The 72,089-nt window shown below is 39.4% G+C and overlaps 1 protein-coding gene across 1 annotated transcript; it reads right to left on the bottom strand.

Annotated features, from left to right (window-relative positions):
* Window positions 1-30,921: 30,921 nt before the first annotated feature.
* LOC308700338 (uncharacterized protein) lies at window positions 30,922-51,717 on the bottom strand. The gene is made up of 5 exons (XM_081381933.1): window positions 51,570-51,717; window positions 34,720-34,794; window positions 33,440-34,191; window positions 33,135-33,301; window positions 30,922-32,317 (listed from the first exon to the last, which is right to left on the bottom strand). The coding sequence occupies exons 3-5, from the start codon at window positions 34,175-34,177 to the stop codon at window positions 31,411-31,413; spliced, it is 1,812 nt and encodes a 603-aa protein (XP_081238059.1). The 5' UTR covers window positions 34,178-34,191; window positions 34,720-34,794; window positions 51,570-51,717; the 3' UTR covers window positions 30,922-31,410.
* Window positions 51,718-72,089: the final 20,372 nt, after the last annotated feature.

Here is a 72,089-nt window from a genome sequence, read left to right as displayed (position 1 = left end):
TATATATATATATATATATATATATATATATATATATATATATATATTGTTGTATAATATCAAGAAAATGCAATTACCTGCCTCCTTATTTATTATAGATGCCTTTATTGTTGCACATATTTAGCCAATGTATTGGATATAATGCATTGCATTCAATGTTGTTATTTATTCTGTTTGTAAAAGATGGCTTATATTGTTTTGGCATAGATGTACAGTAATTGGTTATGTATGTATATGTGACTGTGCCAACCCATGTTGAGAGGAGCAGAAAAGTGCGATTATGTGTGTGCACTAGACTCCTAGAACTGTAAATGAACTCAGCCATCTTAGTTGAGTTTACTGGAGTTCAAGGACATGAAGAAGTGGACTGCTTGCACCTGCCTGGAGAAGGATCTGGGAAACTTTGGAGGAGTGTCAACCAAATGTCTATTGAAAACAACAGGAGTATAAAAGACTGATGAACTGACTGCCTCTTGGGATACTGATACGCCAGAGCCCCCGACGCCTAGAAGCCCAGAGCTGAGGACAAGAAACCCCAAGCAGAAGAGAAGAAGCCCAGAGCTTACTACACCTTTGATTCAAGTCGTGATTATTGTATTTTATACTTAAACAATGAAGTTTTATTCGCCTTTATATTTTGGTTTATTATAAAAAGAAAAGTAACCAATTAAAAGAAATTTAATTGATTACAAAATCTGCCTACTGAGACTTAGATTTATGATGCTGGAAGACTTTTAATGAGAACATACCACAGAGGAGTCTTCTGACCAAATTGTAAGTACCTTTTGAATGCTTACGGTTTAGGTCAGATTTGACTTTCTTTACCTTACCTGAGAATAATAAATAAATAGGTAAAAGGTGTTAAGAGTAAAGTTCACACCGAAAAACATGGCGCCCAACGTTTTAGGGGCATTGATCCATCGACCCCTGGCCACGGTCGATCGAGCAATGCTTGCCCATTCGCTTCCGCAGTCGTACGCTTGAGTATCGGAGTACGAACTTTGAAAGCTAGTAAATTACCAACTAAAAGGCAACCTGTAAGACCCCAAAAATGTTAATAATCTAGAAAAGATTATTTAAAGGAACAACCCAGAAAGGGTTCAAATAAAAGACGTTTAAGAGAAATTTCTGGAAAAGATTAATATAAAAATAAAATTCCGTGAGAGTGGAAAATATAAAAATAAAATTCCGTGAGAGTGGAAAAATGAATGCTATAATGCATACCCAGAAAGAGCAAAGATTAATGTAATAATAATAAAACCCAGAAGGGTTAAAATAAAAGTCGACTAAGAGAAATTTAGCCAGAAAGTAATAATCTAGAAAAGATTATTAAAAGGAAAATCCCAGAAAGGATTGAACAGAGATTACTTATAGATAGCCCAGAAAGGGTTGAACGCACGTAGAACAAATAACTTTATGAGCGAGAGAGCCGTAAAGATTGAGAAAGCCGTGAAAAAGGAGAGACAGAAAGTCTCAAACGGCTAGCCTCAGAGAGTAAGAGGCAGAGACTGGCTAAAAGATAAGACCTGTTAGTGGAGGACGCTTCGCTTATGACAGGGAAAGCAGTAAAATCCAGCAATGTAGATATTTAACATGAGGAGATTCTCATGTATTAAAATGAAAAATAGCCTTCCAGGCAGACACAACGGTTCTAGAAATGGAACGAGGTTCCTCTATAGAGATAGACCAAAATGGTTAAAACTTAAAGACTGAGGTAGGTCTAATATGAAGTGGAAAAATGTGTACAGAACATTACAGAATAAGACTTCTAGACAAGGAATAATGGTTAATAATGATTAATGACTGTTAACAAACAGCTAAGAAATGTTTTTCTAAATATTAGGAATGATAGAGTGCTAAAAAGAATTTAAACCACCGGACCTGGATATACAGGCTATATATCACATTGATATTAATATCTTTAAACAAACAGAAGAAATGCACCTAACATTGTCAGAAGACAGTTTTATGAAGTGGAAATATGCAGGCTAAAAGTAGGACTCATAATCTGTAACAATATGTGTTGGGAAAATGGGATGTTATCTGGCATATTAAAATAAAAATAAAAAGTGTAATGAAAGAATAATTATTGGTCCTGGAACAGCCAGGATGATTTTATTGTAAAATAGGTGTACCGGTTAAAGAGACAGTCTGTGAGCATAGACTCGAAAAGCCAACAGTGGTGCGTGCCAGATCGTCTCCCACACTATTACAGAGAAGAGCTCGTACTTCAGAACGCTAAAGGCTAAAAGACCTGTAAAACGATAGTTATGAAAACTTAAGGGAGGCAAAATAAAAGATAAAAGACAAAATAAAAGTCAGGTAAACTTTATTTTAATATAAAGTTAAATAATAGTTTATGATGGAGTAAAAATGGTAATTGAAGGGATATAATTACAAATAACAGACAATGAAGAAAATGGGAGATAAACTATTAACAATAATAATAATAATAATAATTTGTTACATTTATATAGCGCTTTTTCTGAGACCTCAAAGCGCTTTACATAGATGGGGGAATCTCCTCAACCACCACCAATGTGCAGCATCCACCTGGATGATGCGACGGCAGCCATATTGCGCCAGAACGCCCACCACACACCAGCTTACTGGTGGAGAGGAGACAGTGATGAAGCCAATCAGTATATGGGGATGATTAGGAGGCCATGATGGAGAGAAGCCAAGGGGCAAATTTGGCCAGGATGCCGGGGTTACAGCCCTACTCTTTTTCGAAAGACATCCTGGGATTTTTAATGACCACAGAGAGTCAGGACCTCGGTTTAACGTCTCATCCGAAGGACGGATATAACAATAAACTTGTTAAGTAACAATGCAAAGAGAAACAACTTTAGAAACGGGAAAAGATGTCCCGCAAGGACTCTCTCGGCTGTCCATGCCTACATATGAGAGTTTTACAACAGAGTCAGGGTGAGTTAAAGTCCAATACCTCTGATACACAACACAGAAAGTAAAAGCAGATAATCAAATAATATTATGTTAAAAGTAACAAATATATACTTTTAATATTGAATGATTAGTCAGAGGTTAATGTTAGTAAAAACAGAGGACTAAATACAAATATTCTGATAGAAAGAAATAAAGTAGGATGCTATTAAGAGGAAAACGATAAAAATGGGAAAAAATAAAACTTGTGCCTACAGAAATTTTACTTACAGAGATATAAAGTTAGCCAGTCTAAAATGGGAACCCATTTACTGAGGGTTTAAGTAGAAAAGTGACTAAAACTTTAGAAGTAATAGTGTCATTAAAAACAAAAATTAGTTTCTGAAGCGAGACTTAGGTACCGTAAGAAGTCGGTAAGAACTGCAAAAGACAAGAGAGCGTTAATGTTGGTAAAGAGAAGTTTCAGAGTCCAGAAGAAGAGATGGAAAAAGACACTGGGACCTTGACTATGCTAGTATGACTTTTAACCCAAAATTCAATGAAGAATAGTTTATAAGCAGGAATATTAGACTTATAAATCATGTCAAGTCATAATGCAAACATAAGTAAACGGGTAGGAGTTAAAAAATTACATAACCATATAGTGCCTATGCTGACAGGAGGTTAAAGCATTAGAAAATGCATATAGGTGAGCTGAGATTTCACTACAAGACAAATGTGTATCTGTCTTAGATATAAAGACAAATATAATGACCGAGTACTGAGAAAGATATTCCTAGGTCAAAAAATTAAAAGATAGTAATAACTAAATAATAATTATGAATCATAAGAAGTGATAAATAAATATGTACTTTACATAAGTGGACAAACAAACAAACATAAATAGAATATTTAAAAGGCTATTTTAGTCTTAAACAAAATTTTAAATAATGACTACAGCAGAGAAAATGCTAAATACTTCAGTAACTTAGAACAGGGCTTGGTACGCTGATAAAGGTTCAAAAATGGAGAAGTGACTGAGACTGAACTATAACAGGTTTTCTACAGGAAAACGTCTCGGGTTATGACTATAACCCTTGTTCCCTGAGAAGGGAACGAGACACTGCGTCGTTGAAAACGACTCTTTGGGGACGCTCCCTTAGCGTGCGCCTCTGAAGTATGAATGAAACTAATCCAATCCTGATTGGTGTTGCGTCATGACGTAACATGTGACGGCATAACCGGATGCATAAAAGTGACGTTGGCACACACACACATTAGCCTCGCGATGAAGCAAGCCGCTCTCAGGCATTGAGGGGCGTGGCAGGACGACGCAGTGTCTCGTTCCCTTCTCAGGGAACAAGGGTTATAGTCATAACCCGAGACGTTCCCTTTCGAGGGAACTCGCACTGCGTCGTTGAAAACGACTCTTTGGGGAACGAATGCCCACTAGGCCACGCACCGAAAAAGGCCTGCCCTAGAGTGAAACTGATCTCAGACACTCAGCTAGGACTAGAGCATACGTGCGCCAGGCGTACTAGGGAGGTGCAGACTATAAAACCTGATAAAATGTGCGGGGTAGCCCAACCGGCTGCCTCACAGATCTCCTGGAGGGGCACTCCCGAGAGGAGGGGTCTAGAGGACACCGTGCCTCTAGTAGAATGAGCCCTTACAGCCAAAGGTGAAGGCAAATTGCGCACCTTGTAGGCCTACTTATGGTTTGTTTAGCCGGGAGCCCCTATTAGGTGATCCAAAACACACTGCAGTAAGTCCGACCTCCTCCAAGAAGAGGACCTCTCAAGGAAATACTTGGAACTCTGACTGGCAGAGCAAGGAACCTCTCCTCTTCTGCCGACACATGTGGTGGAGGATGAAATGTTTGCAGGACCATGGACCTAGCCATGTTAGATTGCACTTAAGGCACATAGCTGGGTCACGGATGCAAGATGGCCTTAACTCCGCCGGGGGCAAACCCCAAGCAAGCTGGTACTAATGCCAGGGCTTGGAGATCTCCCAGTCTCTTTATAAGAAGTAGCTAAGAGAAAGGCTATCTTGAACGTGAGGTCCTAGGCAAAGCCAACTGAAGGGATTCGAAGGGAGCCAGGGATAGGCCTTCGAGAACCACCGCCAGATACCAGGAAGGAACCCTGGACCTGACTGTCAGTCTCATCCTCTATGTACCAAGGAGAAATAGTATGACCAGTTGGTGCCTCCCCAAAAGGCCCAATATTCAGTGGTGCATGGAACGCCGCAATGGCATCCATGTGCACCATACATGTGGACGGGGAGAGATTCGTAGAGAACGATCTTGGAGAAACTCAGAACTGAAGCCACTGGGCAGTTAACTGAGCCTAACTCATGTTCTCTATACCAAGCGGAAAAACATTTCCACTTAAGGTCATATAATCTCCTAGTAGACGGAACCCTAGAGATAAGTATGGTTCCGTGCACCCCAAATGATAGAACAGCATCTAGGTACTGAGCCCCCTCAGAGGCCAGACCCACAATTTCCACAGTTCTGGCGAGGATGGAATATAGTGCCCTCCGCCTGAGATAACAGATCCCTCCTCAGAGGAATCTGCCATGGCGGAGCTTTCAGGAGTGAAATTAAGTCCGAAAACCATACTCGGGCCGGCCAAAACGGGGCTACCAGAAGACGACTGATGCCCTCCTGACGGACCCTCTCCAGGACTCCCAGGAGCAGAGCAATCGGGGGGAAAAACGTACAGGTGAAGCCTCGGCCAGGCCTGTACCATGGCATCTAACCCCAGCGGGGCTGGATGAGTGAGGGAGAACCAAAGTGGACAGTGGGACGTCCCTCGAGACGCAAACAGCTCCACTTCCACTGGTCCAAACCTCTGCCATATAAGCTCCACCACCTCTGGATGGAGTCTCCATTCCCCGGGCCTCAGCCCCTGCCTCGACAGGATGTCTGCTCCCTGATTCTGAACCCCCGGGACATATATTGCTCTTATAGATAATATTTTCCCTTGGGACCATAAAATAATTTGATGCGCCAATCTGGATAGAGGGCGCGATCTGAGTCCCCCTTGTCGGTTCAGATACACTACCACTGATGTATTGTCCGAACGTATCAAGACGTGGTAACCTTTGATGTCTGGGAGGAAGCTCCTCAGAGCCCTGAACACAGCCAACATTTCTAGGCAATTTATATGCCAAGAATGATGATGGTCCTGCCACAGACCCCTGGCAAAGCGGCCGTATAACCGCGCCCCAGTCAGTGATGGAAGCGTCTGTCGAAACGGTTTTCCGGCGACATGACGCCCTTAATACTGGTCCTTGGGACAAGAACCAAGGATTCTTCCATATTAATAGGAAACGAAGGCATCTGCGCGTAACCTTTAATATACGGAACGGATTCCCCTTGGGGGAAAAACCCCTTGGCTTTGAGCCACCACTGAAGGGACCTCATGTGAAGAAGGCCCAAAGGAATTATGTTGGATGCCACTGCCATGAGGCCCAGCAGTCTTTGAAACTGCTTTACAGTGATGGCAGGCCTAGCTTTATCCCTGACACCATGGTCAGGATGGATTCGATACGTGCGGGAAACATACGTGCCTGCATCGTAACCGAATTCCATACCACGCCCAGAAAAGTAGTTTTCTAAGCTGGTTCTAACACACTTTTCTTAGTGTTGAGTAGTGTTGCTTTCGTCAACGAAAATTATGACGAAATATTGTCGTCAACGAACCGTTATCACCTGACGAAAACGAGACGAGACTAGACGTAAATGCATGGTCATGTGACGATGACTAAAATACATGTATAATGCAATATCGTTGACGAATAAAAACGAGACTAAATGTGGTTTAAAAAATAAAAACTATGCTAAAATGTCTCTTCATTTTCGTTGACCAAAACGAGACGAGACGAAATGTAACGTCACGACGAATGAGAGAGTTGTGCGTGAACCCATAGCTTTGTCGGCTTTAAATTCTGGATTGCGATCTGGTCACCCGATTATCAGCGAATTTAACCATATATTACTCCATTAGTTATTCTATTAAAATGTCTCATTGATATATTTGACACATTCATAATCATTACTTTTGCTGGTTCTTTGTGACAGCTGTTATGTGCGTTATTGGCAGTGTCTCTTGTTACATGAACACGTCACCGCATCAGCGCCAGAACATGGAGATTTTATTTTAGAGTAGATATAATCGCACAACCTATTCGATATTTTATAATTAAATAAACTAATCGAATATCCAAAAATCGTGACTCATCCCTGCATGGAATCTCTTGTTTCTTTTCCCAAATCTTCACTCACGTGTCACGTCTCACCCATTTTCTAAAGGTAGCCTATTATAAACGTTTCTTGGTTCACTTTTAATTAAGCCTATTATATTCGTATTCTTTACTGTGGTAAAGTAGAAAAACGCTGTAGGACAGATAGCCTACATTTGTACTTGCATGTCAAATTCTTTTTAACACAGTTTGTGCTTGTTATATTAGACATTGGGCGCGAGTTTAGTTGTAAAGCGCGTTTGACACGTGTGGGTGATTTTTAGTTTCACTTTCTCTGGCAGCGCAATCTCAAACACAGCCTAAATATCTCGCCCTTGTGGAGGATAAAATTCGCTCTTCAAACCAATTTACATCAAGTAGAAAACACGAAGATATCATAAAGAGATCGATATCTTCGTGTTTTCCTGCTCGTGTCCCACATCCCGCTCAAAGCGCAGAGTGCATCGCGTCTTTGTGTGGAAATATAAAACGAGTTTTTTTTTTTTTTTTTTAATAACCCCCCGAATATAAAAATGTAATATTATTTTTTAATAATACCGCGGTGGTAAAAAAAAACCTGCCACCGTCACAGCCCTAAATATAGGCCTACTAAATAGCCTATAATAAGATAGCCTTGTTTGAAATTATATATTGACTGGGTTAAATAGAATCGCATTACTAAAAAGAGACTAAAATACAATTTTCATTGACTAAAACTAGACTAAAATGTCATCAGTTTCCGTCGACTAAAACTAGACTAAAATGTCATCAGTTTTCGTTGACTAAAACTAGACTAAAATGTCATCAGTTTTCGTCGACTAAAACTTGACTAGACTAAAAAGAGTATGAATGTGACTAAAACTAATAAAAACTAAAATGACAGCCTGACACAAAGACTAGACTAAAACTAAAATTAAAACAGGCCGCCAAAAACAACACTAGTGTTGAGTCTCAACCCCAAATTCTGAATGTGGCCAAGAACGACATCTCGATGCCGAACTGCCATTTCTCGATACTGGGCCAATATGAGCAAGTCATCGATATAATTCAGAATACGGATGCCCTGAAGCCTCAGTGGAGCCAGAGCTGCATCCATACACATAGTGAACGTGCGGGGAGAGAGTGCTAGGCCAAACGGAAGAACCCGATATTGGTACGCTTCTCCCCCGAAAGCGAACCTCAGGAACCTCCTGTGACATGGAAGGATGGAGACATGAAAATAGGCGTATTTTAGATCTATCGTGACAAACCAATCCTCGGATCTGATTTGATTCACGATGATGGGAATAGTGAGCATCTTGAACCTGAATCTCCTCAGAGAACGATTCAACTGCCTCAAATCTAAAATCGGCCTCAGCCCGCCATCCTTCTTTGGAACTATAAAGTACCGGCTATAAAAACCCAGACCCCCTGTCTGGTAGGGGAACAATTTCTATGGCCCCTATGACCAGTAGAGTCTGTACCTCTTGTTCCATAACCCGAGCCTGTTCTGGAACCACTGCAGTCGGTACCACCCCAGCAAACTTGGGAGGTCGGTGACCGAACTGCAGTCTGTACCCATATTTTATAATATTCAGGACCCATATAGATATATTCGGAAGGCTTTGCCATTCTTCTACAACATCTACTAAGGGAACCAGCCCCTCGAGACTGACCTCGGGTGATTTCGAGCACTATTCTCGACCTCCTGAAGCGGAGGACCGACAGGAAAAAGTCGAGAAAGATTTTGTGACCACAGTCGGTGCCCTGTTCCAAGCTTTTGGGGCGAACGCCACGGTGTGCGTTCGCTGGAAAGCGATGTGGCCTGAAGCTCACTTTATGGCAGGATACAGACATCGATTTCCTGAGGGCTCCCCCAGAGGGGAGGCTCTTTCAGTTTCGTTCTCGACACCCTGAAGCGGAGGACCAGCAGGGAATAATCGAAAACAGTTTCCGATCTGCGGACAGGAACACTGCCTGGCCGCAAGCCTTTTTGGGCGGGCATTACAGCGTGCATTAGCTGAAAACCGATGCGTCCCGAAGCGCAGTTGACGCTGGATACAAACATCGATTTCCTGAGTGCTCCGCAGAGGAGCGATTCTCGCTCGTCCCTCCACGGGGGGGGGGGGGACAGCCATCTTCGTCTCGTTTTCAATACCCTGATGCGGAGGACCGGCAGGGAAAAAATAGAAAACGATTTTCGACGTTCGCTGCTCATCTTAATTCTTCAGAATTAAATGCAGCCAAAAACACAGTCTAGATTGTAGGCTGAATTAAAATATCTAACTTCTTAAAGTGAGATAATATATTCCATCATTTCAATTCCATCATTTTAACTCATAGAATTAAATGCAGCCATAATCACCAGACAATAATCTAAACGCGAGATTCGAGCCGTTATAATATTTGGCTTTCATCCCTCGAGAAGAAAGTCATCAGGTGCGAGGTTGAAACATCCAAAAGCGCACGGAATTTAGCACGCGCGCCCGAGATATTTCTCAATAAACACTGCCAGCACTCTCAGGAGCTGATTGTGAATGCCTCGCACCCAAACAGTATTATTTCACAGATCGCGTGTATCCCTTTTATTGCAGACTCGTAATCTACGCGCTGCCTCAGCAAACGCGAGATTCGAGTCGTTCACAATATATTTGGCTTTCATCTCTCGAGAAGAAAGTCAACGGGCTCGAGGCTGAAAAACCCCCGAAACGCACGGCTGTGTGCGTCGAGATATTTCTCAATGAACACGCAGCCAGCACCCTCAGGAGCTGACTGTGCATGCCTCGCACCCACACAAAATCTTGATATTTATCTAATATAGATTCTGTATTGCAATGTAGTGGGACAATTCTTTATTTTTGGGTTACAAACAACACCGGCGAGTGTGACTCATGTTCCTCGATCCCAATGCTGAGCACCTCCACTCCCTCAGAAGCAGATAGCTCGAGCATCGGGCACTCGTCACGGGCAGAAGAAACCACATCGCGGGCTTCTGCGTCGTGAGCGAGCGTTATAGAATCTGCGGATGATGAACGAGAAAGTGCCTCGGCAGTCTCGATCTCATCCGCGAGATCCTTCTGCGATCCCCACGATCTAAGCCGCTGCGCCGCCTCAACGGACGCGTGACCCGAACCGCGGGGATCGCGAGCCTGGCCTTTATCAGAAACCAAACGGGAGCGCAGCACTCTAATCGGGAGTACTTTCACAATGTTCACAGGCAGCCCCCTCGAGAGCTGCCTGTGCGTGCTGCGCTCCTAAACAGTATACACACAACTGATGCGTGTCCCCACCCGTGAGAAATATTGGGCAGGGGTGCACACACTTAGTGTATCTTCCACTCGCATAATATAGTGGTTTTCAACAGACAAACAACACCAAATAAGACAGACAGTTTCACAGAGAACGCTTGCTGAAGAGCAAAAGCTAATGTGTGTGTGTGCCAGCGTCACTTTTATGCATCCGGTTATGCCGTCACATGTTACGTCATGACGCAACACCAATCAGGATTGGATTAGTTTCATTCATACTTCAGAGGCGCACGCTAAGGGAGCGTCCCCAAAGAGTCGTTTTCAACGACGCAGTGCGAGTTCCCTCGAAAGGGAACTTTGCTACTCTAAGGTAAGAAAATATAATTTATTTAAAAATATGGAATTAAGGGCTAGCAGCAAGAAATTGTTAATTCATTTATTAAAATAACAAGATAAGGCAGGCAAAGCAGGTTTGCTTTGTGTGGCGTGTTTTGTGCACAATGGTAGTTCAAAGTGCTTTACATAGAAGAAAATAAAATATTCAAAAGAAATGAGAATAACTATTACAGTTTAGACAAAAAATTAAATAAAATAAAACACTGTACAAACAGTCGGACGAACAGATAAGCAAAAAGGATGAGCGATAATTAGTAAAAAGTTAATTATAACTATACATGAAGTATGGAGTTTTATACAGAAATGTATACAAAAACTTAAATTGTAAACTTCTTAGATTAGGAGAGCTGTTAAAAATAGTAAATTCAAAGGTATCATTAAATGGAATGTTTAAGATAGCGACAAGATACAATGTTTTGGACTGGAGGAAAAAGTCTGATAGATGTTTTATTAACATCTGAGAAACTAAGAATAACAGATTGAAAATTGATCTAATAAATGCGGTTAGATAAGAGAGGTCTATACCAATTGAAGAAGTTGTGAAAGAAGGAAAAACGTTTTTTATGTATATATAGGCTATATATTTTTTTTTTATTAGGAAAAAATACTATTATACTAATGGTAGAAGGTTTTAAAGGAGTTGAAATGCCTATCATTCCAGCTGCTCAAGATAGCTAAGGAAACACCCTGGACAGTGAAATCTAAATTGAATAAGTTGATTGAGGACTCAATAAAGTAAAACTCTTTAAAAGCTGTAGAAGTTGTGTTAAAATTGCCTAGGAAGTCAAGTTTGAGGATTTATACAAAGTATACAAAAGATTATTATGTTTAACGAGTTTGAGTTTAAGAGTTTTAGATTTTGGGATTTGAAGTGGTTTATACGCATAAAATACATAGCTTAATGGGTTACATTAAAACATGTTATTGCTAGCAAATGATGAAGCATAATTACATATTAGAAAAAAAAAAAGTGTTGTAGTTTGTGCCGAATGTGTGAATATAAAACCAGCTTTACCCAAGTATTAATAATAATACATTTATTTTACATAGCACCTTTAAAAGTTGCTTTCTCAAAGCGCTTTACAGGCAATCCAAGAGGGAAAACTACACATTTTAAATACAAATACAAACAACTAAAATGGAAAATTAAGCAAATCCTAAAATAAGAAGAGTTTTAAGAAGAGATTTAAGTCACTAAAGTGTTGCTTCAATGCTGTTGTATTGTCAGTAACTTTACCCTAAGTATCTAGTGCAATTATAACTAGACTAATGAGACAAAAACATTAGGACATTTGAATATTGATATTGATACAATATGATATCAATTAATAAAATAAAATAAAAATAAAAACATACCTTGCTTCTGAGAAAAAGTTTAGCAGTGCTGTGCAAAAGATATTCCAAGTTGGAATTTTTGACCGAGGTCAAAAGATATGCTTGATTTGACAAACAACTACAGTTAGAGAGCCTCAAATGTAGAAACATTGCAGTGAGGAAGAAGAAAAATAACAATAAAAGCAAAACATTATAATAAAAGGACGATTGATATCTTATGTTGTAACAACTATTACTAGCCAGATAAAAAGTCATAAAAAAGGAAACAGGTTTCTTAAAAAACGTACAATTGTTTGTAAAACTATGTGCACTGAAGACTGAAGATTTCAGTTTGAAGTCAGACGCAGAAGCATGTTAGGGGGAGTCATTTTTCTCCTGGTACAGCCTAGCAGGCAGAGCTCACGGGAGTAGCTCAAGGTCGCTCGACAGGAGTTTTACCAGACACAGCAATACATGGAGAAACAGGGTTTGATTTAAACTGTTTTGTAAAACGGGAAAATAGACTGCCAGAACTACCTAAACTGATTTAGCTCTAAAGCTTTAAAAAATGTTGGGGGGACTTAACCTCTTGTATAGACTAAACCTTTTTCTGAACCTTTTAGCAGACAATTTTAAAGAAAACACAGTGATATGATATTAATACAGCTGATAAGCTAGCTTGACTTAAAGAAAAGTAATGAAACTGAAACAATGTATAATATATAACAGATATTTGACCAAATTTAACATTAGTGAGAATTAAATTTTTGAAGTTTTGACTGATAACAAGATGTTCCTAAATGGGGACAGACATTATAATATTACTATTGTAAATGTTAAAGATATAATACTATTGTATATGTTAAAGATATGCAACAATTATTGTTGAGTTATTTAAAAGTCAAATATGGAGGTTGACTATAGTGAACAAGAAATAAGATATTAAAATAATTAAGTGGGTTACATATTATAGTAGTTCATGGATTTTTAAGAAGTCCTAGCGACTGGCGTTGCATGAGTGCACTCCCAATGCTGGGTCGCTTAAGGAAAGGAATTTGTTGTTAACCCCAATGCCAAACAGATATGTGGATGATCCACTGTGGTGACCCCTATAACGGGAGAAGCCGGAAGAAACATAGAGAGAAAAAGTGGATGGATCGTCGGAATGAATTTAGGAAAAATTATAATAATAATGTTAAAATAATAATGTACATAACAAAAGTAAATGTCTAATTATTACTACGGTGGAAGAGATAGTGACTGCTTTAGACTGACCACGTACAGTAGTTTGAGGATATATAGAACAAAGACCAGGTTTGAATATTGATTAACTGAAATTAGTTTTAATATAAAGTATTAAGATATACAGCAGAGTGATCGAAATGCAAGAACAGCTGTTAATAGCCTACTAATAAAAGTTGCAGGCAAAATGTGATAAATGAAATTAATATTTTTCATTTTACAGCTATTTACCAAACTGAAAATCAACAAGTACTGCATAGAAAGTGACTGTAAGAAATGTCTGAATAAGCTTACATGGAGATTAGCCATTTACAGATGTAAAAATAATAAAAGTGAGGATAGTTGACTAAGAAACTTGGAGTTATTAGAACATTTCTTCTGATTTAAAAGGAATTTGATCCTTGCTATAAAAAACAAGGTGACAAATTAAATTTAACAATAAAAGTATGATTAAGATAAAGCATAGCTTCTTCAGTTAGAGATAACTAGAGAGGTATTATCAAGACTGAGGCTAATTTAATGATAAATTGACAAAGAAGATTGTCAACAAACAATGAAAGAACCTAGTGTGTTGTTGTCTGCCAGGAATGTAGGATGAGTTTCTCAAAGTAATAATGAATGACCCAGTGGCTATCGGCGAGCACATGGATGCACAGGCCTGTTTATGTCAGGGTTGCAGTGGACTAAATGCGGTGAATGTTTGAAAGACATTAACCAAAGTAATTTGCTAGTAAATATGGTAGGCAATAGGCATAGAATTTGGGGCATGGACCTTTGGTGATTTAACCATTTAGGGCAAAATTACGGAACAAAGGTGTACAGAGAAATCAGACTTGGAAACAGCTGGGTATTTCTAGCGTCGTAAAAATGGTCATAATGTATTGAAATAAATACAAATGACGTACAAAGCAAGTGGCTGCTAGTTTTGTCCCAGGAGACTAGGGAGAACACTAGAGAGCCTAAAATCTTGCTTTGAAGAAGGCAAAATATTCCAACCAAAGTGAGAACTGCTTAATGGAAACAATTGCTAAAAGCTATTTACAATATAGCTTAAGAATGTATCACAATAAAACATCTCCCAAAAAGGGGGAATGTGATTAAATGCATAATATATTTTTTAAAAAATGTAAAAATAAAAAATGACAAAGTCCCAATGACATGATTGAAAGGCAGAGCTGATCCTGTGTGCCAGTGAACTTCTGGAAGGGGGAGAGCCTGCTAGCAGAGGTTCACTCAGCACGACAGGCTGGTCTTCAAGGAAATAGTGAACAGGACCACCAGCAAAGCACCTCGATTGCCTGTGCCAAGAGAAAGAGCTGGCACAAGATTAACAAAACGGTAAAATATTAAAAGTTTTGATGTGGGTAGAGTGATACTTTGGAATTTACTTATCAAAAACAATTAAAGGAAATAGTCCAAAAAGAGGAAGAATAATGCTGAAATATAGAAAAATCCTGCTAATATAAATCAACTGCTGTGGGTAAATGAAAATTATTGATTGTTTAAATTATTATGAATGTAGCAGCAATTTGGCATTTCGTTGATTTTACTGTAGCCTAACTGTACAAGCGATTTAAGTGAACTAAAGCTTTTTGGGAGCAAAAGAAAGCAGGAAGTTGTGCTATAAAGCTAATGTGGAAAATCTACAAGTATAAAAGATAGAAAGTGGAAAAATATATTTAATAATACATAAAGGAAGAACATTTGAATAGTGCACTATGGAACTACTGAAATTATGGGATTCTCATATCTGCATAATCTTGCCTGATGAATCCACTGTATAAAGAACTAGAATATAGGTGAAGTAAATTAGGGTCGAAAATTGGAGAAAATTTAAAAACCAATAATATTAGTATTATAAACGGAAAGAACAAGATGTTTTAAAGTGAATGTCATGATAGAAATATTGAATAGGAAGGATTCTAAGGAATAGAAAAAACAAAGATTATTCACTGTAAGGTGAATCTACCTTAAAGGAACATAACAGGAAATTAAGATTTTGACGACAAGAGAGAAAGGTATACATTTGGGTAGAACTGGAATATTTGGGGAAAATGGAAAGACATCTGTAAACATTGCAACTGTATAGTCAGTCTTAGCAAAGTTTAAGAAGAACATTCACGGACAAATTAAATATGAATTGTGTAAGAATGTAATTTAGAAAATGGCATAGAAGCAAATCCTAAAAGTCTTAATACAGTTATGGAGACTTATTTGGTGATAATGAAACTAATATTTTGAAAACTATTAAATAATATGAAGAATATTCTAGCATTGGCTAGAAGGAAAAATAACCAAGAGATAATGGTAATATAAGATAAAATAATACATGAATAGGAGGCTAATTCCTCCTACTTGTAGTAAGAGTGAGTAATGAAAAATGATATAAAACATGGGTTATTTTAAACATCATCCTAAATTTAATGATAAAATTAAAAATGATAATAGACAGTATTTCTTTTTGGAAAAAAATAAAATAAATGTGTGCACGTACTTGGCAGCAGAAACAAAGAGTGATATTAAATCACAAATACATGATGATAGCATATGGAGTATGTAGGCCAATAATATTTAATGATAGTCACGTAAAATAGATTAGGATTGTGGAAAATATTGCAGTATCTGTTATATTAAAGTATTCTAATATGCAGAAAGAAGACTGGGAAAAATTGGGAGAGAAACTGGACAAGGATGGTCAATCAACTTGTAGAAGAGTGGAGAAATCAACTTAAAGTTAATTTAGTATGTTTCCATAACAAACAAAAAGAAAATTAGCTCATTATGAATAATAGGTGCTAGTAGACATATTGTAATGTTGACCTGATTGACACTTCTGGATGCAGGCTTATCATGCAAGTGTTTGAGAACAGCAAGAGAGCAGATGAGGACAAACAAGCTCTCATTATGATCCATGCAAGAGCACCAAATGGCCTTGACTGAATCTGGAACCCTTCCAAAGAAGGGGGCGGAAATAGTATAAGAAGTCCTACAGTATATAGTTTGTATGCCTCTTTTTCAGTCAAATAGACTGTACAACAAGATAGACTGTAATAGCAAGAAACGGCCGCTCTGCATCCACCAGCACTGAGACCTTAGCTGGGGTCAGTTAAACCTTTTGGGAAATCCTGGTAAATATTATTACTTTATTATTTTAATGATTTATAATAAATAAATAAAATAAGAACCGTAGAACTAAAAGGACTATTATGAAGTGGGTGTTTGATATTGTAAACATGAATGTACTTACTGTATGATAAAATGTAATAATTTTATGTCATCTATAATGCCAAGTGTTTATGGTCTTTACTGACTGATAAAACATGTTGATTTAAGAAAACAAAATATATTATTGTAAATGAATAAAGAATAATTTAATTGTATTATGTGTAAAGGTATTATACAGTAACAAACAAATCTGGGGTTAGAAAAGATTATACATTTTAGATTTAATTAAGGAGACATTTAGGGTGAGAACTCCTGATAAGACGATTTAATTATTGGGTTAATTTTTGAGGATTTAAAATGTGTGTGATCCCACCAACTACTGATGTAACAAAGTGTGAACCTTATAATGGGGATGTAAAGATAATTTATAGTAAGAAATTATGGAAAATAATGTTGTTGTTTTTGCTTTTGAAATATTCTTAAATCTTTATGAATTAAAGAATTCATTGGCTTCAGTGGGCTTTGAATGTATATAATATTTTAAGGATATTAAAATATATACTATGCTAATTAAAGAGGAACAACTCTTATGACTGTAGGGCATGTTAAAAGATGAACTTGTAAATTTAATTTAAAATATAAAAGGTTTAAAGATGGACATTATTAACTTGAGAGATTGTTTGCAAACTTTACAATGGGAACCTTATGTATAACAAGGAATAAATTGATTTATTGACTTATATAATTTATGTTTGAACATATATAGTGTTCTCAGAAATTAAGGGAAACATTAGAAGGATTACTCTGGATACAAAGATTTAATTACTGGGTTATTCTGATTATAGTAAATGTATGAATTGTAACCATAATTAACCAGATAAATAATTGTAGGATGTGATATGTTTATGCAACAATTACTACAAAAGGGGTTTGTTATATTTGATGGTACAGTTATGATATCTGAGAATCTGTTAATGCTTAAGAAATGATTACTGGATTTAGTGTAAGATATTTGAATGAGAAAATGAGTTGCTTGAAAATATTTGACCCAGAGGTTTGGAACTGGACATTTACAAGCAATAATAAAAAAGAAACCTTGTGCACTGTTTGAACATTGAATAAATTTCAAGACTGGTTCAAACCAAGGGGGATATTAAATTTTGTAGTTGGGGCAAGAAAACCCATCATACCCCAGATACTAACTTTGTGCCCTAAAGACCCTAGGAGATGTAAGCGGCTCACGTTTCCACGTTTCACCTGGAAGCGCAACCGCTAGCTGGGCTAGGGGTGGAGCCGCGACTCTTGGGGAAGACCGGGTGCTTTAAGTAATGGATTCTTTTTGAGATCCAAATTGGCCTAATACATGATAAACAAGCAGAGCACAACGTTTTGCCCCTTTATAAATAAATAATTTTAATACAATTACAAAAGAAATATTATTGATTATTTCTGTTATGGGAACCAGAAAACAAAACTGGGTGAAATATTGCATGAACTGTAACAAACCAATCTATTTAAGAATTATGAACAAATGTCCATGTTATTGGTAAAGTTTAATGAAGTGAACAAAGTTTATGCTACAATTATGAAAATGAAGGATAAAGAGTCAGGATAATTGCATGAAGAGGGTGTTGTATAATATCAAGAAAATGCAATTACCTGCCTCCTTATTTATTATAGATGCCTTTATTGTTGCACATATTTAGCCAATGTATTGGATATAATGCATTGCATTCAATGTTGTTATTTATTCTGTTTGTAAAAGATGGCTTATATTGTTTTGGCATAGATGTACAGTAATTGGTTATGTATGTATATGTGACTGTGCCAACCCATGTTGAGAGGAGCAGAAAAGTGCGATTATGTGTGTGCACTAGACTCCTAGAACTGTAAATGAACTCAGCCATCTTAGTTGAGTTTACTGGAGTTCAAGGACATGAAGAAGTGGACTGCTTGCACCTGCCTGGAGAAGGATCTGGGAAACTTTGGAGGAGTGTCAACCAAATGTCTATTGAAAACAACAGGAGTATAAAAGACTGATGAACTGACTGCCTCTTGGGATACTGATACGCCAGAGCCCCCGACGCCTAGAAGCCCAGAGCTGAGGACAAGAAACCCCAAGCAGAAGAGAAGAAGCCCAGAGCTTACTACACCTTTGATTCAAGTCGTGATTATTGTATTTTATACTTAAACGATGAAGTTTTATTCGCCTTTATATTTTGGTTTATTATAAAAAGAAAAGTAACCAATTAAAAGAAATTTAATTGATTACAAAATCTGCCTACTGAGACTTATGCTGCGTTCCAGGCAGGTTTTTGAGCTCGTAAATCACGACTTCAAACCACGACTCACGACCTTGTATCGTTCCAGGCAACCTGTAACCCGTGTTTTTCCAACCTTATACCCGTGAAAGTGCACTGGAACGGCAGTCAAACCCGTGACTTCCCACCCGTGAACTCGTACTAGATCGATGTACTCCCAGTTACGGGGTGGAAAAACACGGGTTACAGGTTGCCTGGAACGCGGCATAAGATTTATGATGCTGGAAGACTTTTAATGAGAACCGAAGCCTAGCGCAAGTTCTGCCAGGAAGACTTAATCGTTCTCGTCACTTATTACCTTCTTATCTATCCAATCATATCTTAATAGCCCATTATAAAAGGGTGGTACTTACTCATGTCTGAGTTCGCAGATGCTGTCGCTTCAACCGACACCGGCGTTCACTCACTCGCGTTTCGATTCCAATCATAACAGTCATATCGTTGATTTGATCTCAGCAACTTTCGCGGTGCGCGAGTGCGACACGCTTTGTGTAGGAAACAAGGATGTGGCGGCTACGGCTTTAAATCTCATGAGAGACGATCTCCTCACAGGGTTTTCCAAGTTCAAGTTCCACTTTCTAGGCTTTTATGTTGGTAGGCGCTTCCAGCGGCCACTGTTTACATGTCCCCATTACTATGATTAAACTTCATTCAGGTAAGTATAAACTTGCTCTTCTGCTCCCTTCATCAGTGGTAAAGATCAAATGTACAGCAGTCTGCAACGCAACATTCTGTAACGTTTTAAAAGTAGGGCTGGATAGCTCGCTGAATGGTTGTAGCAAGTGTAAACAATGTAACTGATTTCCACAGCGCAGTGCTAATCTATTTTCAGCGTTGTCGATCCCACGCTCTTATGGTTAGTTGCAAAATACTAACAGCTGGGTTGCTGAATAGATTTAAAATAAGCTTAAGAGCAACTAAGTTATTAAATCGGCTTTATATGTATATGCCATATTCACAGTTTGCGCTCCCCATCTGCTCAGTCACCATGTGAGAGTGCCTTCCATCTTAAAGGAGCAGAAAGTTACCTATTCAACTTGTTTTACGCCCTTCTTTGATTTGTTATTGCTTCGGCATTTATGGAGATGTTTTTGCCAAATCACTTCCCGACCGCCGGGAAAGTTATAAATTAAAAAAAAAGGGTTGTACAAATTTGAAAATGATACATGTAAATATGTCCATATCATAAAGAAGCTGACGTTGAAGCAGAAGTTGGTAATTGGATGTTATGCGTATGCCATAGCAGACATGGTTATGAAGGGTAGGACTTATATGGGTATATATATGTTGCAGGAGTATTTAATACAAAGGAAGTAAATGATACATTTACAGTGCTGATAATTCTCTACAAACTGTTCTACACTATATATCTATATACATTCATTTTTTTTTTCCTTTCTTTTTTTTTTTTTTTTCTCATATCAAGATCTTTTAATACTTGCATTTAAATTCTTCACTAACATAAATATGGTACAATCGCTGTAATACAAATTTTCTTGCCGTCTACTTAATCCACCGATATGTGTCATAGAAATCTTTACATTATAGGTATTTGATATTAAATGTACAAAGGCAGACTAGAATGCTCAGGTCAAATGTCACAGACTTGCCAAAACGTGCTTAACACAGTAGAACTAACAGTTATATTTTAGACCATATAATTCAAACCAATCACCAGACAAATCACAGTCAAGAAGACTCGAATGACATATTTACTCATCTGTATGATTTAAATGTTCACTTATTTATTTTTTTTTTTTTTATTCAAGGGACTCCCTCGGTTGCCATGGCCAGTGATCTCTCGGCTGTGAATAAAACTTCACTCATACAAGAGCAACTCGAGAGTAATGTCAGGCGTGCGCTGTGCTGCTGAGAAATAGATTCTATGCTCAAAGTCAACAGAATATCAAGTGTGATTGAGGTTGTATCTTATCGGTATGCCGTCACCTTACTTCAGGTAAGTATCGTACTAAGATTAATGAGATTAAGATTTAGTGGTCGTATTTAAAAAAAAAAAAAAAAAAAAACCTATGTATCTCTTCAAGGCAGGGCGTTTATCTCTCTCGTCTGTTATAACTGGCCCACTCAGTGCTAATAAGGCGATCCGATCAGCTAGACGAAGGGTGCATATCCGTTCAGATTTTGGACATTTGGAACAGCAAAGGTCAGATGAATTACCGAGCCTGCTCAGGCTTCGTTCATTCGCGCTCCACAGAAATTATCCTATAGCGGCTGCTAACATCCTTTTGGGTTCAAAGTGGTGGCAAAACTTATGTTGTATGTGTTAACGAAGCTCGGTTGCATCACTAAGGCAGATCTTCTTGTTAGACGATCATGCTATTCCTGAGATGTTTATCTGGCAATCAGTAGTCTCCAAATTCATGATTAAGGTTGCGCAAGCACATTCTGACAACTGCTATGCCATAGCTACACACTTTAGTCTTCAGGTGACTCTGCCCTTCAGCAACCCTTTTCCATCACACTGCGTCCTCTAACAGTGATCATGTAATTAGTCGCTCTGCTCAATCCAGCTAGTCTGTATATCACTGAAGGTGTGGCTCCCTACACCTTAAAAGCTTATATTCTGCAGAATTGTTTATAATGTTTCACTTTTCTTTTCAGATTCCTTTATTTCCCATCCTGATCACGGCCGGTTGTTCCTTCCTCGTTTGCAATTACAAAATCGATGTGTGGTGGGTCTTCAGTAGTGCTGGGCGGTATGACCAAAAATCCACATCACGGTATTTTTCTAAATTACACCGGTTTCACGGTTTAAGACGTTTTTTTCCCCCAAGCATGACTGGGTGTAAGAGGCGCTTTAGGAGCGGCAGAAATAGCGGTTTCCCAGGTAACGGCTGTACACAAAGCAGCCACGCTTATAAACGCTGCTTTATCAGGAAAGATAAAGAAAGATTCAATCGTAATAACAAAGAAGCTTTTCTAAAGACCGTCAGTTCACTTCACATACATTCATCCAGGGGAATTTACTTCAGATCTAACACTCCGATCTCGCCCGTGGTCTTTCTTTTTATGATTCACCTTCTTACCTAATTTCTTTACTCTAAGCACTCCAACTGACTCAAGTTTCTGGTATCACATTAACAATTTCTAAAATTGGCAATACATTTTGTCCCTTCTCATCTATGATTAAATTCCTAAAATCCGCCCTAGATCCTCTGATCACTTCCCCTATTTTCCTACCTAACGTAGCATCTCTCTCTTAAGCCTGGTTCAGGACTCATCTAGTTTCTGTCCTCAAAAGCTGCAGTTATCTCCCTCCCAGTATACTGGTCATTCCTTCAGGATCGGGGCAGCCACTACAGCAGCTGAAAGTGGCATTTCTACTTCAGCTATCAAGATGCTGGGAAGATGGTCTTCCTCAGCTTTCAAGTCCTACATAAGACCAGATTTAAAAACTATCCTTGAAGCTCAGCAAGCTCTCCAGTAACAGTCCAGGTAAATTCCTATTTAAACTCTGGTGGTGGTGTTCGGCCAAGTGGCTTTATATGCATTATATGGCTGTGGTCCATGCAACAGATCCAAAGGTGGCTGAGACCCACGTGACAGAACAAAAAGATGGCCTGTGGCCCACGTGACAGATCCAAAGGTGGCTGTGGCCCACGTGACCGTAACATAAAATGGACAGACGTCCATATGACAGAACTAAAAGATGGCCTGTGGTCCATGTGACAAATCAAAAGATGGCCTGTGGTCCAAGTGACAGAAATCAAAAGATGGCCTGTGGTCCATGTGTCAAATCAAAAGATGGCCTGTGGTCCATGTGACAGAAATCAAAAGATGGCCTGTGGTCCATGTGACATATTAAAAGATGGCCTGTGGTCCATATGACAGAAATCAAAAGATGGCCTGTGGTCCATGTGACATATTAAAAGATGGCCTGTGGTCCATATGACAGAAATCAAAAGATGGCCTGTGGTCCATGTGACAGAAATCAAAAGATGGCCTGTGGTCCATGTGACATATTAAAAGATGGCCTGTGGTCCATATGACAGAAATCAAAAGATGGCCTGTGGTCCATGTGACATATTAAAAGATGGCCTGTGGTCCATATGACAGAAATCAAAAGATGGCCTGTGGCCCATGTGACTTTTTAAAGATGGCCTGTGGTCCATGTGACTTACCAAAAGATGGCCTGTGGCCCATGTGACTTTTTAAAGATGGCCTGTGGCCCATGTGACTTACCAAAAGATGGCCTGTGGCCCATGTGTCAGTATCAAGAGATGGCATGTGGTCCACGCGTTATATCATAAGTTAGCTGTGGCCCTCATAATAATAATAATAATAATAATAATAATAATATAAAATAAAAATAAATAAATAAAAAAATAATAATAAAAAAAAAACTCCACAAGTTCTAATATATTTTTTTTCTCTTTATGTTCAGGAACTTCAGGATTCTCAACCGGTGGGTATACTTCCTCTACCGTTCTTTGGGGGGTGGGCCCCGTCCTGGTGGATTATTCCTCCACCTTATTTTTGGGGGTGGGCTGCGCCCCTGCCTTCGTCTTCAGGCAGGATATGCAGATTCCGTACCCTCGGAATGCGAGATACGGACGGGGCCTACGCCAAAGTTTTTGACTGTTTGCTGAGCTCTAAATAAATGTTCATTGTCACAGTATTAATTCTCCCGAGTCTTTCTGGTAGAACCGAAGCCTAGCGCAAGTTCTGCCAGGAAGACTTAATCGTTCTCGTCACTTATTACCTTCTTATCTATCCAATCATATCTTAATAGCCCATTATAAAAGGGTGGTACTTACTCATGTCTGAGTTCGCAGATGCTGTCGCTTCAACCACCTCCATCCTCCCCAACCACCACTAAGACGGGACCCTTCCTCAACCCACAACACCACCATGTTGGGTCCTCCCCTCCATCCTCTCCTACACCTCCAGACGGGCTCTCCCCTACATCCTGAAGATGCCAGGATGTCCTTTCCTCCTTCCACCCCACCACCACCAGATGGCCCCCTTCCCTACTTCGCAGGGGGTGGGCTGCGCCCCTGCCTTCGTCTTCAGGCAGGATATGCAGATTCCGTACCCTCGGAATGCGAGTTACGGACGGGGCCTACGCCAAAGTTTTTGATTGTTTGCTGAGCTCTAAATAAATGTTCATTGTCACAGTATTAATTCTCCTGAGTCTTTCTGGTAGAACATAACCACGGAGGAGTCTTCTGACCAAATTGTAAGTACCTTTTGAATGCTTACGGTTTAGGTCAGATTTGACTTTCTTTACCTTACCTGAGAATAATAAATAAATAGGTAAAAGGTGTTAAGAGTAAAGTTCACACCGAAAAACAATATATATATATATAATTAATTTTTTTTTTTTTATTTTTTTTTTTTTTTTTTTAACAGTAGCTAGTTGAAGTAACAAGGTAAGACCGAAATGGCAAACCAAATCCAAGTATTCACTTAACTGTTTATCCTGTGCGTTTTCAACTTTTAAAGGGGCATTCCACCCATTTGAACATTGTTTTTTATTTAAAGTGGGTCATATATGTAGTCGAAATGTAAAATTAATTTTGAATTTGGTGCCTTCGTGACCGAGGAAAGACAAAAAATAACTTCAGGACGCATTTGTATGAAAGACAACAACTCCCACAATGCACCACATTGCACAGCTCCGCAAGCCACTCCCACTAATCCAGAACAGCGCAAATCACTCTTCCGTCTACAAGGCTAGCTACCACCAGAGCTTGAAATTCATTTCACACAAGATGTCTAGTTAGTTGGCGAACTCATTAGTGCATTACTCCTCGTTTGCATTTCTTTCGAAAAGGTGAATTATTGCATGGCTGGATGTTCAGTCAGAACATATGCGGTGCGAAACTAGGATAGTTCTCAACACAAATGTCCGTGTCCTCGTCTGATTCAGAGATTTCGTCCAGGAGAAATTGTCATCGTTGAAATTCTTTGCCGCAGACGGACTCTATCTCTGTGTTCGTAGCGGTTCGTAGTTGCATAGTGAGATCACCGGCGCCACCAGTCCGCCCTAACTCGAGCCAGTCCGGGCTCCTCGTCCGCGGCAGGCAGGTCTTCTGCCTCGGCTGCTCTTCGCTATAATGCGGCTTGTAAAGGTAGCCACAAACACCTGATTCAAGCATCAGACTTCCGAAATCCTCTTCCTTTATATCATATTGAGCACTCTCCTCCGCTATTGTCATAACTTTACATCTGTCTCCACAGCGCCTGTTAGCTTAGCTTCAAACAAGATGGAGGATATTGCTTTCAGTTTCAGAGAGTAAAGTCCCACCCACTGATCTGTAATAGGTCTGTAGCGTGAGTGGGTCCCGCCCCCTGGGAAAGATGAGGAACTAGTGCTTGTAGTCTCAAAAGAAATCCCCCCCTCTTACACTTCCTCCAACAATGACGCAAAATGACGATTTTTGCGTCATTGTGGGAGGAAGTGTAAGAGGTAAATAACGGATTTCTCCCGTCTCAGGGGAAAATGAGAGAGTGTTGCACGACCATTCAATAGTATGACTGGGTTTCTAACAATGCAAAGCTTAATGCAAATGGGTGGAGTGTCCCTTTAACGGACACTGCGGATCACAGGATGTGCGCAATAACACAAACTCTAAGGTAGGCTAAGTGTTTTACTTATATTGTTTTGTTTATAACATGAACATTGTCATAAATACACGCACCATAATCTGAATGAAAGTCTTCAGTTTTATGAATTTGATGCTCTAACTAACAGCTCTAATGTGCTGCTTAATATTGTTCTCTTTTTTTTCTGGAAACCAAGATATACAACCATTCAAAGGTTTTGGTTAAGTAGTACAGTGACGCATTGCTGCCACATACATATTTTTTATTTTATATTTTTTATCGTTAAAACGACATCTTTTTCTCGTAATAACGAGATCTTATGTAGTTAAAACGACATCTTTTCCTCGTAATAACGAGATCTTATGTCGTTAAAACGACATATTTTTTTGCCCTTATAAGGACATGTGTAGTCATGTACAAAATATGCCTTTATCCACATAAAATTGATAGCCTATTGCGCCTTTATCACACGTTCAAAAAGCTTAAGCAAATATAGCAGCCCCCAATCATGCAAAATTAATCAATGAGGCCCTTTTTTGAAAATATATTTTATATAGGCCTATAAGTTTTTTTTTAAATATGATATATTATATAATAAGATTTTTTTTTGTTTTTTTTTGTTAATAGGCTATATCTTCATTACCTAGAGATATAATTAAACAAAAAGTAGTCAAAACACATCTAACAGAACATAGCCTAAGTTAGCCACAACAACATTGTGGTCTTATTTTGTTTAATTAACGAAATGTCAATCTTCGCCTTTATAACAGAAGATACAATACAAAAATCTTCAAGATGTATAACGGATTGTCACCTTATAAACAGTCCTTTGGAATGTAATAATAAACCCTTATAATAAAGAAAAAGCTTCAGTGATATAAAGATCAAATGCTGTAGGCCTACACACAGAAAAGCAATGCATTTAATTATACGTTAAGTGTTTTCCTTCCATAGAAACCCTTTATTATAAAGAAAATAAAGCTGGCTCTTAACGTGTCTTTCTATGGGAGGATGGCATTGCGGTGCACAGCAAATCCTTTAAATGGTATTCAATGCAAAACAAAAATGAAAAATACAAGTAGCCAATAAAATAAACAAATTATTGTGGCATTAATTAGCCCATAAACAATATTTATTTTAAAGCCTAAACGAATTTGTTTAAAGAAAAAACACCAGCGTTGGGCGTTTATCTGTATAGGCTAAGTGTTTCAGCCGCCCTTTTCAAACTGGCGCAAGAAAATGCAACAGAATTTGATTAGTTAAACATGAAGAGGACTTATCAGTCTGGCATGGCCGCTCACTCTAACGTTAACCTAGATAAATGTTCGCTATTATTAAGCGCATATCCAAGTGTTTGCGCGAAGTGTAGAGCGCGCACTATGACATGGATGAAGGCGCCGGTGCCATCACTCGCATTTTCCTATCAACAGTGGAAACAACTTAAAATACTCCATCATTTCTGGTCATACAGAAAAGAATAATACATCAGTCGCAACTACTTTATTTGTGTAAACTCACAACAACAAGAAAACGTTGCGCTTTTGTAAAATAAAATAAAACGAACAGGGCTTTCATGATCTCTGTGAATTGGAGCACGTCTCAAAAATGAACTGAAAAACAGTGTATAGACAAGCCTCACAGACATGAGAAATATAACTATAAAGTTTATTAAAAAAAAATGTCCACCAACGAAAAAAAATCCATTCGAAAGCAAATACGGTACCATCTGATTAGGCTATGTATATCCTGTCCGTATGAAAGGCGCATCTAGGCTACATTACAGCGGAGATGTATGGAGATATGTATGCAGGCAGCCTACACTGATTTAGAAAAGTCTAGTTAATTAATAAACAATTAAAATGCTTCGTTATTTTTTTCAGACAAATTTATTATATCATTAGCCTACTTTTGCCGGTGCTTTGCGGCAAGTTTTATGCATAGGCCTACGCTTGAGCGCGGAATATAGGCTATAGACTACATGGCATGACAAGGACCTCTAGTGGACACCCGGGGAAACACAAACCAGACACTGTGACAAGTCTTCACTGTGAAAAATAAATAAAGATTAATCATTACTAAAGTTACAAAAGTTATTCAGTCTAGAGCAGTGAGACATTTTCTCTTTGTATTTTGTTGTTGGATGAACACTGAGGACAGAGACCGTAGTTTATTAGGCTGCTGTCCCTTTAAGAGCTGCACGTCAGAGGTCTCCTCATTTTGCTTTTCTAACTTCTGTTTTATTAGTTAATAGAAATTTAACATCAAAATGATGGAATGAAATGATAATAGAACAATTCAATTACAACAAAACATTGGATTTTTTGGTGACTTTATTTTGATGATCCTCTTTAGACATTCTGTTGACTATCAGAGTATAGTTGAGTATTAGACTGTGAGCATTAGTTGAGCATCAGAATAAACTGTTTAATCCTATTTAATATAAATCTATTTCTATTTTATTTGTGTGTCCTGTGCAGATATTGCTGTTCATATCCTTATATCCTTATCCTTATAAGGATAAGAGTCTGGGAAAACTGTTTAATATTTGTGTTAAAATAATATATTGAGTTTTATGTTTGAGTGATGTCATTTCCACTCACTGATGAGGACTTGATCGACACAGGTATGATGTGAATGAGCTCTGTTAAGTGTTGAAATATAATAGATGAAGTCAAGATTTTGGTCAGTATCGGTGGATGACATGTTGTAATGCTGGATTGAGTCACTTAATGTGTTTGAATGTGGTTATTTTTGTGTATATTAGGAGTTTTGTGTTAATGAACTGTTTATAAGTTGGTTTGAGTTGCCTCCCGCGCTGTGTGTGTGTGTGTGTGTGTGAGAGAGAGAGAGAGAGTAATTGAGTGCGTGCGTAAGCGCGTGTGTGTGTGTGTTTGTTGTATTTAACATAAATTTAAATGGTTGTGTGATGTTTCTTTATGTCAAGCCATGTTAATAAAAAATAAATTATTTATGTTTTCTGCATCACTTATGTTTGTTTGATTAAGGTTAAGTGATGGTCAACTTTTAAAGTAGCCTAATAGATCCTTAATAAATGTTTTATAGGGCTAAATATTTCTCACTAGTCAAGCAAAAGTGGCAAGGCGAGTTTATTAATATAGCACACTTCATACACAATGCTAATTCAACCTGCTTTACATAAAAAAGGGTTTACAACAAATAATGTAATAAGAAAAACAAAGAATAATACATTGATTAAAATTGATTTCAAATGTAATTAAACAAATAAAAAGATTAAACATGTAATTAAAAGAATAAAAAGAGAACACATAATGATGTGCTTTAATCCTACCATTATTATACATAATTCCATGAAAAGTGTTATAGACACTAATCAAGCTTTAAATTTGCATCAATTCCCACATGAACATGTTTTTTACCATGAATTTTAATAACTTCTTAATGTTTTGATGAACATTAACAACTCATTTAATACATGGTTTAAAATACATCAGATACAAGTTGTTAACAAAGGATGAGAATCCAATATCTAAGTCTTTACATATGAGCTAATAAAAAAGGTATACGGTTATCCGGACATGTGATGACCAAGCGGCAACCTCCCCGTCTCTCTCTTGAAACCAACACGGAAGTGAGTTAAACTGCAATTCATCGACTGGCCGCTTGAGGCTGTTGTCAGAAGTGAGTCAAATCTGTATCTCCCCCATGTTAAAATTACCAACTTTACAGCAGAAAAAAACATGTTTACAGCCTGGATCTCTATGTGGCTTTGGTCTATACAGCTAATTTTGCCCTTCATAACAACTGTGAGGGGGGTGAATTTTTTTATAACTCATCCGTTTAGTTGATTAATATTTAAAGTTATGCATAATTAAGGGTGTGGCTGTGGCCACTTGAGTGGCAGGTGGATTGCCGCTGCGCTGATGTCAATGCTAGCCGTTTGTCTGCTGTTACTAGCCGTCACTTCACCTCAGCTAATGTTAGCTGCTGAACTTGCCATCTCTGCAGTGTTTGTGCTTTTTTTCGGGATTATTTCATACAATTTAATACACCCATTACTTCGCCCACGGCTTTGGATTTCCGTCGTTGTCGTCGAGTATCGTTCGAGAGAACAACCAGCGCTGTATTTCAGTTGTTTTCCTCTGTGAACATGCACTAATGGATGTCTGACAATTTCGTTGCTTTTTGGAGTTTTCAGATTTAAAAACGTCAATAAAGGCTCGTTCGTTCTGCTCTCACGGAACAGATAGATTATAATATGCTTATGTACCGTCAGATGAAATCCTGCTGGCGTCGGCGCTTTCTCCGTCCATGCAATAAATGCACATCCTTGAATGAGCGCGGATTTTCTAGCGCATTTACTTGAACTTCATAGGCAATAACGTTATATCTATGGTTTAACCCATTTGAGAGGCGACCGAAATCAGAATTTAAAATGGACTGAATAAGCTCTCTACGAACTTGACGAGCGATGCCGCGCTGACGGACCATAGACTATAAAAAAGAGTGACTGACATGTAACTGTTATGCACATAAATCACTGTCACACACTCTCTCAGAGTAATAGTCACTGCATAATACATTTTCAACTAGCAGAATAGTACAGAATCACGATACACAGTCTCACTTGTAGCCATGTCTTTTAACTATTATAATATTTTGAAAGGCAAAAACAGGAACTTTTAATTGGCTTTACATCATCAACTGTCACTTTAGCGCGATGCCCTGTGCAGTCGCAGACTTGGTACTGTAAGTAAGTTAGCATATAGCATTACCTCCCCAGCCTGAGCTAGCTAACTCGTCTCGATCACGTCGAGCTAGGTGGGCGTGATTTCAGATAGCCAGGCTCCTCAGCTCCACTCACGCCCCGCCTCTTTGCCCATTTTCTGTTATCCGGGAGTGACGCAAGGCCAAGATGGCGACGGCCGGCTCCGCCCACTTTAGGCTTCAAAAATGCTCTTCAGAAACCTACGGTTGACGTCACGGACACTACGTCCATATTTTTTACAGTCTATGGTGATGACCTACCCCAACCCCGCCCCTAAACCTACCCGTCACTGGGGTTACGACCAACCAAGAGCAGTTGTGGTCACGTGTGGTCAGGTGTGGTTCGGATAACCGTATAATACCATTAAAAAAAAAATTTGTTTATTACAGTAACAATGAATGAAGAACTCACTATTTGTATATAGTCTGTTAATGTGTTAGTGATACTATTAATAAACTATGAATTAACTAATAGTTTGCAAATTATTTATAATAAGTTTATAAATGTTTAAGTGTTATCATGGAAGGGTTTAAGGGCCCGTTCAAACCAAGAATGATAATTATAAATATATCTATATTAGCATCTACACCAGCGGATGATATCGTTCTGTTTATTATAAGCTTGTCTGTCTCTTTAAATGCTCGAGCTCGTTACAGCACGATGGATTCTGATTGGCTGCCAATGTTTTTATCGTTCATCAGATGATAAAATCGCTCTGAAAGTGATTCCAAGATATTGTTTCTCTATATCGTTATCGCTATAGTTGTGGTGTGAACTCTCATATTCTTTAATATTGAGGGCGATTTTTATAAAGTTCTACTTTATAGTTATCATCCTTGGTGTGAACGGGCCTAAAGACACAAATTAATGGATTAAAAAATGTATGATGATTAAAGTGATTAATGTAATTATATAATGCAGATTAGTAATTATTGAAAAAATAAATGTGAATTTGATTGAATTGGAAATAGAAAAGTAAAAGTTTTGTTTTAACTGAAATATTTCTTGTTTGTTTAAATGGAAACCATTTTTTCCCCATAATGTTACAGTTGGAATTATCATAGCACAATACATGTTAGCCTATGTAATTTGTTATTTATCTTCATGTTGCTGTTGAAACATGTCAGTGGTATATTATGGGATAGAAAGACCTAAACTGTCACTTCTTTTATATAAGTTCCTTCAACATGAAAACTATGGTCTGGTCTTGGTCATTAAACTGCCCCGCTCCGGGTCGCTCTCCAGCCCTGTGTTTACTACACATCAGGACTGACCCAGAGGCCGTTCAGCTGATTTATCTACGGTTTCTGTCAAACAATGATCTTAATGCTCTGTATAACTCAGAGTCCATGTTCCTGTTACTCAGGTCCACAGACATAACCGTTCCATCACTTGTGTAGGCATACTGTGTTAGCCACTCTTGTCTTACCCACTCTTCTGGCCTTAATGGACTTCCGGTTCGGCCCAAACAAGCCGCCAGGTGCACAGTAGCGGTTTTACCATGGATCATGAGTATAAATGATATCGCAAATATGAACATGTACAGGGGGATCTCTTCGAATGGTATTATCTTATCTTGTGGGAGAAGATATGAGATCATAACACGGTCTTTTCTTTCCATTCTACTCATCCAAAGCTGGTGAAAAAGCTTCCATACATCATCTTCAGGTTTCACAGGGGATAGAAGGATCCCTGGGATGTTGTGGCGAGATGCTCGCATGCTATTCCAGTGATCTGGCAAAGGGTCCGGCTCCCAGTCAGGCCAACTTCCTTTTTTGCAAAGCTCTCTGTCTGTCACTTTAATGAAACCCTGAGCAATTGCATATGCAGCTTTGGAGTTAATGCCGCAGTTCCACGGAGAGTAGAGAATGGTGTCTCTGATGTTATCTGTGGGCACCAGAACACATGATGGCATAAACTGGTCGACTATTCTGCCATGAGCCACCAACACAATGTCTATGTGACCTCCGCCAGGCTTTGTCAAATCCTCAGGAATGGTCAACCTCTCCAGGCAGAATCGTAAAAGATTCACAAAATGATTCTTATTAGTTTTTTTATCAAGCCAGGAGAGAACTGTGTCGTCTGTACATGTTCCTTTGATATAATCAATTATTTTCTGTCCATTTTCATCCATGCTGAGAGAATATCCCCCCAATTTCTTGATGATCTTCTTCATTTGCAACAATTTTTGGATGATTTCTCTGTAATGAGAAAAGTTATACTGTCAGTCAGTTTACTCAGACCTTCATTATTGCAGTACTGTACAATCTCAGACAAATACAAGATGTGGCTTTGGCCAAGACAGATAAATTGTGATGCGATCTGGGAAAACCCACCACATGGTGAAATTTTACCTATTACAGGTTTTGATATCATATGGAAGCTGGTATCAAGCCCTTTCCAAATCTGTTTTTATTTTTATCATAGCTTGTTTGTAGCAAAAGTTATGTTTATCTGAAGTCGGCCGATCGCTATGATTTTCTGGAACGGAATTTTGAGAAAAACAGGTTTAATTAACTGTCACCGTCGAGACGCTTCTTGTCCATCTCGCGATTGTTATAAAACTGCGTGATGTTATAGTTTAAACAGGATTGGCGCGAAATGCGCAATATACACATTCACTGTACATGTATGTGGTTTATTTTAAAGGTAAACTATCTTTGTAGTGTTAAAAGACGGACAGGGATATACGGCGATTGTTTTTTTTTTCACCTCTGCCGGGCGTTAGAGAAAATGGTCGCATAGAATGCATTAGAGAAAGAGAGTATTTTCAGCTTGACACTATAAATCGCTGTTTTTCTGCACTAAACAAGGGAATTTTGCCAAGATATTTTCAGAGATAAGAGAAAAGATGTTATAGAATAATAATTTAATGAAAAAAAAAAATTGACAAAAAAACTGACATTCAAACTATTTGGAATTTACTGAAAACGGCCCAGCGCGACATCCGACGGGTTTTCCCAGATCGCATCACAATTAGTAGAAATTAAAATAAAATTAAAAAATTAAATATCATACTGCATTGCATCCAGGTCTTCCTTTAGCTTTTTTTGGCCGTCCAGTATTTCCCTGGCTGAATCCCGTAAGATCTTGCTGGCCTTCGTGACCCGATTGTCCTTTATTAGGTCTTTAGTCTTCACAATCAGGTCGCGCAGACACATGCCTACACCAATCACAGCCAGTGCCTAGAAGAAAAGTCACAATCACAAAATCAGTCTAACATAAGAGCATATTTCATTTTCTACTCTTGAATAGTCACTGCAAGAGAATTTCAAAATCAAAATTTTCTTAAAATGGGATGCTTGAGAAAAGAAAGCTGATACCGTTGATCCTGCTTCAGCAGCTTTAATGCCAATGAGTTCAATGTTCTTCATCATTTCTTTGCCCGACACCTTCAGGCTACACGTGACTAAAGAGAAAAAACCAACGGCGCCCAGAGCTTTGAAAATAAGGCCGAAGGCCTTGTCTCGATCCAGTCCACCATGTGCATTGTGACGAAAGAACGTGGCCCTGTTGAAACTTCTGAGAAAGTCTAGGGATACGGGAGTATTATTCCTCCTGGCCAGAGCCAACATAAGTTGAGTGGTGACCTCACAGTCCAACTCATCAGCATGAGTCCTAAGCAGCGCTCCTCTACACCTGTCCTTCAGTGTTTCTCTACACCTGACCTTCAGTGTTTCTGCACACCTGTCCTTCAGATCTTGCAGTAGATTCTGAATGTCCGTGCCAGCCTTCTCATCTTTCTCAATTAATTTAGTAGCTTGTTTAAAGGTACTGCTGGAAATAAGTTTCTCTAGCAATGTGGAAGAGACTTTGAGTGTAGTGTACGATGCTCCTGCAACAGCCACAAGAGGGCCGGCCAGACCTCCTGTCAAAACGCTGGCAATCACTGCTCCAGATATTGCGCCCACCGATGCGGCAGCTCCGAACGCCTGAACGATGTTGCTGCCCTCATGAACATCTTCCAGCTCTTGCACCAGTTTCTTCAGCTTTCCTGCACATTCCTTTCGGTTGTCCAGCCAGCGGAAGAGCGCATCACATAACTTATCTGCTGCCTCCATGATTAGAGGAGGAACTGTGAAGAGAGAAAATTACATATATTTCTTTCTATTGTGTCAGAATCATTTAATTCTACAGGTTAGTAATTCTACAGAGTTGTAGATTTTGCTCTGAGCCACATAGACACAAAATCATTCAAGATTCGCAAAAATGCTCTACAACCAGAGTACTGTACTCAAACAACAATTAGCAAAGTCTATTTAGGAAATTAGGAATCTAATTAGGGAAAAATAAACTAGTTTAAGAATTTGAAGCACGATAAAGAGTTAAAGTAGACAGGAGAATAAACAAGTAGTCAAAAAAAAGAGTTCAAATCAGCCAAGGGTGGATATAAAGAATATAATGTGATTTAGGAAAATCCAGATGAAGTCCTAAAGATTCTTGTTCAGAGAAGATTCTAGTTAATCTTAAAAAAAAAAAAAAACCTGACAGTGTCTGCCAGACTTCAGTACACTGAGTTCACTGAGATCATGAAACAAACAATCGCAAACTGAGGTTTTGTTGCTTTTCTTTCATTTTAAAAACTGTTGAAAAATGTACTTACATGTCTACTGTATCAGAGAAGTAATCAGTCTTCAAACGCCAGCAGCCTGAGAACACGAACCTTCACTCGATTTAACTGAAATACAGCAACCACTCCTTAACAACATACAAGTTAAAGCACAAGTTTGAGTCACAATGTCCTCTGCATATTTTTGAGAATAGCAGGATGTAGGAGAAGATGTAGGAGCTGGCCGGAGAAAGGGAAGGAAAACTGTGTTGGGGCTTTTTTTAGAGCTAGATCTAATTCAGAAGTCAAAACTATTCTCTTCTGGTTTGCTTGTGTTCTTTGTGCCCTAATTAGGACCCAAGCCCTGAAAGGTTGAAGGCCCTATTGTTTTTCTAAGGATTATTATTATTATTTTTATTATAAGGGCCCAAGCCCGGCTGGGCTGAAGCTAGTACCCGTGCGTGGCAGGGGGAATCGACAGCGCTGGGTCCGAAAACTTGGTCCATATATCAAACACACTTGCATATTGTCAGGAATTGTGATGAGTGTCCTTCCATTGTAAATTCCCTGGGCGAAGAAAAATCTAGAACAAACAAGCTTGAGATTAATTTGGATGATTTATTTGTAGCAAATCTTCAGAAAAGAGAAAAAGCAGCGAAGAAAAGAAAGAAGCCAAGAAACGACGAAGACAGAAGACGGGAAGTTCCTCCTCAGGAGACAACCGTTTCCAAAGCAAGAGATGCGAATAATTAGACAACAAGAGCGATTGAATATAAGGTTGATGAAACTTAGAAAACAATCAATTGATGGCAAACATTTTTGGAAAATTATTTGAAATATAGAATGGACAAACTAATGGAGGGTGTGGACTTTCATTTGAAACTTGACACCGCCTGCTGAGTTTGTTTCTGGTAAATCATGAAGAAAGTGTGACGGGTAACTCATATGCTGATAAATGTGTTTTTTACATATAACATGTTGCTTAAAGGAGCATTTCACCCATGGGAACATTGATCTTTATTGAAAGTGGGTCATATATGTAGTCGAAATGTAAAATAAATTTTGAATTTGGTGCCTTCTTGACCGAGGAAAGAAAGAAAGTAACTTCAGGACGCATTTGTATGAAAGACAACAACTCCCACAATGCACCACATTGCACAGCTGCGCAAGCCACTCCCACTAATCCAGAACAGCATATGAATCACTCATCCGTCTATAAGGCTAGCTACCACCGGAGCTTGAAATTCATTTCACACAAAATGTCTAACGTTAGTTAGTTGGCGAACTCATTAGTGAATTACTCCTCATTTGTATTTCTTTCGAAGTGATGAATTATTGCATGGTAACGTTACCGGGATGTTCAGTCAGATGCGGTGCGAAACTAGGATGGTTCACAACACAAACGTCCGTGTCCTCGTCTGATTCAGAGAATTCGTCCACGAGAAATTGGCATCGTTTCAATTCTTTGCAGCAGACGGACTCTATCTCTGTGTTCGTAGTTGCATAGTGAGATCACCGGCGCCACCAGTCCGCCCCCAGCTCGAGCCAGTCTGGGCTTCTCGTCCGCGACAGGCAGGTCTTCTGCCTCGGCTGCTTTTCGCTATGCGGCTTGTAAAGGTAGCCACAAACACCTGATTCGAGCATCAGACTTCCGAAATCCTCTTCTTCTACATCATATTGAGTAACGTTACCCTCCGCTATTGTCATATCTTCACAGCTGGCTCCACAGTGCCTGTTAGCTTAGCTTCAAACAAGATGGAGGATATTGCTTTTAGTTTCAGAAAGTAAAGTCCCACCCACTGATCTGTAATAGGCCTGTAGCGTGAGCGGGTCCCGCCCCCTGGAATAATGAGGAGCTAGTGCTTGTAGTCTCTACACTTTTCAATGAAATGTGACTTCCTGCTTATTATGACGCAAAATGATGATTTTTACGTCATAATAAGCAGGAAGTAAAACACTTAAATCCTTATTTCTCCCATCTCAGGGAAAAATTTATGAAAAATCCACGTTTATTATAATATATGACTGGGTTTCTAACAATACAAAGCTTAATGCAAATGGGTGAAGTGTCCCTTTAAAGGGATACTTCAGGATTTAGCATTAAGCTTTGTATCAGTAGAAAACCTGTAGTATTTTCTTATGACCATGCTTTCCTCCCTCATATCCCCCTGAGATGAGAGATTTATGTATTTTTTATCTGGGAAAAAATCCTCAGATGACGCAAAAATTGTCATTTTGCGTCATCTGAGGACTTCTTGGCCAGAGGCGAGAGACTCCAGCCAGTAGGAGGCGCTGTCCCGCATGTGTTCAACCCGCCCTTAGAGGGTTCTCACACACAGAATGTACACATAGTGTCAGCCATCTTTTATTTGGAAGCTAAGCTAGCAGGCTCTTATTCTGTGGAGAAAGCTGAGTAGTAGGGGTTACCATACATCCTCTTTTTTCCGGACATGTCCGGCCGTCGAGATCGTCCAAAATGTCCGGGATTCGGCTTTTGCATTCATTGTTTACATGCACACCTTTTGTTTCAGTCTAACTGAATTCATTCCGATTGGTGAATCTGCATGTAGTGTTTCCATGAACACTAAACAAGTGATCGGTTGATGTGCGTTTTAACCCTCTTGGGTCTGAGCTGTTTTCTGGGCCTGGAGGTGTTCTGACATGCTCTGACATTTGTGGTTATTTCTGTTACTTGTGACATTTTCATGGCTAAAGTCTGATTACACTGTATTCAGCACAAACTCTGCTACAATAATATATCAGCAGCATGTATGTAAAAGTTTGTAGTTTTGAGATAATGACATTTATGCGTGGTTTGTGAAAATACAAAAAAAAAATCTCACTGAAATAAGGCCATGAAACCCATACTGATTATTTCTTCACAAGACTTTTGAAAATTGTATGACGTAGCCTAGAATATTTGCTCTAAAACTATGTGAAAATCACCCTGACTGCTCATTCAGAGAAGAGTGAATTTTGTGTTTTATGTGAGAAAGCTTTATGCGGAAGGTCATTAATATGTATGGCTTTTCACACATGAGAAAGACAAAGACCCTCCCCTAACGGCCCTATTAGGAGCTATCAGGCCCCGTCATTCTGAGCAACCTTGCACAAAGAATGAGGAGATTTAAAAAAGAATGGCTTTTAGATTGTTTGGATTTATTTACAACACAACATAATCCAAAGACACACAACAAATGACAAAAAAGCACTTATTGAAAACAATGATCCAAAGACAGAGACCTTTCTGCCATTCCTAAAAACATTGTACATACCTTTCATTTCCAAGGTGTTTGATTTTCACTTTACCATGTTCATGTTCCAGAGACTCGTGTGAGTCTCAGTGGCATCTGGGCCCTGAAAGAAAAAAAAGTGAACATACTGATATCAAGAGAAAGGCCTGCACGATTTTTGGGAATAAATTTTAGATTTTTCTGGTTAAAATTGCTTTTTAACATTCACAAAATACACACACACACACACACACACACACACACACACACACAAATGTTTCCAACAATATATAATATAATGAACACCAGGTGTGTTGTGCCTTGTAGGCATAGGCTATGCGCAGTGCTGCATATGTAGCGCAATGACTGAGTATTGCACTTCAATAATGTCATAATGGGTAGTTAAATATAATAATGTTAAAATAGTGACAAATGTTAGTCTCATAGTACACCAGCAGGTGGCAGCGATGTTGCGTAATGTTGGTTAGGGAACCGATCTCTCGTTAAGCCTCGCGTGAGTTAGAGAGCGAGACTTCCCCGTGAGTGATGGTGTGTGATAACCACGAGAGCTGCAACTAAAACGTTTAACTCCTGTTTTGCAGGTAAGCTGGTGAATAGTTTGAGACTTGTGTATTAATGGTGATGTGTATATTTCCAAAGTGTTTGCTTAGACTGTGAATTAGATATATGTTATATTAACCGTGCTATGCGTTGATTAGTGAGTTAGAACGGGTGTTATGAGTTCATATGGCTATTTACACGAGTGTTGTTGAATATAGCAGAGATTTAGTTACAATGATTACATGCTGAACTATAAGAGGATGTTTGCATTTTTACAATGTAATGTTTAAAACGTGTTGTGTGAAGCCTCGCGTGAGTTAGAGAGCGAGACTTCCCCGTGAGTGATGGTGTGTGATAACCACGAGAGCTGCAACTAAAACGTTTAACTCCTGTTTTGCAGAATAAATACACTTCAAATGTGCAACCCCCTGTGTGAATTCTTCATTATACACTGGGAAGTGTTACATATTTTGGCGAGCCAACCAGCCAGGAGCTGCAAGTTATAACGGGTGAGCTCCAGAGACAAATCTAGACAGTGAAGCAGTGTAAAATGGCAGGCATGGATGAGCTGCGTGATCAGATCAGCCTAGCAATACTGAAGCTGAACAGCGCTGATCTTGTTCCAGTGTGTCAACGTCTAAAATGTGAAGAGCCTGTCAGAGGGTTTGAAAGCAAAACACGACGTGGCCTCATCAGACTGGTGGAGAAAACGCTGGATGACATAGAAGAGACTGAGGATGAGGAGGTATTTTGTCGGTGTCTGGCGGATCTGTTGCTGCAAATAGACTCTATGATACTGCCAACCAAAGCTGCATCAAATATTACACCAGATGAGACAAATGATTTAGACATACTGAAAGAGAAATATTCCAGATTGCAGATTGAACAAGCTAAAGCCCGTAAAATATTTGAAGAGGAGATTGTCGCAATGGAGCAAAGAGTGAGGGAGGAAACAAGAGCTATCACAGTGACACCACCTGCACTGTCTGAAGTGACTTTAAGGAGAGAGTTCCGGATCTGTGGACAAATTGGGGAGGCAGGACAGCGAGAGAAACTGTCCTACACCAGCCTCATGAACCAGATTGAGTCCGGACTGAGAAAGGGTCATTTAGAGACAGAAATCATCGAAGCTGTGACACGTGCAGTGAGCCCAGGCCTCCATTTAAGAGACATGCTTGAAATAAAACGAGATATCACTCTTTCGACCTTGAAGACAATCCTGAGAGGACATTTCAAAGTTGATCCACCATCTGACCTGTTACAAAAATTAATGAACATGTCACAAGACCCAAAAGAATCAGTCCAGAACTTTCTATTCAGAGGAATCGAGCTCAGAGAAAAGTTACTGTGGAAGCGGAGTGAAGAAGACGAAGGTGAGCAATTTAGCCCAGAATTAATTCAAAGGAAATTTCTGCGCTCTATAGAGACCGGACTACTAAGTGAAGCGGTGAAGCTGCAACTTAAGCCCTACCTTAGCAACCCTAGAATCAAAGATGAAGAGCTGATAGAGCGAGTGAATGAAGCGGCAAACTTAGAACAAGAGCGACAACAAAAACTGAAAAAGACTGTAATGAGTAAGTCGCCAAGACTGAGTGAAATACAAGCCAACATATGTCCGTTTGAGTCTCAGCTACATTGTCAAGGTTGCATGGGACCCAAGAGAGATGACAGAGTATCTGCAGTTAAAGCTGATTCAGTCACGACTAGCAAAAGGAGTCAAGTCAAGCGGGAGGAGGCAGATTCAACCACCAGCCAACTGATTGAACAACTCAGAGCAGAAGTCCTTGAAATGAAAAAGATGGTGAATGAGACAATGGAGACAGCTAAGCTACGGGGAAGAACAGAACGAGTAACACCTGTAAACACCAGCAAACTGCGAGGTTGCAGAGCCTGTCAGGAAGCTCGAGTCGGTGAGCAGTGTGAGCATTGCTTTCGTTGTGGACAGGAGGGCCATCTTTCCAGAGGTTGTCGGCGACCCAGAGAACAACAGGGAAATGGGAGAGGGCTGCTGCGTCGGGACCCTCAGTAGCCCTGGAGACAAAGTCCCCCGTCAAGTACTCCAAGCAGACTGTGAAGCTGAATGAATTGAAAAAACCTGTTAATGACATTCCTCTTTTCCAAAATGTGAAACTGATAAATCTCATTGGCAGAAAATGTCTGGTTCAATGTTTGCTGGAGGGAAAACCTGTGGAAGTTTTGTGGGACACGGGAGCACAGGCAAGTGTTATTAATGAGGAATGGAGAAAAGAGAACGTACCTCATCGAACAGTAAGACCTCTCCATGAACTGCTGGAGTCTGGTACCCTGGTTGGGTTAGCTGCAAACCAGACTGTGATACCGTTCCTGGGCTGGATTGAAGCTGAATTCAGTTTAGGCAGAGACTCAAGCACTACTCCGCCATTACTGGTTCCAATATTAGTATCCACTGATCCACAGGTAGCTGAACAGCCCATCATTGGGTTCAACGTAATTGAAGCAGTTCTCAGTCAAAAGAGGGGCTGTAAGTCAGAAAAAATACCATTTGTGAAGTGAGCAAAGCTCTCGGTGTGCCATTCAAAACAGCAAAACTGGTGCTCAAGTTAATTCAGTCTACAGATTCTGGAAGTGAAGCAGGCATTGTGCAGACGGGAAGGAGACAAATTTATGTAGCAGCTAACCAAGTCACAACTGCATTGGTTAAGATCAATACAGGGTCTCAGTTTAAGGGTCAAAGTCTACTATTAGTCCCAAGCAAAGAGCCTTCACTGCCAGAAGGGGTCGCTATTGAAGAAGGAGTAGTTATGGTTCCCGCTGGCAGATCTGCAGTGGTACCAGTGCCGCTTGCTAATACCAATAACTATGCTGTGACCTTGGATCGTCGAATAGTACTGGGTCATCTTCAAGTCATAAAAACTGCTTTATCTGTGGCTTCAGAACAGAAAAACAGGGGCGACTCCACAGCCAGCAAAGATCAGAACAACATTGATAACAGTAAAAGTAAGGAAAATGTGAGTAAAGTGGATTCACAGAGACAAAAACCTAGCCAATGGGATCCTCCAGTCTCCCTGGATCACCTAAGTGGAACACAGAAGGAGATAGTGAGACGGTTGTTGAGGGAGGAATGTCATGCTTTCGGCTTTGACGAGGATGACATCGGTTGTATTCCCTCATTGAACCTGCATATTACACTCCACGATACCTCACCTGTGAAGAAATCATACGTGTCAGTTCCAAAACCATTACATCAGGAAGTGAAAGAGTACTTACAAGACTTACTGAATCGGGGGTGGATTGAAAAGTCCAGGTCACCCTATGCATCACCGATGGTCTGTGTAAGAAAGAAAGATGGGACATTGAGATTGTGCTGTGATTACAGAGAACTGAACAGAAAATCAGTACCTGATCGACATCCAATTCCAAGAATACAGGACATGCTGGACTCTTTAATCGGTAGTTCCTGGTTTTCGGTGTTGGATCAGGGAAAAGCCTATCACCAGGGGTTTCTTGATGAGAAAAGCAGGCCATTGACTGCCTTTATAACTCCTTGGGGATTATACCATTGGGTGAGGATACCTTTCGGCCTCAGTTCAGCACCAGCCGAATTCCAACGGAGTATGGAGGAGTGTCTTGCAGGTCTTAGGGATGATGTGTGTCAACCCTACCTTGACGACAATCTTGTCCATAGCCCTAGTTTTGAAGACCATGTCAGTCACCTCAGAGCTGTGTTACAGAGATATCAGCAGCACGGTGTAAAACTCAGCCCTCGTAAATGTGAGATCTTTCAGAGGAAGGTGAGATTCCTTGGACGCCTTGTGTCAGGAGACGGATATACAATGGATCCTGCTGAAGTGGCTCCTGTGCAGGCTTTAAAAGATCGAGTTCCTGCTACCGTAGGTGATTTGAGAAAGCTGCTTGGATTCATCTCATATTACCGTGCATACATACCTGATTTTTCCAGATTGGCGAAACCCCTGTATCAGCTATTGTCATCACCCCCTGAGGAAACATCACCTGTGGAGAAAAGAGTAAGAGGAAAATGTCTTAACAGATGACACAAAGGTGGTGCTCCATCAAACACACAGATACAGTGGACTCAAAGCCATCAAGAGATATTAGACTTTCTCATTGACAAACTGACCACCCCACCAATATTGGGCTATCCAGATCTCACCCAACCGTTCATTCTGCACTGTGATGCATCACAAGAGGGGCTGGGTGCTGTGTTGTACCAGAGGCAGAACAGTAAACTGGTGGTGATTGGTTATGCTTCCAGAACACTAACTACACCGGAGAAGAATTACCACCTTCACTCAGGGAAGTTAGAATTCTTAGCATTAAAATGGGCTATATGTGAACGTTTTAGGGACTACCTGTATCATGCTCCACATTTTACAGTGTATACGGATAATAATCCCTTGACTTATGTTCTCTCCACTGCAAAGCTCAACTCCACAGGCCATAGGTGGGTGGCTCAGCTGGCAGATTTCAACTTCTCCATAAAGTACCGTCCTGGCAAGAGCAACGCGGATGCTGATGGTCTGTCCCGGATGCCAGTAGACATTAATCAATTCATGGAGCAGTGCACTGGAGGAGTGAGTCAGGAAGTCATCAGTGCGTCTATTCAGGGAGTGTTGGTGGGCGAAAACACCCCGCTTGCATGGGTTTTTGGAACTCAAGTACAAACCCTCCAGATGGTGAGTGATGCTGCTGTGTCTACGTCAGACAAAACGTTCACACTGAAGCAGATTTTAGAAAGTCAAAGGAAGGACCCTGTAATCGGTCGCGTTTTGGAGTATAAAGTTAATAATCAGAGACCATCAAGACAAGTATTCAAAACTGAGCTGACAGATGTGAAAATGCTTCTGAGACAGTGGCAAAAATTGTACATCAATGAGCATGGCATACTTTACAGAAAAGCCGGCGGAAGAGATCAGCTTGTTTTGCCAAAAGAGTATCACCAGATTGTATTTAATGAGCTTCATAAAGAAATGGGACACTTAGGAGTGGAGAGAACAGTGAATTTGATTCGTGATCGGTTTTACTGGGTTCGTATGCAGAGTGACACAGAGCACTTCATTGCCAATGTATGTGAGTGCTTAATGCGGAAGAAGCCATACAAGGCCACAAGAGCTCCTCTTGTTTCAATCGTCACTACACGCCCGTTTGAGCTAGTTTCTATAGACTTTTTGCATCTGGAAACCTGTAAGGGAGGGTACGAGTACATTCTGGTGGTCATAGATCATTATACTCGTTTTGCACAAGCCTATGCCACTAAAAACAAATCAGCCAAGACAGTGGTAGACAAGATATTTAATGATTTTGCTTTACGTTTCGGATTCCCAGAAAAGATTCACCATGACATGGGAAAGGATTTCGAGAACCAGTTGATGTACCAACTGCAGAAGTGTTGTGATGTGCGAGCGTCTCATACTACTTGTTATCACCCACAAGGAAATGGACAGGTAGAGCGCTTTAACAGAACATTACTGGCTATGTTGCGAACACTCACAGACGCAGATAAAACACAATGGAGGAAGTCATTGGAGAAGATGGTTCACGCGTATAACTGTACTCGCTGTGAGGTAACAGGTTTTTCCCCTTTCTTCTTGCTCTATGGTTGTTCCCCCCATCTGCCTATCGATCTGCTTTTCAACCTGAAGCCAACAGAAGGGAATGAGAATTATGCTGAGTATGTGAAGAATTGGCAAATGAGGATGCGTCAAGCTTATGAGATTGCCTCCAGAACAGCTGACAGGGAAAAATCAAGGAGTAAGCAGGGGTATGATAGGAGAATACATGGAACTGACCTTCAGCCGGGGGGACGAGTGCTGGTCCGAAATTTATCTGAGAGAGGAGGACCCGGTAAGCTCCGTTCGTACTGGGAAAACAAAGTGTACTTGATTGTAAAAAGGAGGAGTGATGAAAGTCCGGTGTATGAAGTCATACCTGAAGGAGGAGGTAAAATGAAAGTGTTACATCGGAATCTACTTCTCCCTTGTGATAGCTTGCCATTGGAGAACCCCGAAGCAACGCCACAACCAGAGACAGTGAGAGAGACAAAAGTAAGCAGAAGAGATAGAAAATGCCTGGAAGAAGTTCAGAATGATGCGTCAGAGAACGAGGATTTTCAAGATGGTGAGCTAGTGCTACAGTTTCCTACTTCCTTGAGACAGTGCCGTAAGTCTGTTCGTCTCAATCCTGATGTAGAACCGTTCACGCCAAATGTGAGACAGCAGTGGGAACGAGAGTCACAGAGGATAGAGGAGATAGCAGACAATGGAGCAGAGGAGTGGATGGAAGAGTATCTTGAAATGCCTGTGGGACAGTCGGGGGTATCTGAAGAACAGGCATCAGTTGGGACTGGGAGTGAGGATGATGACTCTATACCTTTGAATTCTTATCCAAGGAGAGAACGCCATCGTCCAAAGATTCTGACTTATGACTCGTTGGGTCAGCCATCTGTGGTGGAAGTTGCGATTGATAGATTTAATGTGAGTAGAGAATCTGCAGTCCAGAGACTGTGGCGACCATGGACAATGTTGGTTACCAACTGAACATACACTGATTAGCCACACTTAATCAGGACTTGTGAGAATGTTTTCATGGACAGTGATAAATGTGAAAAAAAACATCTTTCAACTGTGCAACATAGGCAACTAAGGACATTGTTGACTTACTCTAGAAAGTAAACTAAAAGGGGTAGTAGACTAAAGAATTGGCTGGCCGAAATGGGGAGTCTATTACAAAAGAATGTGTATAAGCGAGATAAGTGTTTACTGTTGCTGGAAAATAATATCATTGGGTGACAATGGACTATGCAACTAAGGGTTAATTTGACCTATTGTAGAGAGTATTGCCAGTGTTTGAAATTTAAGTCATTACTACTATTATAAGGTGTCTGCTGCGAAAGTGATTGATTCTCAATTATAGCTAAATCTTAAATGTGGTAAACATTTTAAATTTAGTAGGGGAGAGTGTAGCGCAATGACTGAGTATTGCACTTCAATAATGTCATAATGGGTAGTTAAATATAATAATGTTAAAATAGTGACAAATGTTAGTCTCATAGTACACCAGCAGGTGGCAGCGATGTTGCGTAATGTTGGTTAGGGAACCGATCTCTCGTTAAGCCTCGCGTGAGTTAGAGAGCGAGACTTCCCCGTGAGTGATGGTGTGTGATAACCACGAGAGCTGCAACTAAAACGTTTAACTCCTGTTTTGCAGGTAAGCTGGTGAATAGTTTGAGACTTGTGTATTAATGGTGATGTGTATATTTCCAAAGTGTTTGCTTAGACTGTGAATTAGATATATGTTATATTAACCGTGCTATGCGTTGATTAGTGAGTTGGAACGGGTGTTATGAGTTCATATGGCTATTTACACGAGTGTTGTTGAATATAGCAGAGATTTAGTTACAATGATTACATGCTGAACTATAAGAGGATGTTTGCATTTTTACAATGTAATGTTTAAAACGTGTTGTGTGAAGCCTCGCGTGAGTTAGAGAGCGAGACTTCCCCGTGAGTGATGGTGTGTGATAACCACGAGAGCTGCAACTAAAACGTTTAACTCCTGTTTTGCAGAATAAATACACTTCAAATGTGCAACCCCCTGTGTGAATTCTTCATTATACACTGGGAAGTGTTACACATAAACTAATAACAATAACCTATAGCAGCCTATAAATCTTCCAAAAGATTTCAGTAACAACTAAGCTAGAGAAAAATATATTGATTATCATGTTACTTCAAATGTTTCCATTCGTTATGATGATATGAAATTAGATAATAGTAAAAACATGAAGCCGTTTGGCGCGATCCAAAATATGATACATTCAAACACGATCGCGCTCAAATATAAAACATTATGGTTACCATATACATATCTACGTTTGAGCAGATATCCACAAACACAGTAACAGTAAACACGGGTCTAAATATTATAATATTCACCATATATCTAGCAACAGTTCAACTGCAATGTGAAATTTATGCAACAATAACAAACTAATATGTAAGAATTTATTACCTTACATCTTTCTTGTCTTCAAATCGCGTTCTTGTTTTGGTGTTTTGTTTTTGAGGTAATGAGCGCGTTCGCGTTCCATTTGGAGATTTGCATGTGAATCTCTTTTGCGCGAGTGGGCGTGGTCAACTTAAAAATAATTAGGAAGCGTTTGAGAAGCTGGACATCTTGTTGGTTTTATACAAATTACTTAAACAGAGAATATTTGTTTTCAGTTTGAATTCGATCATTTAAAAGTACACACTTAAATGTTTATAAAGGCTCATAAATGTGTGACAAGTATTCGCTGAGTTTTGTTTCAGTTTATAGACGTGCTCAAGAAAAAAAAGTTCACCACGACGGGGAGGCAGAACGCACACCCTGTTTATTTTCTTTATTTTACAAAAGCACAATGTTTTGATTTGATTGTAAGTGGACACATACAAAAGTAGAAATATCACAGATTCTTTTTTTATATTTCTTTTTTTCTGTATGACCATAAATGACGGAGAAATTTAAGTTTATAGTGCTACAATGTGAAGAAAATCCAGCAAAACGCGCCGGTGCGTTTGCCGACCTCAGAGGGTTAACATTGCTAAGAAGATTCCCGCTCCTCCGTGAGAGATACGAGACCGGTGCGTCTCACAGGTGTCGCTCATCAGTAATCACTGCACCGGCCTCGCGTCGTTCTCCCTCGGCCTCAGCCTCGTCCTGCTCGTCACAGTAAACATGATGAATGGCAACTGTAGAACACAAAAGCCGAATCCCGGACATTTTGTGTGATCGCAAAAACCCGGGCAGACTTGTCACGGAGACTCACTAGTAGCCTAGTCTTGTTGTTTAAGTGCGCGCTCTTACCGGTGGGCGTGGCTTGGGAGTGGCCTCCTAGGGCAGCGAAGCAAGTGCATTCTGGGAGTTGTTGTTTTTCATCCACATGAGCCAAAAATACATTTTCTGGCTTTTCTCAGTCTAGAAAGCTCCAAATTCAAAAATAATTTCACATTTCTACTAGCCTGGGTGCCAGCCCGAACCCCGCCCACGACATTTTTGGGTCGGGAAGTTCGGTCTGGACTCGATCCGTTGAGGAGTAATTATGCTTTAATCGATGATGGACAGATGATCTGCGGTTACATAATCACCCACGTCATCAAGAGTGCTTGGGTTGAACTGGTTTTCAACAAAGATGACTGCAGCTGGAGAACTGAGATGTTTAGATTCCGCTATCGCGTCTGTTATAAAAGAAATCGACAGCGCATTAATGTCCTTCCTACAGGATTCGGCAAAAGTTTAATTTATCAGCTGGCTCTGATGGTCGCTAAGAAGATGGGACGCAATGAAAACCCTGTGGTCATTGTGGTTTCTCCGGGTACCGGTTGGAGTTGAAGGATTGGGGCAAAACTTCTTCAGAGCCCTGGGCGTCTTGGAAGGGGTAGGCTCACAATCTCTTTTCTCTGAAGCCTCAGATGAATACGCTTCTTCAGCCTGGTCTCTTTTGTCGTCTTTCCATTTTTTAAAATCAGTCAAGTCGCGTTGCAACCGTGTTATAAAGTTGAGAAAGGGCCGACAAATGCAAGAAGATTTATTTGCTTTATTGTCGAGATCTAATCCTAAACTGAGAACTTGTTCGTATACACCTTTTGTATTTCTCTCAAAAATGCTATTCGTGCTTGTAAGTACTCCGCAAAATCTTAAATTCTTTTTACAACAACGGCAAAGATCGTTTACACTCATTACTTTACTACTTCTTCCAACGTGCGTGCAGTTGAGCTCTGTTGACAACTATGCATCACTCAACATACATCACATACTGCGTTGCTCTGATTGGTTGTAGGTCTATCCAATTGAGTGCAGAGTTGTTGTTTTTTCCTGGTTCGGTTAAGACACACCTCATAATCAAAGCGCTATGGAGCAGTATCAGACTCACATTCTGCCTATATGAGTATGACGAAGTCAGGCTACATTTCTACTGCATAAATGACCCATTTTAAATACACATTCATCTTTCCAGAGGTGAAGTATCCCTTTAAGAGAGATTACTAAACTGCTGATAGCCGCAAGTGCGTTTCAGTAGAAGAGGATATGAAGCATCCGAGACAAATATAACTTCTGCTTTGCTGATGAATATGTATAATGTTACAAGTGTGAAGGCCAGGAATTGTTGTCATGAAAGCTCCAGCAATAGGAGGTCAAGCTCAGGTCTGTGAAACCCAAGGGGGAGAAGCTGACTGTTGCTGTATGACTGTTTTACCAAATGCTGTATTTTCAATATTCTGTCCAAATGCTTCTTGCTGAGGAAAACCCTGTGATTTCAGAAGAGGATCAATTGTGAGACACACAACAGTTCGGGGCCGAATCTCAGACTACTCTTCAAACGAAAGAAATCGAAATCATTGATTGTGGTGATTCGTAAACTTTCTATTTAAGTCTCAGAGTGATTTTCTTCTAAAACATTTTATCTGAACCTGGATAATCAAAGCACCCGAATCCAGACTGAGTTTGGCACAGACTCCCCTTGGGAAAAAGTTATGGAGATGTGAGATGGAAATCTTAGTCATTTAACCCTCTGAGGTCGACAAACGCGCGGGCGCGTTTTGCTGGATTTTCTCCACATTGTAGCATTATAAACTTAAATTATTCCGTCATTTATGGTCATACAGAAAAAAGAAATATAAAAAAAGAATCTGTGATATTTCTCCTTTTGTATGTGTCCACATATAATCAAATCAAAACATTGTGCTTTTGTAAAATAAAGAAAATAAACAGGGTGTGCGTTCTGCCTCTCCGTCGCGGTGAACTTTTTTTTCTTGAGCACGTCTATAAACTGAAACAAAACTCAGCGAATACTTGTCACACATTTATGAGCCATATACCTTTATAAACATTTAAGTGTGTACTTTTAAATGATCGGATTCAAAACGAAAACAAATATTCTCTGTTTAAGTAATTTGTATAAAACCAACAAGATGTCCAGCTTCTCAAACGCTTGCTCATTACAGTTAATTTGGCCACGCCCACTCGCGCAAAAGATATTCACATGCAAATCTCCACATGGAACGCGGACTCGCTCATTACCTCAACAACAAAACACTTCACTTCACTTTTCGTCGAGTTTGAAAGACTTTTTCAAAAAAAAGCTTACATTGGATTTACCTCAGAAGAAGAAGAACGCGATTTGAAGACAAGAAAGATGTAAGGTAAGAAATTCTTACATATTAGTTTGTTATTGTTGCATAAATGTCACGTTGCAGTTGAACTGTTGCTAGATATATGGGGAATATTATAATATTTAGACCCGTGTTTACTGTTACTGTGTTTGTGGATATCTGCTCAAACGTAGATATGTATATGGTAACCATAATGTTTTATATTTGAGCGCGATCGCGTTTGAATGTATCATATTTTGGATAGCGATCGCGTTTGAATGTATCATATTTTGCAGCGCGATCGCGCTCGTTTGAATGTACTGTATCATATTTTGAATGAAAGCAAAATGCACCAAACGGCTTCATGTTTTTATTATTATCTCATTTCATGTCATCATAACGGATGGAAACATTTGAAGTAACATGATAATCAATATATTTTTCTCTAGCTTAGTTGTTACTGAAATCTTATGGAAGATTTATAGGCTGCTATAGGTTATTTATTGTTATTATTATTTTATCCGGCACTGCGCATATACCTTATGCCTACAAGGCACAACAAACCTGGTGTTCATTATATTATATATTGTTGGAAACATTTGTGTGTGTGTGTGTGTGTGTGTGTGTGTGTGTGTGTGTGTATTCTGTGAATTTTAAAAAGGAATTTTAAAAAGCAATTTTAACCAGAAAAATCTAATATTTATTTCCAAAATCGTGCAGGCCTTTCTCTTGATATCAATATGTTCACTTTTTTTTTTTCAGGGCCCAGATGCCACTGAGGACTTCAACATTCACATGAGTCTCTGTACGTGAACACTGTAAAGTGAAAATCTTGGAAATGAAAGGTATGTACAATGTTTTTAGGAATGGCACAAAGGTCTCTGTCTTTGAAGTGCTTTTTTGGCATTTGTTGTGTATCTTTGGATTATGTTGTGTTGTAAATAAATCCAAACAATTTAAAAGCCATTCTTTTTTAAATCTCCTCATTTATAAAGCCTTTTCACACAAAACACGTCGTAAATTTTTTTAATCAATATATTGTCTTATCTGAATGAGCAGTCAGGGTGATTTTCACATAGTTTTGCAGCAAATATTCTAGGCTACGTCATACAATTTTCAAAAGTCTTGTGAAGAAATAATCAGTATGGGTTTCATGGCCTTATTTCAGTGAGAATTTTTTTTTTGTATTTTCACAAACCACGCATAAATGTCATTATCTCAAAACTACAAACTTTTACATACATGCTGCTGATATATTATTGTAGCAGAGTTTGTGCTGAATACAGTGTAATTAGACTTTAGCCATGAAAATGTCACAAGAACACCTCCAGGCCCAGAAAACAGCTCAGATCTCAGAGGGTTAAGGGGAATATAAACACAACAACATGTTAGTCTGAAACTCAGTACACACAGATCTCATCGGGCCGAGCAACTTCCTCACTCACAGTCATAAGCTTCGCCCAACAGGAGGTCAGCTATTATCGTTGCTGCTTATCTTGGCTCCTATCTCCCACTCTGCCACATTAGGAAGACTGTTCCAGAGTTTTGGTGCTGTGTGTACAGGAGAAGGATCTGCCGCCAGCAGTCGATTTAGATATTCTAGGTATTATCAACTGGCTGGAGTTAAACTAGTCAGAAATACAGATAAGAATTTGAAGGAAGATAAAGAGTTAAAGTATACAGGAGAATAAACAAGTAGTCAAAAAAAAAAAAAAAGAGTTAAAATCAGCCAAGGGTGGATATAAAGAATATACAGTGATGTTTGACATTAAGGAAAATCCAGATGAAGTCCTAAAGATTCTTGTTCAGAGAAGATTCTAGTTAATCTAAAAAAATTAAACAAAACCCTGCCAGTGTCGGCAGAGCAGATATATCAGAGCAGACTTCAGTACACTGAGTTCACTGAGATCATGAAACAAACAATCGCAAACTGAGGTTTTGTTGCTTTTCTTTCATTTTAAAAACTGTTGAAAAATGTACTTACGTGTCTACTGTATCAGAGAAGTAATCAGTCTTCAAACGCCTGCAGCCTGAGAACACGAACCTTCCCTCGATTTGACTGAAATACAGCAACCACTCCTTAACAACTTACAAGTTAAAGCACAAGTTTGAGTCACAATGTCACAATGTCCTCTACATATTTTTGAGAATAGCAGGATGTAGGAGAGGATGTAGGAGCTGGGTGGAGAAGGGGAAGGAAAACTTTGTAAGGCCAAGGTTTTTTTTCTTTCTTTTTATTAGGGCAGAAAATAGAGCTAGATCTAATTCAGAAACCGAAACTATTCTGTTCTGGTTTGCTTGTGTACTTTGTGCCCTAATTAGGACCCAAGTCTTGAAAGGTTGAAGGCCCTTTTGTTTTTCTAAGGATTATTATTATTATTTTTATTATAAGGGCCCAAGCCCGGCTGGGCTGAAGCTAGTACCCGTGCGTGGCAGGGGGAATCGACAGCGCTGGGTCCGAAAACTTGGTCCATATATCAAACACACTTGCACATTGTCAGGAATTGTGATGAGTGTCCTTCCATTGTAAATTCCCTGGGCGAAGAAAAAACTAGAACAAACAAGCTTGAGATTAATTTGGATGATTTATTTGTAGCAGATCTTCAGAAAAGAGAAAAAGCAAAGAAGAAAAGAAAGAAGCCAAGAAACGACAAAGACAGAAGACGGGAAGTTCCTCCTCAGGAGACAACAGTTTCCAAAGCAAGAGATGCGAATAATTAGACAACAAGAGCGATTGAATATAAGGTTGATGAAACTTAAAAAACAATCAATTGATGACAAACATTTTCAGAAAATGTTTGAAATATAGAATGGACAAACTAGTGGAGGGTGTGGACTTTCATTTGAAACTTGACACAGAAGAACTGCGGGAACGTCTCCGAGATGCTTGAAGAAACCTTCCTGCAAAGCTACAGGACTGTGAAAAGCACTGTATTATAGTATTCAACTAAAGAATAAAAAACATTTGCGAAAGAACGCAAAAGCACTAACACATAATTTTGCCTATCATCTCAGATTTGTTTTTTCCATCGCCATGTCCCTTAGGGGCTCCTTATTTGTCTTTCTTGCCCAAATTCATTCGGCGATGGCCGTGGAGTGTAATGATTGCACTACCCGAAAGGGGTCAGGGTCGAGTGTTGCTCCAGCGGTAGCGTGGCTGAGCGGTTTGAAACTTGACACAAAGCTGGGAAACAATAGTCCAACAAAGGTGGGGAAGAAGGGAAGAAAAGGGGGAAGGAAGAAAAAGAGAAGGGGAAGAAGAGAAAGAAAAAATGAAGAAAAGAAAGGGTGAAATGTGACGTTCAGAGATATGTCTTCCTCAGCATAGGTCTTATGATACAATTTCCGGTTTCTTCGTGTGGGAAAATCATGCATTTATATTACACTGTTTTCTATTGCAGGTGCTCACCAAGACCAGGGTTCGAATCCAGCTAAAGCCAACTTTTTGTAATATTTATTTTTTAATTAAATAAGCATTCTTTTTGAATGCATGCTGTTCCAGTGTTAATAAAATATACATGTGTAATTTATTTGTTGTGTTTTATTGATATTCTTTCATGAAAAATAATGTTATTTGCATTATTATGCAATAAACAAAGATGCAACCCATTAAATAGTAACTAATATGCTGAAAATGTCTATCGCAAGAATAACAATGTGTACTTGAAATAGTGTTATATGAAGGTAAAAGTCAAAAAGCAATCACTTGTCAATTTGTTTTTATTTTACAATCATGCCAACAGAACAGTAATGAATATTAAAATGTTAAATAACATGTTTTAAAAATAAATAAATGAAATGAAATGAAATAAAATAAAATAAAAATCAAGAAATAAAAAGTTAAATAAAATGTTAAATAACGTTTAAAAAACATAAAAACATAAATTAAAATGTTAAATAATATTCAACACAAGTATTATCAATTGTGAACTATTTAAACAACTGTTAAAACACACGATATACACGATACTATATACACAAAAATATATACTGTACATTATTTGGAAAAGGTTCTCTGCATTTCCTCTAGCCACACCTCTTTTGAAAGCGTCTCGGTCTGTGGGCAGTGCACCAGTACACCAGTACACCAGTGCACCCTGCCCCTGTACTGGCTATGTCCTTTTGCACTTGTTTTGAATTGCACACATTTTTTACAAGTGTTGGCCTCTGCAGTTCTCCTGTAGGGTCTCTTGGGCATGGCGTCTGGATTGGCAGCTGGTGCAGCGGGTAAGCGGGTGCCCTGTACAGCTGTTGGTTGTAACAGTGGCTGTATCAGTTGCATTCCCTGGACCATTGGGATTCCCTGGAACATTGGCGCACCCTGGAACATTGGCACACCCTGAAACATTGGCACACCCTGGAAACCTGGTGCTGCTGGCATAAGTACATTTGGCACCATCTGCAGTGATGCTCCAGGTGCTGATGGTGTCAGCAACATCTGACTCTGCGCTGGTGCCTTGGGTCTGAGAGGGGGTCGCCCAACAGAAGTCTGCCTCTGCTTTGCCTGACCAGCTGTGCTCTCTGGTAGCTTGTACTGGTGCTGCTCCCCTGGTTGTTCTAGCCCAGTCCGTAGACGTTTGGCAACCTGGAGAGGTTCATGAGCTTCAGGGAGGGGCTGAGGCAACTGAATGCCCTGAAGCAGCACAGACAGCTCCTGCTTCTTCTGTCTGCTGTTGTACCACTGAATCAGGGTGTTCTGGTTAACCTCCACCAGCTGCATGGATGTTCCTCCCATCACCAAGCTGTTACCCAGCACAAGCTGCCTTATCCTGCGATAGTCTTGCAGGATCAGAGACCATCTCGACAGGGATCCCTTGCCTTTTCTTTTGGGGCTTGGGTGGAGAGTGCAAAGTCTGATGAAGATGGTCTCCACCAGACGGCAACAGTCAGGCCACTGAGCAGGAGTGCACACATCTGGTGGTGCTCTCGACTCCAGGGTGAGTGGACCTCTTGGGTACTTTGAAGCGTCCACTCAGCAGTCTCTTTCGGCATCGACTGCCATACACCACCCGTTCCTTGTCCCGGTCATCCAGGTTCTGCCAAAGAGCAATTATGGTGTTGGCTTCTGGTTGGTCAGGCTGAGGGCTGTGTGGGCCCGGAGATCCACCAGATGTTCTGCCAGCTGGTCCACATGTTGATAACCCGGGACATTTTGGTAGTCAACAGCCTATTAAAAAACACAAACACGCAACACAATTATTACATCACATCTGTCTAATGCATAATTCCATAACTGATTGTGTTGTTTTCCTGTTAATCACCGTAAAGCTTCTTTAACACAATCTGTATAGTACAAAGCAGAGAGCGCCGTTCTTTGCATTTTCTTAACATGTTCTTTACAAAGCACCAAAGAAATAAAGATGACTTGATGTGTATTTGCAGCTTACAAATGAATTTAGGTTGTACTTAAAATTTAAAATATGTGGAAAGTCTGAATTTAAAGCACTGGATATTAATTCATCATAATTATTCTAGCTAATCTGAAAGACAGCAGTGGTATTTACCATCTCTTCTTCATCATCATCATCATCCTGACCAGCATCCTCCGGCTCTGAGGGGAGAGTTGAAACAGATGTTTCAGAGGGAACAGGTGTGACAGCACTCCCTGAGGGTCCAGGTGATGAACGAGACGGTGTGAGGCCATGTTTGGGGTCAGGGACCAGTGAAGGAGATGTGGAGCCCAGTGCAGATGTGGCACTGCTGGTGACCAGGGTGGAAGAACCCGGTGTCAGCCTCCGGATCTGTTATTGTGTGATCCTCGCTGATGTCACAGAAGCCCTCATCTTCCTCTCGCTCCTCCACACTGAGGTCCTCAATGAGCTCTGCTGTCTGCTCAGAGTCTGGGTTCATGTCCTGCAGTGCTGGCCAGTCTGCTGGAACAGACAAACAGCTTCTTAGTGATCTGCAGTAGATGACAGGAAGCATGCAATGTAATGAAACATCACACCATGTAGAATATTATACGCATGCTCTGATAATGATATAACAGTAAACAACATAAATTAACAAAAATTCCCTGCTAACCTTTTTAGTGGAATCCATCTTCAAGACTGAACCATACGTGGATGTTATCCTTGCATGGATTTCATCCAGCCTTGTCAGGATGTCTTGGCTGTAGACGGTGAGCAGCCACTTGCAGCTCGACACCACTGTAGGCTCTGGGGGTTCCTGGAACTTTATTTGCGACACCTCGGGTCGTTTGATGAAGTCCACACATTGGGTGGTGTACCGGGCCAGACGCTGGGGCCACTCCTCGCTGTGGTTCTCACGCAGCTGTTTAATGACCCGTGTGGGACTGTTGCCTAGACCAGGAGCCGAATGACTCTCATATCACAGGCATATCTTAGGAAAAGCAAAATTAACACATTCATATATTTTACATATTTGATTTGTAAAGTATTTGCAAAGATATGTGATATTGGGCTATCAACTGGATGTGGAATGAAAGTGTACTTACTTCCGCGTGAGGATGACCCGAAACTCAGAGCGATGGCCCAGATCCAGTCTGACTCCAGGACACATGCAAGGCTTTACACTTGGTACAGATGTCAAGTCAAGTCATCTTCATTTATATAGTGCTTTTAACAATGTAGATTGTCTCAAAGCAGCTTTACAGAGATAAATGTATAATTTAACGTAAGATTGTTTTGGCTTTATAGCGGTTCTTTAATAAAGTTATTTTCCAGCTAAAGTTAGTTTTGATTGATTCGCTTCCGTCGCAACGATCATTTGTTTTTAAATTAGGGGCCGCTAAGACGACACCATTCTCTCTACACAGACTTTAAACGCGAACCTGTGAGAAACGCTGATGGCGTTCACATGCGCATTAAGAACGGGTTCTATAGTTATGTGCGTTTGAATATATGTGGCAGGTTTGGAATTCCCTACAAACCAAGCCTAAACAAATTACTGGTGTTTCCTTACAGTTTTGATTCAGAATTTTATTTTATTTTATCAATTCGGGGTAGATACGCAAATTGAGTTTTCCCGACGACGCTTTATCTGTAGAGTGGGAAAGGGATCCTCCATAGGGAGAGACTAAGGGTTTCTGACTAAGATGAGGGTTTCTGTGACTATGTTGTACATCCTATCGATGTCCAAAACCTGCCGAGCCCTTTTGTGCAGACCGCCTCCTGTCAGCTGATGCTGCCCGCAGGCAGAATTGGGACAGAGAACCTTGACCTTCCACAGCTTGTACGGCATCCACCGCAACAGAGCATGGCAAAAAAAATCTGTCTGGAGCTGGAGCCTGATTGTATAAGTGCTGGCTGTGGTGGGTAATACCAGAGCTGTAGGTTGTCTCGAAGCTCTGGTTTTCCCTTGGGCCCCATTTTAAAAAGCCTGCTGGCAATCCTCTGGTGGCAAGGTCTCCGACCACAAAAATGCAAAGAGTAGCTCCTAGTGACACAATTCTAAGAAAATTCTTAGAAATGTGGGCGTTTACTCTTAAAATTAAATAAAAAATCTTAGTAAAGAAAAAAGTAATTCAGAAAGCATCTTAACCCTTAAAAGAGGTCTTAAGGTCAAAATTGTTAGGAGTACGGACGAGGACTTTTCAGAGGCGTAAGAGTTTCTTTAGCAGAGGAGAACATGACAGAAAGACGAAGAGGGAGAAGAAATGTGTTGCAGACGATGGATGACAGTGAGTTAATAAGGCGCTATAGATTAGATCGTGCAGAGATCATGTTTGAGACTGATCTTATTAGAGACGCGCTAACATCTCCGACACAGCGCAGGAACGCCATAGCGCCAGAAATTAAAGTAATCACTACATTAAGATATTTGGCAACTGGGAAAAGGCAAGAATGCAGCAGTGATGATTTGGTCTTTCTCGTCCTTCTTGTTTTTGATTCCATGTTTGATACATCAAAACCAACATTCAAACCACCACTTAAATAGACATGCCAGCAATCAGTGTAACTGGAAAGAGTGGAACAATGTTTATCATTCTAAGCCAATCAAATATCTTATAGGAAATTAACAGCATGGTAAATAAAATAAAAAGGATTTATATACATATATATAATGTGTGTGTGTGTGTGTGTGTGTGTGTGTGTGTGTGTGTGTGTGTGTGAGAGAGAGAGAGAGAGAGAGAGAGAGAGAGAGAGAACGGTAAAACAAAGCTAATTTAAGCTAAATTAGGAGGGTTTTTTTAAGAATAGATGCTATAGAATAGATAAGCAATAGAAGCTGCCGAAGGATAGTCCGACAATATGGGGCTGAGTTTGAACAATGTTGAACGCCACATCCAATCACGTCGATACGCACTATAACATTTGCAGCCAATCAGAGAGCACCATTCTTGACATTTTCTTATCATTTTCAACATTTGACCAATCAGAGTACAAGGAAATGTCGATGGCACGTTTACGCTTATCACCACTAGGTGAAGTCAGGAAGCTAGCCAAGTGTCAATCAAGTTGCCGAACTGAGCCGAAGGTGTACGAAGTAAAGACATAATCCTCAGGGGCGTGTCAGGGGTCAAAAACGTTCAGTAGACGTCGAGCATCACTGTCACGGAGGTCAGACAGCATCATTTTAACAGAGGACTGCAAAACATATTTTTCAGTAACTTTAACAGTATATTTGGACACGTAAGAACGCATAATGTAATTGTACATTTGAATATGTCATGTGTGCTTTTTTAATCCCATAAAGCCGTGTCGGACGCTGACTGGATTTCAAGGCGAAAAAAGTTTGCCATAAGTCACTGGGGCCCGGTGGCGTCCTGATGCAGGTCCGGGAAGAGAGGGACTGGGGGCGAGCGCTGGTAGGGCCAGGGACCAATCGTCCAGCGCTCCGGGGAGAACGGGGCCACTCCAACCAATGCTCTCAGCTGCCCGGGAAAGCTTGGCCGTCAGCTCTGGATCTGACTCGACTAACGTAACGCTGGCGCTCCCGAGGGAGGCAACGTTTTACATACTTCGTTTGTAGTAGTCTGAGGAAGACTATAGGTGTGTTCAACATCAGCTGGATGTTGTGTATTCATTCACCCACCGAACTGACCGGAGTGAATATCCCACATCTGCAGTGACTGACAGCCGCACTACTCCTCAAACAGGAGATTCATCCGCGCTCGCGTTAAAGGAGCCGATGCACAACCCTCGTAAAGATGATGATACCACTAATAACTGCAATTGCAAGTTTCAAACAGAGATGGCGACAGAGGCTGAATTTACACACTGTCTAATTAAAATGAGCCCCACCATTAGACCTAGCAACAACTTTAAACATGAACACATACTCACTAAATATAATCCAGTAATATAATCTGAAATGTGCCATTCTGCACTTCTTGATATTTTAAGTGCATTTTGATTTCTATTTTACTTAAAAGGATAGTTCTCCCATAAAATACATTTCTGTTATCATAGTAATCTCATTCATAGCATTCCAAACATATATGATTTTCTTTCTTCTGTGGAACATAAAGGTTATTTAGAGACTCATTATTCAAGACTTTTCCATGTCCCTCAACGATATGATTTTTTGGCTTCCTTATCATAAACACAATGGCTCATTTCACTGATTTACTTAAGTAAACTCAACACCAGTAATATTTATTATACATATAACATATTTAGCCTACACTGTAAAAAGTGATTGTTGTGTAGTCCCGTAAATCAAGAGATCAGATTCAGGTAACTCACATGTCTCTTTACTAGCATTACATGTTCTCTTCCCCTCTTACACACACACCAGTTCCCCACATAATACACCAACTTCCCCTAGTGGACATTTACCCATCAACTTTATTAAGTGAACACAACATCTCCCCAAGACTTCATTGATTACATCTGTACTGCAGCTTCACTGAACATTACCAAAGATACAAAACACTATATCAGTTCATTCAAAGGGTTCCTGATTTGATTTATATTTCAGTGACGTTTCACCAAATGCAGAACAATGCTCTAATAACCAAGCATGTTTAAAATGAACATTTTGTAACACTTTACAATAAGGTACATTAGTTAGCATGAGTTAATGTATTAACTAACATGAAGTCAAGTCAAGTCATCTTCATTTATATAGCGCTTTTAACAATATAGATTGTTTCAAAGCAGCTTTTTAATAGGAAATTAAAGTAACAGAGATTGTTTTGGCTTTACAGCAGCTCTAGAATAAAGTTATTGTATAAAATGCTCCCAGAGAAAAGAAGACTTCTATTGTGGGACTTTTATTTTGATAGTCATTGTAGAGTGTGATTCCCGATGCTGCCAGTAGGAGGCATTATTGTAATAGTTTGCTGCCTGCTGGGTCATTAAAGGCTGCGTTCCAGTCCAACATTGTCATGCCCTTCACTCGCTAAACTCCCTCCATCTCTTCACTCGGATGTGCGTCATTGCTCACGCTGCACGAGTGCCCACTACTGGCGGAACCTTTGCTCTAGGCTGAAGTGGAACGTGCTGGAGAGGATCCAAGATGGCGGAATGAGAGGTCTAACTTTTGCGGGCTCTGTATATTAGTTGTCATTTAGTTCCCAGATTTTGACATTCAAAGATGCAGCAAACATAATTTTCATTGGAAGTATTGTTTTAATACTTTTGGAGTAATTATCACTCGCACTGAAGGTTGTTTTTTTTTTTTTTTTGTGAAGATGTCTGATCACAACTATAATCTGTTAGCCCTGCACGAGGCTTGCGACGAAAGTGATTTGGAAGGCATGGATGTAGCCAGCTCAAAATCTACCAATCCTACACACACGCCGATTGAAAGCCCGCTCCCAAAAAGGTTGCAATCCGTGGAAGAAGGTGAAACTAGTATGGCTATTCTCAGTGCCTTACAACTGTTAACCAAAAAAGTGGATGAGCAGACAGAGCTGCTGAAAGGCTTTGATAAGCATATTGAAGTTAACAAGGGCGCCATCTCTGAGAACAAGGAAGAAATCTCCGTGCTGCAGAAGAAAGTCGCCGAATTACAGATAGTGAACAGCTCTCTCAAGAAAGCCCACGAGGAACAAGCTCGCTACAAACGAAGATGGAATCTGAGAATGATTGGTCTACAAGAAAAAGACGGAGAGGATGCAAGAGAATTGGTGATTGGGATTTTAACCAGAGTGGTTCCGCTTTCTGTTGATCGGCTACGAGACACGGTGGATGTTGTTCACCGTTTGGGGATCAAGAGAAGTGATGGCACGCCAAGACCCATTATCATTCAGTTCGGAATGAGAAATGTACGTGATGATGTGTGGAGAAAGTCCAAGGATGCGAGAGTATGCAAAGAAATGCATATTCGGTTCAAGAAGGACTTTTCCAAGACAGGGAAGCTCGGGCAAAGCTCAGGCCGTTGGTTCAAGAGGCTCGGAAGAGGGGGAAGCGAGCGTTCCTTAAAGAAGGTTACGCATTGATTGATAACCGGCGTGTGGACCCCGAATGACTGATTCAATGCCTTTTAGTCTAAGGTAATGTTTGACTTAACGACAATAGTGCTTTTTTGGTTTGTTGCATCTTCTTTATTGCTGAGAATTTAAAGGAACATATTCTTCTCATTCCTGCGCATCGTCCTTATTGTTTGGTTTATTGAGACACATTCGATTTAATGGTGTTATCATTTATTTCTTTAAATTGTAGGGGGTTATTTAAAGATCATTTAAAACGTAAGGCTATTTTTCTTTATTGCAAGGAGCAAACGACGAATTGTGTTTTTTTTACTCACTCTCAGGAAGATGATGTTAAATTTTGGAAGAATCAATGGGGGGATTCAGTTTTTTTTAGTCATGGTACATCCCATTCTGCAGGTGTCATGGTTCTGTTTAATAGGCTGCCATGTAATGTTATGTGCCACCTAAGTGACTCGAAGGGTCATTGGCTTATGGTAGTAATTGAACAAGGAGGTGTAAATTTTATTTTGCTGTGTATCTATGGATATAACCAAAAAACACTGAATAGGGAATTGCTTGTTTTTCTTAAGGAGTCTGTCAAAAAAATGGAGAATCACCTATGCTGTTGATAGAATTATTTTGGGAGGGGATTTTAATTTGGCTCATGATCTTTGGTTAGATCGTTCTCCTCCAAAAGCAAATTGTCATTGTTATGAGGAAGTTATTTCAGATTTGATTTCAGAATTACACTTAACAGATTATTGGAGATGGAGTAATCCTCATAAATCACAATTTACATGGTTCAGTTCTTCTAATAAGGCCCAATGCAATTGTGCAGTTTTGCTATCCTTTTCATTCCTTAAATCAGGTTGTGAGCGCAGTGTCATTTGGAAGTTTAATAACAGTCTTCTTGAAAATGAGGGTTTTTGTGAAAAGGTTAAAGAAGCTTTAAAAGATGTTAATGCAATGGAAACGTCACCCCTGAGTAAATGGGAATGGTTTAAGTTTAATGTTAGAGGATTAGCAATAGAGACTGGTAAGCAAATTAGCAAATTTAAAAGTATGAAACGGCTTGAATTGATAAATGAAATGCACAAATTTGGCAACAAAACTGATTTAACTATAGATGAACAGATTCAGCTAAATAATCTACAAGCGAAATTTGACAATTTATACTTGGAGAAGGCCAAGGGAGCCTTCATTCGCTCTCGAGCCAGATGGTTAGAAGAAGGAGAGAAAAATTATTCGTATTTTTTTAATTTGGAGAAACAAAGACAAACTAAAAAGAAGATTCAGAAGTTGTCAATCAATGGCTTAATTATTGAAGATGATGATCAGATTGACGAAGAAATAAGAACTTTTTATTGCAATCTGTATAATTCTAAATTCTCCGGTATCGAGTCTTCAATATTTTTCACAAAGATAAAAGAACTAAGAAAAGAGGAAATAGAACAGGATTTCAAATCATATTTGGACGAGCCCCTTAAAATAGAAGAACTCGACAATGCTATTTTTATAATGTCAAAGGGTAAATCTCCAGGCTTAGATGGACTATCGGTGGCATTTTATCAACATTTTTGGACAGATATAAGACTTTTGCTTTATAATGCTTTTTTTAGAATGTATTTCTAGTGGCAACCTTTCACCTTCCATGAAAAGAGGCATCATTACATTAATCCCTAAACCCAATAAAGATCATTTACTGCTGGACAACTGGAGACCCATAACTCTGTTATGTAATGACTACAAATTATTAGCTCATGTTTATTCGAGAAGGCTGGATAAAGGTTTGGCAAAAATTATCGATGAGTGTCAATCTGCCTTTATAAAAGGTAGAAATATTCATAATCATACTAGATTAATACTGGATATTTTAGACTATAGTGACTTTATTAACACTGAGTTATATTATGTTTTTGGACTTTTTTAAGGCCTTTGACACTATTGAACATCCCTTCCTTATAGAATCTTTACGTTTTCTTGGTTTTGGAGAGGAATTTTGTAGCATTATCAAAATGTTTTACACTGATATCAGTAGCTATGTTTCATTAAATTCTGGTATGACTCCTAGTTTTATAGTGTCAAGAGGAATAAGACAAGGTTGCCCCATTTCTCCAAAACTTTTCATTTTGACTACTCAGTTATTAACATTACTTATTAATAATTCACATGATTTACAAGGTATTATTATATTTGATAAAGAGTTTAGGTTAAGCCAATTTGCTGATGATACATCCATTTTTTTAAAAGACAAATCTATGGTTGAAAAACCAATTAATATCATTCAAACTTTCTCCAAAGCTGGCTTAACTCTCAATTTAAATAAATGTGAATTACTTCCAGTGTGGATTCTACCATTAGTAATATTAAAGTTATTCAAGAAGTAAAATATTTAGGAATCACAATATCCAAAAACCCAATTAGAAGACAAGATGTAAATATTGGCAATCGAATCATTGACACGGAAAAGACCTTAAGTCATTGGTTAACCAGAGATTTAACAGTATTTGGTAGAGTTCTTCTGTCTAAAGCTGAAGGTATATCCAAATTATCTTATCCTTGTCACTCTCTTTATGTCTCCTCCAGCAATATTAGTAAAGCCAACTCTGTTTTATTCCATTTTTTGTGGAGAAATAAAACCCACTATATTAAGAGATCTCAACTAGTCAGAGATTATAATGAAGGTGGAATTAAGGCCATTGACTTTGAGGCACTAGTAGGTGTGTTTAGGATTAAGTGGATTAAAGAGTTTCTTTCTCAACCAAATTCAATGTGGTTCCACATTCCCAGAAGGTTGTTCGATAAGTTAGGTGGCCTGGAATTTCTTTTAAGGTGTGATTTTGAAGTTAATAAAATCCCTCTATTTTCCATAAGCAAATCCTTCATTTTTGGAAAATGATATATACCACATAATTTTACTCCCCATAGATCCACACTCTGGAATAATAGGGTCATTTTAATAAATAAAAAATCATTATTTAAGAGGAATTGGTTTGAGAAGGGCATTTTATTTGTGACTGATATCCTAGATCGCAGTTGTAATTTCCTTAGTTTTGAGAGTTTCAAAGAGAAATATGACTTGTGGCTTGTACAACAAGAGAATTTGACAAAATCTGTAAAGCCGTTCCTCTTCCCCTTTTACAATTAATTTGTGGTATTTTAAAATATTACAGTAGCGAGCCTTCTCTTCCAGCCCTACTGATTAATGGTCTAGATTTAGTTGATAAGAAATGTAATAACAAGGTAATTGGTTTGGTGTTAAGATCTAAAATATATACAGATTTTAACAAACCACTGCTGGTTCCTGAATTTCTATCGCAGTCCACTATGGTAAAGGCTGTCTCAAAATTCATTAGATGGCCTGTTTCTCCCAAAGTTAAAGAAACTCATTTCAAAATAAGACGTAATATTTATCCAGCTGCTGAATTTCTTAAAAAGCGTTTTAAATTCGAGGTGGACGCTTGTGTCTTTTGTGGAAAATTCGAGGAAACAGTGGAACATTTATTTGTCTTTTGTCCGGTTACCAAAGAGTTTTGGAAAGATATTAAGGATTGGTTGTCTCTAAAAATAGATGGTGTTCCTTTGCTTGATACTGTTGAAATTCTGTATTTTGTGGAAAATTTGGATCTGTCCGTATCGGACCTAATTAATGTGATCATTCTTCTGTGTAAATATCATATTCACTGCAGTAAATGGAAAAATTCTAAGCCGTCATTTAATTGTTTCATCAATGATTTCAATTTTTTTTTTTTTCATCTCTCCAAAAAATTAAAATGTACAAGTCAGCCAAAAAAAATACTTTGTGACATAACAGAATTTTTACTGTTTTGAGTGTTGTACTGCTCCTTTGTTTCTATAGGTTGTTGTACAGGATATTTTATAGCTCCTTTTTGTTTTGTTTTTTTGTATATGTGGCTGGGTTCGGTTCTTTTTCTGAATATGCCCCTTATTGTAAATCGTTTGTATTAGGGCTGTCAACGAATATTCTAAATTCGAATATATATTCGAATAGTTTTAAAAAACTGAATTTCGAAGGTGAAAAGTAATATTCGACTGTGGAAAAACACGCCCGCGGTAGCAGAGGCGCGGCTGTGTGCTTTGCGAGTGGGCGCGCTGCCTGAGGGGTCAGGGACAGCTCATTTTATTTAACGTTAAACAGAAACATTACTGAAGTGTAGGCTACTGTAGCCTACTGACTGAATAGATACTGCATGAATAAGGTAGGTTAGATACAGCAGTTTCATGCACTGCAGGCTTCCACTGGTTATTTACCGTTTCATGTCAAGGAAAAGTTTCATGTTTACCACAGCACAGCTCGCTCGGAGCGTTCATTGTCGGTTCTTTATACTGTAAAACTTCAATTAATGTTAATAATATTTGTTTCAATCACTGAATGAAGCCTGCTATATTTGGGACAAGAGTCGCGACCTTAAATTTCTTGCACAAAACTCTTGATCATTCAGCACTCAACATTTGTTTATTGTTGTTGTTCATTTAAACCGTTATGCAGAGAGCGTGAGGGTGAGGGCGAGAGAGAGAAAGAGTGCGAGTGAGCGAGAGTGAGGTCTGCGGTTAGTTGATTTACTTGTTTTTCTGTAGGTAATACGTTGTCAAATATGTTTAAACTTAAATAAACTACCTATACAAGTAGTTATGTCTCTTTGTATTAATTTGTCCTGTTATTGACGTAATGCGCGTCATTGACAAAATGCGCAACCAGATGTTCGAATAGTTCGAATATAGGCTATGTGTTTTTTTAGAGGGAATATTCGAACGTCATTTTTGAGCAATTTTGACAGCCCTAGTTTGTATTGTTTTTTTGTTCCTCTGCTAGAGTATGTATCTTGTTGTTGTGTGGTTCAATAAAATTAATAAAAAAATAATTTTTTTTTTTTTTTAAACGGGAACGTGCTGAGCCCTTGATCACTATTTATATTTTCCCTTACGAAATTGTTTAATGCAGCATTCTACATGTATATAGGTGTGTTTGAGATGTTTAATTGTTTTTTTTAAATAATGAATATATCATAGAGCTGTTTCTGGTGGGGTAAATTAAACGCAATATGCGTTGACGTCACAGTCGTGTTGCATTGTGGTATATGGCACTGCCTGAAGTGTGTATATGAAGTAGACTCGCTCCCTCGGTCACAATCGAGGGTCTGTCCATATAAACTTCCCTCGTCCACTTCATGAAGTGGAACGCACTTCAAAATGGCGGCAGGGATTCCCCCGAGGGGAAGTGCTTAGGGGAGTTCGTGTCTAAAAGTGGAGTGGATGCCATTTTATTTGAGAATTCATGTTTTCCCCTGTTATATGAGATATATCTCCGTGTAAACTTCAAAAACGTGAATCAGTGAAAACGGCGTGCACATGCATATTACGTGTTGTTCAGTCTATAGGTGCGTATTAGTAGGCCTATACGTGCGCAGGAGCGTGGTCTTTCTTTGACATCGCCAAACTTAAATATTTGTCCGTCTGCATAATACAGATTTTTTAGTCGTTTCCGCGGATCCGTGTGAACTGCAATCATTTTGACAACGTTTGATCTGTACAGAGGCAGAGGGAGGAGGCCTTCACAGGGGAGAGACTAGAGGACACTTCAGGACGGTGCTGTCGTCGTGTCCAGTGTGTGGTGTGTGTGTGTGTGTGTGTGTGTGTCCAGGCGCAGGTCCTTCATCAGGTCTGGTGTGTGTGTGTGTGTGTGTGTGTGTGTGTCCAGGCGCAGGTCCTTCATCAGGTCTGGTGTGTGTGTGTGTGTGTGTGTGTGTGTGTGTGTGTGTGTGTCAAATCATAATCAACCACATCTTTAATAAATAGTTGGCTAATTTGTGCCATGCATTTTAGAAATATACTTTAGGTATGTTATCTTCTTTAATTATTTTTGTTTTCAATTACTTTTTTACTTTCTCTCTCTTTTCTCCCTGATTGATGTATGCTTGTTTTATGATGTTTTGTAAAGCACGTTGGTCAGCTTTGGCTGTATAAATGGTGCTATATAAATAAACATTTGACATAGATGTAGAAAATGATTCAACAAAAATGAATAAACTGTTTTAACTCTTAAATGCATTCCTCTGGTCTTTATTGACCCAGGACGTCAAGCACAACCCTCCCCCTCAAACTTTTATTCTTCTTTTTCTGAGACAACAACAACAACAACAACAACCCTGTTTGCGTGTTAAAATTCAATTTAATTAATGCTTGAAATAATTTGAAAGCAAGCAATTTTTTTTAACATTTTTTGTTACATTCTGTTATGAACACACACAGCAACATGGCATTTATTTTTTCAGAAGTTGCACAGGTTTCATGTATTTGGGCATTTCGTCGCATTTGTCACGGCTGTGCAGGGATACACCAATGATTCAAGGTCTGCTATTTCATAATGATCATAGATGCCGTTAATGGAGGTGTTGCGTTCTTTACCATTGTTGTATTGTCGGATGAGCTGACCAGAGTACGGGACTCGAGCAAAAAATGTTTTGCTTCTAATCTCAATCACACAAGATTGGTTGGGTGGAACCTCTATCTCCATACTCGCTGAGTGCAGGACCTTAGTAAGATTAGATGTTGTTTCAGATTTCAAGCGACTCTGGTCATATTTCAAAGTAAGTTTTCCACCTAAGTCAACTACTTCTGGAATCTTACCAGTGACCTCTATCGCTCCTCCAAACGTATGCGTGCGGCTCTTTAGGAAAGATCTTGATCTGTCGCTGCCGTAATCCAGCTTCACCACATGTTTGGCTGACTTACAGTTCTTGTTGTGAGCTGTGAAATGTTTCAGCACTTCTACCCTTTCTGACTTTTCCTCTTCTTTGATTACATAATCATCAATTTGTAAACGCTGTCCTTTTATGTCATTGTTTAGGCAGAGAACTTCAGTTTGCATGTTGTTTTTCTTTTTGAAAAAGTCTTTGGTCTCCTGAACGGTAGGCCAACCATCGTTATCTGGAACAATGTAGAATTTATTGCAAATCATTACTGGATTAAATGGAATCTGGCCACTCTCTATTTCCTCCCTTGTTTTCCACTCTAAAATTTCAAAGTAGTCTTTATTCACTAGAAATGTACGTTCTGCCGTTTTGGCACCTTTGCTTGATATTTCTGAACTTTTAATCTTCTCTAAATTAATCTCATTACATTTCCCAGTTCCAAGAATATAATACTCATCATTGTTATCAACAAATATAACTGCATCTTTAGGTGGATCTTTTGATGCAACAAACTCCAAGTAATTATTTATGTCAAGAGGGCTCTGGTCCTTATCTTTCCCAGGAAAAAGCTTCCTGAAAATTGCTTTTATTCCACGACGACGAAGGTGATGAAGATGGTTAGAAGAGTCTGCAAGACAAATCCAAAAGAAATATACAACCCAAAGACTGATAACTTATTTGTTATTTACATTCATTTTAAATAAGAATATCTTCACACGAGGGACTTTCGCACCGGAGGAACTCTTCATCACTCCTAGAACGGTTTTTGAGGTGTTCGGACCGCAGGAACTAATTTAGTTCTAGGAACTCCTTTTAGAGGAACTACTTTCCTCCTCCTCCAGAGTCGCTCTACACCAGCGCTAGAGGAACTACAGTGACGGTAGTGTTCGTTGATTGGCCGAACGCACGCGAAACACCAGCACACGCCATTATTAAAGCTGTGTAAACACACAGATCACAGCCTATATATTTACTCCACAAACTAACTATACGAACATGGAAAACAGTGACAGATGAAGCTCTTAACCTTTACACTGAGGAGAACACCCAGCGTGACTATGAGGAGACCGAGAGAAACATGATTATGTGTTTCTGCTCAGCGACATCAAACACACGCATACGCTAATAACTCTTCATTACTGTCTACTTTCTATGTATTACAGTTTTATCTAATAACGCATTAGACAGGACTGTTAGACAGATCGTACACTAATGAACACGGAGAATGTGAGCGCTGTGTGTTCAGTCGTTCTCAGCGCCATCAAAATAAAAGTCACAACAACAAGCGCGGCTCACGTCACTCAGAGTTCCTACTGGCGCTGTGAACGCAACCAGGAAAACGTTCCTAAGGGAACCATTAGTTCTCTGGGAACCTAGAACTATCCGGTGCGAACAGCCCTATGGATTATAGTTTAGTTTAGGAGATCTGCAGAATGTTGAACACAAGAACCGAAGGTGAACATACCATTGATGTTAGAAAGATCTTCTGAATTCCCCCCATCACACAGTGTGCAGATCTGTAGCAGAGCAAAGATGAAGAGCACACTGAAACCCATCATCAGCTTCAGCTCAGTGTCTGGGGAATATCACCAAACATCATGAGAAGAGGAGACTGGTGTACATCAACATTGCTATTAACTCTTTCTCCACCAGCATTTTTGATTGTGAGTTTCACGGCCCCCAGAATATTTGTTCTATGAATATCTGAACATGCAATATATCAGAAGAAAGAAGAGAGCCTCTGCTTTTGAACAAAAAGAATAATTTATATCACAAATTTGAAGAAACGAGACACCTTATTTGAAGTCACATGTGAAGTATTGTAGATGTCTTACCTGTGAAGGATCTCCTGTAAATGTAGAGTTGCTGAGACTAAAGCTCTTCAGTTCCCTGAGCCCTGTCCAGTGCACTCGTATATATCACAGCCCTGATGCAAATACAGTCCAGACCGTTATCATACGTGGCCAGAATCTACAGTTATTTCCATCTGTCAATACTGAAGACTTATATTTGCAAAACTCTTCACTCGTTCAGAGATATAGAAGTCTATTTGTACCAAACTGAGAATATTTTTTCATTACTTTCACACAAAATGCCTTCATTGAGCACACTTGTGTCATTCATACTTCACCATCTGCAAAACTACATATTTGCAGCACATTTTACAAATGAACGCACTTTCAAAACTGATAAAATGATGAATGATGGCAAACTCTGTGTTTCTGCAGGAATGATATTGAAATATAACATCTTAGAAGAATATGTACAATGGAATTAAAGGTGCATTAAGCAACTTTCTGAGTTTTTGCAGAACTATGCCACCTCTGGCGGCAAGCGAAACTGCAGCCAGAGGTGTGCACGCTCATGGACCACACGCACACGCACGCTTGCACGAGCACGAGCTGGTCATAACCAAAGGAGCATCAGCCGCAAATCTTTTGTTTACAATCATAATGTCTTCAGAGGTAATAAAGTTATAAATCTGCAAGTCATTTTAAATATGTGAAAGGAAAGGCAATTGAGTAAATTACACACTTATGTGTGAGGGAAAAACGGGGGTAGTAGAAAACTTCGTTTTTTATTTCCATCTATCTCCATGTTGAACTGTGTTATGTGTTTACTGTATCCACTTATGATTGTATTATTATGGAAACACGTTCATGAACAATATAAGTTGTTACTTTGTAAAAGCTCAAAGCTACACAGTTGGTCAAAAAAGTACACTCAATTGTCTCAAGGTAATAAACAATTAAATGGCACTATGACGTTACCATAAAAGCCAAACAGGCTAATCCGCCGAAGATTTGCGGGGGTTTAGCCTGTTTTATTGATCTGCTAAGTAGCATATTCCAATAGCAATACATCCTAATTAAGCAGTAATTTGCTCAAAATTTGTGTCTAATTATCTAACTTATATATCAGCCTTCCCTCTGTTTACTCTCGTCTTACCCCGACGCCTGTCTGAGTCCAATTTGGCCCTTTTGGTTGCACTAGACAAAAGTTTTCTTTTTTTTATCTTACGTGGAGTTTGCGTTGGTGTTTGAAATGAACTACAAGCAGGTCTCTTACAATCCATCTTCTACGGAGAATGCCGGCGAATACACAAACCTGTCAGGCATAGCTATGTGAGCATGCCGTGAACGCGCATGACGTCACGCCCAGTCTAAAATTCCGGCCCGAATCCCTCTTATTTATTTTACTTTACAGGTTTATAGAGACAATCTCAGTGATCAGAGAAGGGCTCATTCAGCCCATCGGGCAATTGTTTAAGCATGTATGGGTTAGAAAACGGGTATTTTTAACATGAAAAGTTGCTTAATGCACCTTTAAATAACAATTATTCCAAACACAACTACTGTAATAGCTTTTTCTAAACTCTTAGCACACAACACACCTACATCGCATTAACTATGTAGCCAAATAGATAATTTTCTGCCCAAAACCATATTTTGTTACAGTAATGTAACTTTTTTTAGATTTTGTTAAAATCAAATGGAATCAAAAACACAAAATCTAATAATTCTGTCTTCAGAAATAATGTAAAAGCAAATGTTTTTCCCCTCCAGTGTATGTCGTCACACCCAGGGAGATGTTCATATTAGGGATGAACCGATGCCACTTTTCCAGAACGAGACCGATACTTTCATTTTCAGTGCTTGTCGATACCGATACCTGGATTTTCTTGCATTTTTATTTTTTTTAAATGTCCAGAAGAGAAACCAAAACAATACTAATCCAATTATTTGGCTTAGCAGTTTTTTCATGCCCAGTTATGCCTGTTAAATTGTATTGTAGGAGCTACTGTTACCTTTACTGTTAATATTATTGTTCTATAATATTTTATCTTTAATGTAATAGCACAGTGAATATGTAGAGCTGCTCCAGGGCTCAACAATAGGGATTGTTTTCTACTGGCCTGGTTGTGATTAAAATTTTTAGATACCAGTGAAACATTACAATTTTCAGGTACAGAAATTGAATAAAGTAATCAAATGTTTAAAAAAACTGCATAGTCTTCACTGTGTAAAATAAATATAAATCATTATTAAAGTTACAAAAGTTATTCAGTCTAGAGCAGTGAGAGATTTTCTCTTTGTATTTTGTTGTTGGATTAACACTGAGGACAGTAGTTTATTAGGCTGCTGTCCCTTTAAGAGCTGCACGTCAGAGGTCTCCTCAGGGCCCTAAATCTGGACCGATTCCCAATCACTTCTGACCCGAACCCGATGTGCATAAATAATTTTTTTAAAGAAAAACCCAACCCAAGACAGACCCAATAAAATTAGACGTGAATCCGACCTGACGGCACAGCCTCTAGAGCTCGACTGCACATATCCAACATAATATTCTTGAGATCTTGAGATTAGGGGAGTGAGGTTTACACACAGCTCTTACTGGCCTACATCTGCTACAACTACACACACTGCCGGGCCCTATACCGGTATCAGTGCATCCCTTCTTCATAAAG

Source organism: Scardinius erythrophthalmus (genome assembly GCF_964197995.2).
Source record: "Scardinius erythrophthalmus genome assembly, chromosome: 13".
NCBI lineage: Eukaryota > Metazoa > Chordata > Actinopteri > Cypriniformes > Leuciscidae > Scardinius > Scardinius erythrophthalmus.
The sequence above is the reverse complement of the archived record's forward strand: the minus strand, read 5'-3'. Positions and strand labels throughout refer to the sequence as shown.

Excerpts from the sequence above, each read along its gene's own strand:
- LOC308700338 (XM_081381933.1), bottom strand. The coding sequence starts at position 34,177 with ATGGAGGCAGCAGATAAGTTATGTGATGCGCTCTTCCGCTGGCTGGAC. Across the intron at positions 33,302-33,439 it reads CTGCTGAAGCAGGATCAACG|GCACTGGCTGTGATTGGTGT; the intron begins GTATCAGCTTTC and ends CTTTTCTTCTAG. Across the intron at positions 32,318-33,134 it reads GAAGACCTGGATGCAATGCA|AGAAATCATCCAAAAATTGT; the intron begins GTATGATATTTA and ends TTCTCATTACAG.